The sequence below is a fragment of the Microchirus variegatus genome, assembly GCF_963457635.1.
Source record: "Microchirus variegatus genome assembly, chromosome: 9".
Taxonomy (NCBI): Eukaryota; Metazoa; Chordata; class Actinopteri; order Pleuronectiformes; family Soleidae; genus Microchirus; species Microchirus variegatus.
The window spans coordinates 25,246,633-25,318,721 of NC_139810.1; the positions used below are offsets into that span (position 1 = coordinate 25,246,633).

Genomic DNA, 72,089 nt, shown 5'->3' on the forward strand with positions numbered 1-72,089 from the left:
GGGTCGTCCTTTTTTTTTTTGTTGACCGCTATTTTTCTTTGATCACCGTCACTACGTTTACATGCACAGTTTAATCGAGCTAACGTCATAGTCCGACTAAGACGGGCAAGCCGGACAACTTGCCGAGTAGGAGGACACATGCGGAGGAGGAAATGGATTTATTGGGTCGACATAGGTACATCTGACTCCGCCTCCATAGGTGGCGCTGTATCTCTCTATAAGCTAGTGCTTATGGGTCGCGCTGTACGTTTCGTACGTGCTGCACGTGTTAATCGTGATGCAAAAAATGAGATCCAGCGTGTCTCTTGCTGACGACGCTGCCGCAGTTTCTGCGACGTCTCTTTCTACTTCTCGGACAAAGACTGAACACCAAGTCCAACTTCAGTCTGACTAAGCATATACGTGCAGGAGTAATCAGACTATGAATCCAGGTGTGCTAGTACGACTTAAGGCCACATTATACTTCTCCGACTGCGTAAATGCGTTATCCGTCTGCGTCACCACGGAGACGCCTCGAGCCTTTATACTTCTGCGTCGCGGTGACGGACACGCGCTGCAATTTCCCGCCCGATCAGTAGGGGTCGCTGCGCAAGGTTGTTCTGCTTCAGACTACAGTGAGCAATGGCGTCCGAGAAAGAAAGAGAGAGAAAGACTGTTGTTGTTGAAACAGTGGCCGTTTCTCACTTTTCTGTGTGACGGAACGCAGTTTTAAGATAATTTGAGGCGAGAAATTGGCCATTTAGAGTCTAAACATGTGCTGTGTGTGTTAAGATATGACGTATTTATAGTTTGGCAGCGGTGTTATCGGCGGGGATCAGCTCCGCGTCTGTGGACGCCCGGGTGCGCACTGTGAGCCGGCACAAAGCAGCTTCGCTCGGCCTGTCTTGAGGACCAATCGCAGCTCTTGCCGTCTCCGTTGTCCCTTGACGGAGTGACGGACACTTTAAAAATATTCCGTGCATTTGGAGACAACGCAGAGGCTCTTCGACAGGCTCTGCGTCGACGCAGAGGACTCTGCGTAACCTACGCAGAGCACTTTACGCAGAAGTATAAAATGGGCTTAAGACTAGCTCGATTTTAGTCGGACTAGCGTGTTTAAATTACATTAAAGGTACAATATGTAGTATTTATGGGTTTATATTACCCAAAATCCACTTTTTTATACATATTATGTGCTCCTGCATTGTCTAGTCGCTGTATAATAGTTTTTGTTTCATTTTCGTAGTGTTTCAAAAAGTCATGTAAAATAACATGGTCGCGGGCCGCGGTTGCATAGCCACTAGCAGCGAGATGCCATGTTTCTACCGGAGCCTGTAAGGACAAACGCGAGAGAACAAATCAAGCGTCTCTTTACTTGTAGTGTAAGTCCCGCCTCCTCTCTCTCCGCTTCGTCTGCTACGGCCGCAGTAGCTCGCCCTCTCCCTCGCCTCACGAACCTCATCTGCTGACACGGAGAAAGACGACGAGGACGACATTTGACCAGCTGAGGATACCGTAGCACTCAGGGAAGGGAGGGGGTGAGCAGATTTTGTAAATTTCAGCCTCTCCTCTAGATGGCACTATAAACTACTTACTTCACCTTTAAGAAAACCGAATTATTGTCATCATTACATGATCGTGCTTTTTTCTGTAATAAAACATTGAACATAGAACTTAGAAATCTCCGTGAATTCTTTTGTTTAGCGCGTCGCACAATCAGGCCCAAACTCAGCCCCTCGGCGACTCCTTTGTTCTCCTTCAGTCCGCTAATTAAATAAAAATCCTCCTCCTGCTGTCAGACGGCTCTCGATCTCTCTGTCATTCATTAATATCCAACAGAAAAAACGGGCACTTTTAATTGGTCGTGGTGTATTGTGTATTGCAGAAAAGTGAGGGGAGGTCTGGGGTGTCGTGTGTGTGTAAAGTGTAAACTGTTCCTTATTTTCTGACCAGGAAGTTGGCAAACACAAAAACATTTGGCTCCAGCTTCCTTGTACGTGACCTTACGTGAGAGGATAAGTGGTAGAAAATGAATGAAAACGTTGCTAGAGAAAAACACCGGGGATTTAGCTGAGCGTCGAGATGCTTCATACAAACAAAAATCAGAACACTCGACAAAGTTAGATAAACAGGTCACGGGATTTATTATATTATCGTTGTGATGAACGTCACTACAAATTTGCTGGTAATCCATGTAATTATTGTTGACCTGTATTTCTGTGGACTGACTGAATAACATTGCCAAATGTTCCCTTGAGAGCCTGTAAAACAATGCATTTTTTAAATGTCCACATTTGATTTAGTTACTCACTCTTTTCATCCCTACATGAAAATATAATAGAAAGGTTGCCTGTTCTGTTCTACACCAGGCAGCGCCGTGCCCCCTCTTGAGCTCCCGGCAGCTCCGAAACACAACCTGCAGGTTTGGCTTATGAATGTTCAAATTGAAGGCACTCGCTGATTTGCATGGCTGAACACGGTGAGGCAGGGGGAACAGGTCAGAGGGACTCCAGGCTCCCCGGCTTTTAGAGGGACGAGTTCTGTGCCAAGCCACACGGAGGTGATGCGCTCATTGTGCTCGATGTGACCTCGCACACGGTCGCCAACAAAAAGAGGAGCCAGAGGTCTCTGCCGGGGGGCTTACACACACCTGACGGACAGGTTCGACGTAGCTGGGAAAAAAAAAAACACATTTACGGCACGCGACAATGACTACGGTGAATCGCTCAAAGTTATTTATTAGCACGCATTAGCGCAAAGTTATTTCAAAGGCAAACCGTCGGCCCCCGGCGGTAAAGTCATCGAGCAGTTTTATCATCCGTCAGGATGCAAATGTGCCTCTGCGATTGATCGGAGCGAGTGACCACAGATGATGACGACTGTGTGAATGCACAAAAAACCTGGTGACAAGGCAAAGGGTAAAACTCAGCTCACTGTAACTCTCTTTACCTCTCTGTGTGTCCGTCTTCCCCCTCTTTCTCTCTGCAGCTCTTTAAACCGTTCCATCTTTATAGCCGAGCCAATCAATGGCAAACCAGTGTCTATTGTCTGTTCAGTGTTCAGGCCACTGCCCCCCCCCCCCCACCCCCCCATTACAGAAATGTTTCTTCCCATCAGTGCCTTTACTTATCACTTCCCGGGTGACATTGAACTTCCTATGCCCTGGCCGCCGAGACACATCTCTGAACTCGCACAATTACTCTTCATCCCCACTAACAATTTAGTAATGAAGTATTGATTTCCAGATTCCACTCTTATGGATGATATTAGATTTTGTTTGATAAACTGTGGCCTCGGCCTCTAATCTGCACTGTCCCTTTTTCCCACTGTCTGTAAAACAAAGTGCCACTGGAGAGATAATGACCGGAGAACATCGATGAACTCATTTCATCAATTTGTAACACTTGACAATGAAAAAGGGCAGGCATTTTTCAAGCAGCAATGTCAAAGTTTATTGCTCTGGGTACAGTCTTATTGGAAGCCAGACATCTTGAGCAGCGTTCAGCGCTAATTTATGGGCCCCAATGTGCCAGTTACTTTTAAAGGAAATGTTTGGATACTGGGAGGATATTAGTGTTGCACCTGGGTTGTCTGATTTCCAGGACCACCGGGGATTCACGTGTCATGCTAGAAAATACAAAAACAGCAGAGGAGAGACACAGACTCTGGCTATTTGCGATGCAGGGAAACGCTGCTAAGGACATAAATCATGCTGTGATGTCACATTTGCATGGACGAAATGAAACGCCTGAATTCCAATGTTCTTTCTCAAACTGTATTTTTTGGGTTATTGAATGCGCCGTAAACTAACGAAAAACAAACATGGCAAAGGTTAGACGTAATCATCTCTGTTAATTTTGTGCTGTGCCGTTTTTTTTTTTTTTTTTTTTTTTTTTGGTGTCACATGAAAGGAAACAGTGAAAAGCCTTATGTGAGTGGATAAATCTCTGTTGTGCTTGTGGTCTTTAAGAACTGGTACTAAATAACAGCACTTAGGCTTCAGCTGAATGAGCAAGTTTACCAGTTAAACCAGTTATTACCTTGCATCGGTAAATCAGCTTTATATCCCTTTAAAGCTGTTCTAAATTAGTCTGGACTTAGCTTCTATGGAAACACTTCCTTTCAGATCGCTGTAGTGCAGCAGCAGCAGCAGCTCACCTGTGTTGTAATGTGTATGAGATATCAAGTTTTGATAAGAGCAGACCTGTATTATGGTATGTTTAACATGTTAAGCCCAATTTATACTTCTGCGTAAAGTGCTCTGCGTAGGTTACGCAGAGACTCTGCGTCGACGCAGAGCCTGTCGAAGAGCCTCTACGTCGTCTCCGACTGCACGAAATATTTTTTTAGTGTCCGTCACTCCGTCAAGGGACTACGGAGACCGCAAGAGCTGCGATTGGTCCTCAGGACAGGCCGAGCGAATCTGCCCTGTGCCGGCTCACAGTGCGCACCCGACCGTCCACAGAGGCGGAGCTGATCCCCGCCGATAACGTCGCTGCCAAACTATAAATACGTCATATCTTAACACACACAACACATGTTTAGACTCTAAATGGCTAATTTCTCGCCTCAAATGATCTTAAAACTGCGTTCCGTGACACAGAAAAGTGAGAAACGGCCACTGTTTCAACAACAACAGTCTTTCTCTCTCGACGCCATTGCTCACTGTAGCCAGAAGCACAACAACCTTGCGCAGCGACCCCTACTGATCGGGCGGGAAATTGCAGCGCGTGTCCGTCACCACGACGCAGAAGTATAAAGGCTCGAGGCGTCTCCGTGGTGACGCAGACGGATAACGCATTTACGCAGTCGGAGAAGTATAATGTGGCCTTTAGTCTTGTTTTGAGAATGTTGTGTGTCCACCAGAGGTGAGGGACTCGAGTCACGTGACTTGACAAATTCGAGGACTTGGGATTTGCTTGGCTAACGTTGATGTAAAAGACCCGACTTGACTAACCCCCGGATTCCTCTGGACGCGTTCTGCTTCGTCCTCTACCCAGCGGCAATCCCACCGGGCGCGTTACAACAGGGGCGCGCGGTTCCTTGGGAGCCAGCGGTATTCACGGAAGATCGCGCGATAATCTCGAACGGACGCAGGGTCGCGAGATCCCGTGATAGACTGTGTGTATAAAGGAAACAACAACAACACAGCTTGTTTTCATTCTCCGACGTGGAAGAACTGTTGATCCGGTGCCATAAACGATTTTATGTTTCTCCACTTCAACAATCCCAGTCTCTCGTCGTACATCATGACTCTCCGAGACGCTCTGATCAATTGACTGTTGACCTGGCAGCACCGGTCACGACGTAATGTCGATGTGAAGTTGTGACAGGCTGTATATGACCTGAGTATTGTGTTTTATTTTGAAAGGGCGGGGCGGAAGTGTTTTACTTTGAGTCTGTGTCGGACTTCCTGTCTGGTGCGTTCTGCTCTGTTGAAATGTACACGGTTCAGCAACGGCAACGGCAAAAATTGCTAGCTATCGAAAGCTAGCAATCGAAACCGGGGTTAGACTTAGACGGAATATTTGACATTTTCTCAAATGTTTCAATTTGTGTTTTGTTTTTGTTTTTAAAATACACGGAAAACATCGGGTGTCTGCTTTTTTGCGGCCTAGCGTACAAACCTGGCAACCCACGCTCAACACTCAAAAACTGGTGCTAAAGTGCTAAACGTGCCGTTTAAAGTCGGCCTAAAGTCAGTATTCTTTACATTTTAGACTCTGTAGTTTTATTTATTTTCATAAATTCAGTTGTATGGGACCATGAAGCAGTCCTTTCATTTTGTGAGTAACACAGTGTTTCTGTTGCCGTTAAAACCCTCCAGCAGTGATTTTTTTTAACATGTATAAATGTGGAATATCTGGTAAATCGTCTTCATCTTCTATATTCACACGACTTTACCTGTAACTTGCTTGATTTAAAGCAGGGACTCCACTTGACTTGAAGGTTGAGACTTACTCCCATCAGCCTTAAATCAGCTAACAAAGCTGTTGGACTGTAGGTTTTTGGGGGATTGTTGTTGTTTTTTTAAGTTACCTTGCCATAGTGGGTCGGCTTTATGAAACTGATTAATCCTGGTTTGCTTTATTAGGCTTGTTCAAGAAAGCCTTTCCCCCAATAAATCCTGCTTTTTTCCTGAGACACCTTTATGAAAGTCCCCTCTGGTCGGCCATGACACCCGATTAGTCTTTGTCATTCAATAAGGCTCTCTGTAACACTTTCACTTTAAGTGATGTTTGGGTGAGAAACGATTGTTTCTGGATGAAGAGTTTAAAGAAAAAAAACAAAAAAACAGCAGAATTATTAGGTTGTTTTTTTTGTCCCTAAATATGATCAAAAACAACTTACACTTCAGTGTGTTTTAAAACTCATATGCTGGTTTTAACTGTACATCTCCGTATGCTCAATAACCCCCAAGTATTCTTCTTTTTTTTGGTCTGCTTTCCTTCCGCGCAGACGATTTATCTGAAGCAAAGTCAGATTATTTATTTCCCCTCATTCATCCTGATAGAATGAGCGACCTGAGGAACAACAGCCAATTTAGATTGAAAATCCCAGTTCAGCTCGGGCTAATCTGATTTCTCCGCTCCCCAGAAATCTACATGTATAGTGCTTATCAACCGGATTACTGGCAGGTAGGAAGAATAACCCAATTTGAGGTTACTTGTTTCTCTGTGTGTAGTATTCAGTGTCACATTGCATTAGAAGAGGAGGGCTATTGCTTTGCGGAATTGATGCGTAACTTCCTCGTTCCTCCTTTCCCAGATCTAGCTGCTCATTCATTCCCATGTTTTTTCCCTTTTTTTTTTTTTTTTTTTGCTGCATTCCACAACCACATAGAAAAACAAAATAATCAAATGTAAATGCACTGCAATCAGATAATGGCTTTAATGGATGCATTTAAAAGAAAATACAGCATCACCCCCTCTTTTTTCTCTCTCTCTCTCTCTCTCTCTCTCTCTTTCATTTTTCTTCGTTCAAAGGCAGCCGTGTTTGTCTTCTTCTCCCCACGACAAGGCATGTGGTGGAAGTGACAGAAGTGAGATGGGTTTACTGGAGTGGTCACAAGGCCAGGAGGCCACCGACTCTATGTGCTATGACAATCACGGGGCTGCTCCCAGACCTCCCACCCTCCCCATTTGCAGATATTATCCAGGGTCGAGTATGGGTTGCGGTAACGGATGACCACCATCCACATAACCCTAATCACCGCAGAGGTCAATCCTCTTTGAACAAGACCGGCACTTCTTCCAAGGTGATTATTGATAAAGGATGACACGCCAATGTAGACACAGGAGAAATTATACTCCTGGGCCAATCATTGCATTGTATTTTTTTTTCTTTCTTTTTTTCTACGGAGGGAGACCTTGCTTAATGTATAAATACTGTGGTGGGACACTATTCCCTTACCGACTGAGTGACTATAAAAGAAACGGAGTGGAAACCATCAGGGATGCAGGGAGCCATGTCAGCTTCCCTTAGACACAGTCATCCTAATATCCTTTAAAGGAAACAATCATCTTTCCTGATGAACCAAAATGTCCGATAGCTACCAAGGTCAAATACACCAAGGCCGACACAAAGCCAGTAAATGCATAATGTGTTCGACTGTGTTCAACTGTGGTCGCCTGCAGATCTAATTCACATGGATCTGCTGGATATTAATAATACCAATATATAATGTAGGCAGTTGTCTTTTAGCGCCTTTCGCCTACAAAATAAACAGAATCAACATATTTAGCATTTATTGGATGACTATAAACAATTCATAAATGTTTTATGACACACCGCAGCACAGCTGTTAGCATATATAAACATATATATAACTGTACCGCACAAAGGCAACACTTTTAGCTATAACGTTAGCAGAAAATAGCCAACCACGTATACATGTAATTGTAATTGGTTAAATCAAAAATAAATAAAGGTACAGTTTTAGTCAATGTTTGGTAACAGGAAAACACGTATGCATTCAGATTACAGATATTTTTAAACTCACATGATGATAATTTGCACATAGGATCTTATTTAAATGCATTATAACGTATCGTTAACGTGACAACTAATAATAACTCATAGTATCCCACATTGCCTTGTGTTTTTGTAAATATTTTACTTATTTATCTTGGCTTTGTCTTAAAAAAAAAAGGCCTTTAAGTCTATATTTCAATTTCTAAACTATATTCATCTCACTTTATTCATCCAAGTAAGTGTAAACACTCCAAATATGCAGTAAATACCCACAGAGTATGTTGTATTATTGTATAAATAATTAATGCACAATAAGCACTCACTTGGGAAAATATTTATTTTTTGAACTGATCGTATATGTATGAAAAGTTATCCTAATCATTTATATCATTTAGTGTTTGGTAAACAATTCATAACTGAGATGTGCTATATTATCTATATTATCAATTCATAAGATTTAAGATTCATAAGGATGAATTATTGTATATTATTACGTCTGTATTGTGTCGCAGCACAGAAAGTCGATTAACTGTTAATCATCTTTGACACCGTGAATACTTAAAATCACTTTAGTGTTGTAAACATTTCTGAATTGTTTATATGAAGGCGCTGGCTTAATTAGGAAAAAAATTACATATATTTTCCTGTTGATGAAATAGTGTGAAATGTAATTTAAAACGAAGGCATCTGCAAAAACATCTCATCGTCTGTAAAGAATGTACTGTTGTACGTACACAGCAGCAGCCGGAGTAAAAAAAAAATAAAATCATCATTTCTTTTGTGACATTTTACACCGTATTTACTGCTCCGGAGCTTGTCGGCGCAAACTGTAACATTGGGAAAGTCAGGGAAAGCAGTTGCTTAGGAAGTGCCATGTCCTACCAATCACTCTCTCTTTCTAAAGGGGCTCCAATGGCACCTGAGGGGGAATCTCATGGCTGTCATCCCAGAAAGCCTGCCGCACTGATGCCTGCTTACCATCTGCTCCCCATATGAGCAAAAAAAAAAAAACAGGCAATTGTCTCAGAGAAGGCACCTCAGTCACACTGCCGTTGATCTGATAGACTTTAACTTTAGCTTTGGACAACATTTTTTGGGAGAATATCGGAATGCGGCGGGGTCTTTATTTGGTTCGCGGAGATAACGGTGTGCGTGATTCTGCGGCGCGTGCAGTCGAAGGTGCGAGTGCATTTCAAATGTATATCACAGCCCCTGCCCTGCCTCAGCGTGGACTTGGCATCTGACGATGAATAAAAAAAAGGCTGAACAGTGGGACCCTGTCAGCGTTACACTTCCTGTAAATAACCCCCTCCGTGCCTTCGGTTTTATCATTCCCCGCAAATGATCCCGGGCCCCTCCAGAGTCGACGAGGAATAGCATTATTTTATGGCACGGGAAAAAAAAAAAAAAAAAAAAGAGGAGATAAAAAGAGGAGCCAGGGAGAGAGAGAGAGAAAAAAAAAGGGAGATGGGGCTAAAAAAAGGTCCTTCAGGGAACATGGTGTAAATGAAGTTCCAGGAATGACACAGGCGAGCAATGAGGCGTGGATGGAAAATATACGCTGCACATCATCGGATAGAGATGCCAGTGGAAATGGCTTCATTGAAGTGTCAGCCCTCATCCATCAATCAATCATCCGCGAGAAACAATAACACTGCGGCGATGGGGCAGCTTTTATGAGGCTTACTCATGGGTATCAGAAACAGCACTTAAGTGTAGTTCTGACACTGGGAGAAAAACAGAGGTGAGGTGCTCGGCTTATTCCACATGCAGGTAGAGCAGACAGAGAGAGAGGGAGGGAGGGGGGGGGGGGCTAAGTATACAGTGGCCCCTCTGGCAGTAGAGCTCTGGACAGAGGAGTATTTTATCACACAACAACAGCAGCGGATTTCATCGTCTCCTGAATATCTGATTTTTGGATTTCCAGTGTGGTTTTACATTCGTTGAAATTGAAAACAAGACGTGTCTCAATTTTGGAACAGTGCAGTTATACAGTGGTACTGCGTCGTACTGCGTGGGTCTAACTGAAACAGTGAGTGAATTTCAGTATGGCTGCATACGTGGTCTTCAATTGAACTTGACTGGTATCACTCAGTGGAGGTGATGATCACAGTGTGATGTAATTTTTTTTTTAATCACACTTCATGTGAAAATGAAACATATTACTTTGCCTCCTGTTCCATGCAACGGGATTTCCTTTGCGTTTCCATTAGGAATAGTACCAAAATATCCAGCCCCAACCGTTCCATTTTTCCCTTGGCGCACCGGAGTCGGAAAGCGTCGCTCCCTTTTTTGACCGGTGTTTCTTCAAAGCCCGCAGTCTAATCTCATACAAAGTTTCACGTCTTGTTGAGACAGCCACAAAACGAGCAGAAAAAAACACGAGCTGCTGGGTGTCCTCCTTTGTTGTCCATTGTGTTGTTGTCTGTCATTGTCATCAGACCCTGCCTATAATTATACCTATAAGGTACTGTCGTCAGTCAAAACGCAAGCCCCGTCCAGGGCTTTACCATTCCAAACCATACTGTAACACGGCTTATGACACTCTTCGTCACCAATGTGTCCTCCTTCCTCAGCCATCATTGTTGCAAATTTTGAAAATATGCTTCCTGATTCATCCCTTTTTCCCTCTATGCCAAAGGTGGCAACTGTTCGGGACGATCATTTACTAGCAGTTAACTATTAAAGGTCCAATGAGTCAGAATTAGTGACATCTAATGGTAAGACTGCAGATTAGTTCAATCAATCAATCTTTATTGGTATAGCCCACAGTTTACAAAACGTAGTTTGTCTCACGGGACTTCACAGGGTTGGTAACATCCTCTGTCCTTAGACCTTCGACCAGGGTAAGAAAAAAAAAACTACCAGGGAAAAAACCCTTGTAACAGGGAAAAAAGGTAGAAACCTTAGGGAGAACCACAGGTGAGGGATCCACAAAGGACTTCTCTGCTCACCCCTTATTTTAGCAAGCATGTCGTGGAAGTACATCCGCCTTCACATACCAAAAGCATGTACTTCATTTACTTAGGAAGCTTCTGTGAAACACACGTCCTGGCTGGTTTGTCCGTAACAGCGCAAGATGACGGCCTTTGTAAGGCAAGGCCTTATTTGCCTTAAGTACATTTAAAAAGATTATTCCAAGCCTAAGCAAGTAGAACAATTTTTATTTTTAAAGCGAATACGTACCTCTAAATACCGATAGTTTATTCCACTTTATTCCACATGTTACACACCAGGTCTTTAGTGGGTATTTGTTTGCACTAACAGAAGAACCAGAAGATCAACAAAGTCGCTATAGATCATCTAAAGACGGTGATATTATACATTTTTTTTATGTTAAAATTATACAACAGGCCTGTTGAGATATTCCTATCTGAATATCGTACCATTCTCGCCTGTATCTTGAAATTAAGTTATATAGTTATACAGACCTATATTTATCCTACCCCCCCCCCCATCACACAATATAAAAATAAGCAAGAAAAATGCTAAGTGGTACAACAGTCGCATTTGCTGTGTGTGAGCCTTTTGATTTCCCCAAACAAAGTCTCTTGATGGCTTCTCGGCAACATGAAACATGACACGTCATCCATTATTCTGTACATGTGCCTTGCTATCTCAGCCTGCTCCATATGGCCCCTGTTGTCTCCAGACACCCAAATCCCTTTCCTCAGGCCAGGGGCTGTTTTTGTGGGAACCATTACATCGCTCCTCTCCCTCAGAGGAATGGGGTGACGATGATGAGCAATCACAGCAAACGGCAGACTTTTTTTTCTTTGCCTCACATTCTGACAGGATATTCAACAATTGACCGCTTCCGCTTTTTGTTGTCGGCCCAATCGCTAATTCGTGCAAGTTCCAATTTGGAGGCAACAATTGAAAATAGGAGGCGAGCGCTTAAGACTACGGAGAAAATGTTAAGTTTACTTAGAGTCGATATTCGCGTTGAATGGATCGCAACCGATGCATAAAATGGCACGTGTTTATTGAAATGTGTTCCTGTGTGAATCTTTACCCACGTGCAAAAACCCTAATGTGATGAAATAAACCTGATAAGGAGCTTTAAAAAACCTCAGGTGTTTTATGCCGAAGCATTTGCACGTAAACGCGCAGCAACTGTCATAGATTTTAATAAAGATCAAACCCCGGAAAATAAAGGGATCACTAAAATAAAGAACAATTGTGAAGTATATTGTGATGGATCTGTATCTTAACTTTTAATGCCATTATATACACTGTACATCTAATTCAATCGATATATTTAATCTAAACTGATTGGAGGCCTGAAGGCCAAAGAAAGAGCGGAAGGCCTGCAGTGCTGTTCAATTCTGTAACGGCTAAAAGCAAAAGTTGAAGCCAAACTTCTGGAAACAGATGCACACACACACACACACACACACACACACACACTCACACACACTCTCGCACAGAATTTGATATTCAAAGTGTATCTTTGCCCATTAATGGGGCTTTTGACATGAAAACCCTTGTGCAGCCTTCTGGGCACAGGGATCTTTTGGACGCATGTCATAAGCTGTTGTCAACTTGCGTTCTCTGCCACGCATTTGCACTAAGTTTACCACAGTGTGTGTGTGTGTGTGTGTGTGTGTGTGTGTGTGTGTGTGTGTGTGTGTGTGTGTGGTGGAGGGTGGGGTGGGGGGGGTACATGAGGGTGATGCTAAGTGAAATGCTCATTTTGCGTTTGTGATTACCAAGGCCCATGGGCGATATGCACTAATGTGAGCTAATGCAATAGATTACACAGTGCAGGCCCAGGGGAGCAGACAGCAAACAGATGTGGTCTACTCAAAATGGGAGGAGGGAAGAAAGAAAGAAGGAAAGAAGGAAGGAAAGAATCAAACTTTAAAGCATCCGATGTGCTGAAGATTGTCCACTGCAATTTATTGTTTCGCAGAATGCGCAGCCATGATCGGCCGTGTCAGCCTTCTCCTTTTTACAGACACGGAGGAAGTCGACAACAATATCCTCGCGTCTCGCTGATGTAGACGCTGTAACTAAACTTCCCGACAGGAAGTCTTTGTCTTTTTCTTCTTTTTTTTTAAAGTTCCACGTGTTTACTGAGAATCACTCAGGGGAAAATCTACTCTTACATTTGAAGCCTTTAATTATACACCGAGTGACGTAGTGAGCGAGCGTGTTCGGCTCTCACACCTGTGTGACATCACCAGTTAAAGGTGTGGTCGCAGGTGCAGTAGATCCAAAATAATAATCTGTGCTCTTTTAATCTCTATTCTGTATCGAACACTACTTAAATATCAAGCCTTATAATCCGATTTTTTTCTAACTGGCCCATGCTGTGTAGTTTTATTCAGGCCTAATACTACTGTAGGTCTGCTGCTCTGACTGAACACACAGACCAGCCATCCAACAAGGCTGCAATCTAGACTTTGTCAATACTGCCATCTAGTGGTCAACCGCAGTCATTGATGGAGACTGCATGTTTATTCCTATGCCGTCATTTACAAGTGATTAAACCCGATGGCAAAAGGGAGTAATTAAGACATTTCCTCAAAATGCAAAGTTGTGTGGATGTTTGAAAGATGCTGGAAATGTTTAGCTCAGGAATTATCTTATCACTTCGGTGGCATCACATTCCACTCATGATAACTGAATTGATCAACATCTATGCCTAGGTTTAGATTCACAGTATTCACTCTTGAAGTAGTAGTTTCCATTGGGCACAGACTCAAACCAAAAAAAGTAGTAATGGGTCTAAATTGTACTAATTTTAAGGGTATTTTCTATGTATATACATTTTATTAATTTGGTCCTTTTTCAACACACCCTGGGAAAAGGGAAACTAAAGGGCATACTGTAGAGACTACAGTAGGGCGATTCTACTAAAATTTCCAGAGGGCCAGCTTTTCAGAAGGCTGTCCAGCCAGTGGGCCGGTCAACCCCTGTACTAATATTTCATGTTGCATGTACAGTAAACGGATGCAAATACATACAAAATGTCATAAATTATTTAGAACTTATTTATCGAAATAGCTGCTAGTTTTGTGCAAAAAAAGTTAAGTAACAAAACCACCAACATTCAGGTACAATGCAATTTGCGTCTAGTGCAAAAAGGTTACAGTTACAGTTTGGTTTTAACAGTCACAATTGGCTCTTACAAAATTAGAGGTAACAATATAAACAACATTAAGGTGCGATGGCCACAACAGGCTATTTTTTGCAGAAATATAAGTAACAGTACCAATAATATTCAGGTACAACTGCTACAGTTGGCTCTTAGTGGAAAAAATAAGTTATAGTACCAACAAGACACAGTTACCAATGCAAAATATTCTGGTACATACATAGGCTGCCTACAATTACAGCTGTGCTAGTGTTTGCCAAAAAGGGACGCAAAGTGTCACAAAGTGTCACAAAGTGCCAGAAATAGGCGAAGCTGTATACGGTTTTATTGGCTTTTTAATAATACATTCATTATTTATGGGTTAATGGGCCGCGGGCCGGACCAAATTGCTTGAAGGGCCCGGTTCTGGCCCCCTGGGCCTTAAGTTGAATAGCCTTGGGCTACAGTATAGAGTCTCAATATATATTAAGACTTAAAATAGCTGTTGGAGTGCAGCGACAGATATATGCGACACGTCAACCGTCTCCTGTCGTGCACGTGCGTAGCTACATCCGTTTTCTGCGCAGCGTCTACACAGGACGTGTAGCGCAGGAGCCGGTGTTGAGTTCATTTAGTTTAAATGATTAGTGCAGGATTACTTGTCGTCACAGTGTAATTTGTGAACAGTTGACGATAGTTGGCGTCGTTAAGCCTTTGAGTAAATATTCTTTAGAGGAAAGGAATGTGGCTTTGTGAACCTTTGATGTTATTAAAAAAACTTCTGAGTTAATGTAGATAAGAGGGCGCTATGATGCCTTTGATGTGGTTGGTGGGCGTGTCCGTCAGAAGCTCGTGCTCGGTATGGCGTAAAAACTAAGGTTTACGTTATTGTTGTGTAGATTGTCATTCACAACCTGGAACATGAAGGGAGTGTTTGTATGTGTTGATCCAAGAGAGGCTTGGATATACAGTATGTGGATGGAAACGTGACCTATTGAGGAAGCCGATGTGAACCTGCCTTCAGCTAACTCCTGCTTGGATGGCATTGGACTACATATAGATTGTGGTTGACCATTAAGTAACAAAAAAACAAAAAACCACAACATGCACAGAGCTTCTCTCCTCACACTTTATTATTGAAATGTGTCATACAAATCTCAAACAATATTTTTCATTTGTACATACAGTAAAGTACACATGTAATGTGAATACCAAACAGAAAATAACTTAACCAAAGCCTGTCAACGTGGCGAAAAAAATACTACATTACACGACAGATAACACAATAACCTGAGACTTTTTTTTTTTTGTTTTGTTCACAGTGTACAACTGAGCCAGCATAACTGGTCATGTAATTAGTTTTTTTTGTTTTTCTCCAAACCATGCAGCCATACTTTAAAAAAAAATAAGAAAAGGCCCCTTGATGATCATCCATACTGACCGCTGCCACTAAAAACTCCACTTTCAGGACTCTGCATAGTAAAAACAATAGAATTTAATACGCCAATAGAAATCCACGGAATTAGGCACTCTTTTACAGCTCGTACATTTGAGGCGTCACTCAAACAGATGGAAGACATTTGCCATTTCACAAAAGGACAAACGACGCGCATGGCATTTGGTCCGCGTTTCCCACCGTTGTGTTTTTTTACACGGGTCGACGACGTCTCTCGTCAACGGCAAACTAACCGGAGCTTCGGCCGATTTGACAGTAGTGGCAGCGGCTGAACAAGAACGACGATGTCTCGGTAGCACAACGTTGAGGTAGAGCACTTCAGCAAACACAGGAGGTCTTGCAACTTATACGGCCCGTTTGTAAACCACTGGGTCAAAGCCGTCAAGTTATTCTACAGAAAATCCCCCCCCCCCAAACCCTCCAAACCCTCCAAACCATCCAGTGCTTTGGAAAAGCAAACAAAAACAAAAAACAGCATAGTGCTTAATTTACTGCTTGGCCATTGACATTCCGTGAACAGAGCAGCAATTCTTCACACAGGTCATTTCTTCTTAGGTTTTTAGGTTAACACAATTTCTGAAAAATGTACTGAAAGCTCACAGGTAAATTGTTGTCATCCCACATAGACATTTTTACTGTTATGTCATAGACACTTACAGGCATTAGTGTGGGTCAAAGTGGATTAAGCAAAAAGTCAAGTGGAAAAAAAAAAAAAGGATCACAGTGCACCCTGGTGGAGAAATATATTGGAAGAGAGATACTCTGCGATTTCCAATCAAGACAGAAAGCAAAAAAAATGTACACTGAAAGACCGAGACCCTGAAGCGTCTATGCAGTGTAAGTTTTATTCTACTGAAAACGTATTTAAATTAGGTGGAGCATAGACAACTTCCTGAGCTCAGACCATCTCTCTTCTCCAATCTGTACACTGAACAAAGTTCTCCAAAATAACATAGCAGCACTTTGATCTGGAGAGAAGACTAAAAAAAAAAAATGTCTTTTTCACATATGACTTTATATCGAGTGCCAGGGTATAAAATATTCTGGTCAGACTCTGAACATCCAAAAAAAAAGGAAGTCCTTGTTGTTTGCATTTCCAAAAATGTTGTCCTTATTTTCTTTTTTTTTTTTTACCTTAAATGGCACTTTAGGTGCTTTTGTCAGTAGCCCCATAGCGTTGATGAGGGAAGGGGCCCGGGGGCTCTCTTCTCTGCAGGTTGGGCAGAGTGGGTAAGTGTTGGTACAGCACAGTTCTGCCCCCTGAGAAAAGAACATCTGCAGTGTTATCTCTCCAGACTGTAAGGACGTGCAGATGTATACAGTGCCCTAGTTTTATTGACATACAAAATACTACAGCGTGTTACAAAATAGTGGCTATAGACATTTGGAGTAGGGCTGAACGATTTTGAATAAATATCTAATTGCGATAATTTTTGACAGGTATTGCGATATGAAGGGAACGGTGATTTTTTTACACCATTATTTTCATTTGAAAAACATATTTAAAAGGATTTCTTTGGTCTGTAGAATAAGATATGCATACACTACTGTTCAAAAGTTTAGGGTCACTTAATGTCCTTGTTTTTGAAGGAAAATCACTTTTTGTCAATGAATATAACATCAAATGAATCATAAACACACTCTATACATTGTTAATGTGTTAAACGACTATTCTAGCTGCAAACGTCTGGTTTTTAATGGAATATGTACATAGGTGTATAGAGGCCCATTTTCAGTGTTCTAATGGTACATTGTGTTTGCTAATCGTGTAAGAAGGCTATTGGATGATTAGAAAACCCTTGAAAACCCTTGTGCAATGATGTTAGCACAGCTGAAAACAGTTCTGCTGGTTCTTTGACGAAAGTGCAAAATTATTATTTTAGGTGACCCCAAACTTGTGAACGGTAGTGTATAAAATTATATTATCACTCACACTTTGGGCTTTAAAAAATATCGCACCTCCTGTGATTTGAGAATCGCCGCGATTTCGATAACATGTTGATTAATTGTTCAGCCCTAATTTTGACCCCACTGTATTTTCCTTTACTGTAAAACATCGGAATACATACCTGCTCTTGGGTTGGACAGTCCTCCGTGACTGGGGTTCGGGGGTGTGCTGTGATAAAGCGATGCCAGGTCGTTGGGCGTGTAGGGGCGAAGCAGGTTCATCATGCTCCACTCGGCGTCTAAACCTCCTCCGATGGCCGTCGGCGTGTTCTTCACCAGCGTCTCGGGAAGCGTGGACGGGCCGGGCTTTTGCGACGTGGTTTTCACACCTCTGCCGGTGATAATGAGTCTGCTGGATCCGTCCCCTAAAGGCGGTCTAAATCCAGGCTTCTCGCTGATGTCGGCCTCCCTGCCCGTGGGAATCGAGTATTTCTGTCTCTTGTTGGAGGGTTCACCAAAATCCATCTGCGGGAGGTTTGCAAATCGACTCGACAGACACAGCCTGGCAGCGTCCGAGTGCCAAATGACGCCGCTTCGCGCAGGGTAACTCCTCTCGCCGATCCCCACTCTGTCCGGGAGGCCCGGTCTGTCCATTACGTACTTGTTGCCGCCCGTGTTGGGCTTCCTCATGACGTCTGCGTACCTGGAGGAGTCCTGAGTGGGGTGTGAATCGGCGTTCTGCCTGTAACGCTGGGTCTCCTGGACAGCGTCGTGCACGGGTGCACGGAGAGGAGACTGTTTGAGAGCAGCGGTGGGCTTAGCAGGCGTGCTCTCCTGGGGCTTTGCGGGTTGACGAGGCGGGGATTTGGTCCGACGAGGGTGCCGCCTGTCAGTCGTCGCGAGCGGGCCGACGTCTTTGCCGTTGAGCGCGGGGGGACAGCCCGTGTGCCGCTTTTGTTTCAAACCGCCTCCAAACGGACCCTTTTTTGCGCCGTCCGATTTATCTTTATGAGACAGCTTCTTGTGCATCATCAGAACCTCTGGGTGCATTGTTTTATATGCGCAAAACGAACAGGCGATTGGACTTAATGTGTTCCTGGGTTCCGCACTGGCGGGGATGGAGAGGGACACTTTTACGGACAAATTTAATGGGGCCTCGGAGATTTCCTCCTTTATATCGTCCCTTTCCATCTTCATGTTAACAGGCAGAGGGCATTTTATGTGCACATCATCAGTCGGTGAGTTAGCAGACTTGGCAACTAATTTCTCCATCTCAGCATCATTTATCTGAAGGAGCGGTTTGCCAACTTTGCTGCCTATACTCTCAAATTTGCTCTCGGGCGTTCCGTCGGCGCACGATTTGACAGCAGGAACCCAGAGTTTTGATCGATTCGGGGCAGGACTTTCGTTGTCATTTGCTCGTTTTCCATCGCTGGGAGAGGGCACTGGGTGCACGGGTCTGCTGGGGATCTCCACGTAAGGCTTGTTCTTGTGGCGACGATCCAGGTGATACTTGAGGGAGGTCTTCTGAGCTGCAGCATAGTCGCAGTAAGCGCACTTGTACGGTTTTTCACCTGAAAGAGCGAAGAATAAAACACATTATAGTAATAAAAATAACTACATAAAAATGGGTTGTTCAAAATTTGCACTTTCAGTGTGTGCTTTTTAAGTTTTGATTGTTCTACAACGTAAGAAACAATTGAAATCTAAGTTCTCATCTTTGAATTGGAATGTAAAGTTTCATATTTTGAACTTATTTAAAATATATTACATTCAAAATCAAAAGAATTGATAAAAAAAAAACTTATATCACAACAATTGTAATCATAGAATAGGACAGAAAAATCTCATTTCTATATCGTATCCAAATACTTTCGCCCAGATACAGTGAATAAGTACAAGAGTTGAACGTACCTGTGTGAGTCCTCAGATGAACTGTGAGATAATAGCTCGATCGGAATGATTTGCCGCAGTAACTGCACTGTTTTGATCTCACTTTGGCTCGATCGAAACCGTCTTCACCTGCGAAAACAGACGCAAAACGCACAGAGTGAATCCACAGTCAGGAGGAGAGTGACGTAGTGCAATGAGGAAAAAAGAAAAGACGTGTCATCGTCTCTCATCAGCAGAGGGAGCACTTGGCACCGCAGTGTATTTGTATAAATCAATGCATTTAAATGACCCTGAAATTTACCTGAAGCGAGGTTTTCCGTCAGTGCCGCGTCCTCGTAGCCCTCCTCGGAGCCTTCCTCCCCGTGCTCCAGTGAGCCGACTCTTGACAACTTCCCTTCAACGGAGGAAGTTGGACTTCCCTCGCCACCTCTCTCGCGCTTGTGCACCCTGGAGTGAAGAACTAGCTGGTGGTAAGTCCTGAAAGTCCTCTGACATTCCTGACAAGTGGTCGGCCTTTCTTTGTCCTTATCTTTTTGCATGAGAGACCTGCGCTGTGGCTGTGGCTGTGGGGTTTCTCCTGCAGCTTTCCCCAGGACCTCCTTCACAGGCTTGTCTCCCCCGAGGCCGTCGGACCAAATATTATTCAGCTCCTCCTTATCCGAGTTGCAGTCTTCATTGTCTGTGCTGGCTTCCTGGCCAATATCTTTAGTATTATTAGGACCAACTGCTACCTTGCCCTTTGTGGCAAGTTGCCAGGCCTGATAAGTGTTGAAGGGGTCTAACTGGGGAACCCATTTTGACGATCTCTCATGTTGCAATGTACTTCCTACAGAGCGAGGCACAAGGTTTAGACGGTGAAGGAATGTTTCCTGGCTGGAAAGCGGTTCAGCAGTGTTGTCCATGTTCTCCTTGTCCTTTTCTTTGCCGTGCTCCACTTCTCTGTTGTGCACTTTGCTGTGTTCAACCAAACTGTCATGATCTGGGAAGAAAAACCCACAGACCATGCACATTTTGTAAACGGTGACGACCGACTCCGTCGCAGGCTCTTGGACGATGCCGTTGACTGTGGCCGGGGTCTCCAGGTCCTGCTGGGCCTTGCTCTTTGCTCCCGGTTTCACGTGCATCTTCATGTGGTTCTTGAGGAACCACGGTTCCCTGAAACGCCGTCCGCAGACATTGCACCAGTAAGTAAAGTAGTCTTTGTGCTTCCTCATATGAGCCTCCAGCTCACTGGCGTCTTGCGATATCTGGCCACAAACAATGCAGCTGTGAACCTCCTCTTTTTCCTCATTCGAGAGGCTGTTCGTCTTCGGCCGGGGCCTCTCTCCCGGGATCCGGAATTCCGCTTCCACTCGAAGCACAGTGGGCTCGTAGAAAGTGGTCGGGTGCTGCGTTAATACGTGGGGTCCGAGCTCGTCCTGGTGACTAAAGGTCTGGTCACAGAACATGCAAGAAAGCATGCAAGAGTTTCCTCCGCATTGCAACAGAGCCTTTTCCGAGTTAGTGGTGTGCGGCGTCATGCTCGAGCCAGGCCCGGGGATGCTTGCGCTGTTACTAATCAGAATGTCTTGGGCAAGTCCATCTGGGCTCTCCACAAACGGCAGCAGAGAGTGAGTCGGCATTGTTCTCTCGAGGTGGAGCAACAATGCAGCGTGGCACTGTTCAGACTGTTGGGAGTCCTGAGAAGGAAAATGAGAAAAGTCTCTTTAGTACAAATGGAGTGAGGTGCTTACAACCTGAATTATAGTAAAAATCAGTTTAAGATATGCCACAGAAAGAATCGGCTTCCCTCATACTGAAACAGGAAATGTATCTTTTTTAGCAATCAACTACACAGACAAGTCATTTCCTCTATGTGCAGGGCCACCATGTGTAACGTATACAGGAATTTATTTTCAACCATGTGGGAGTCATTAAATATCACACAATCACACAACCTTGGTGTGGGATTAATATCAATGTATGTGATCATTATAATATATTTTGTTGGATCGGTTTGTAAAACTACACTGTTTAGAATGAGAAGAATGGACAGTTGTTACTGAAGTGCGTAAGTTTGGCACCTTTCTGATTTCCAGTTAATGAAAACTTGACATTTAATAGCATTAAAGCACAGCGAGGCGCCGCTAAATTGTCAAATGTTTTGAGATGTCATCGTTACATCCCGCAAACATCAGCTGCTGCCTGGCAGCGCATGTTTTTTAATCTGGTGTGCTCCAGGTGTACAACTGTGATCGCTGACAATTAACAAGCCACAAAAATGCACCAACTGTGCAATAACTCTATAAAAACACGGCACATAAATAAAAAAAAAAAAGACAAGTCGAAGACACAATATTAATTTGTGTGGCTCAGGACTGGAGCGACTGGACCAGCAGGTTTCCAAGACTGGTGGAAAACGGTGCCAACAAGCGTTGCAGCAACAGCAACAGAATAAAAGTATGCAGAAGTGGCCTCACACGGCGTATTTAATGGATTAACTCGTTATTATTCACATGTGTTGACGTAGAATCGACCGCAGTGGACACAACATATGGGACATAAGTGTGTATCTGACCAGGTGGAAATCCCAACTGTGACTTCCTAGTTATTATACTTTACGGCTCACGTGACCTCATTATTATGCATGTTTATGTTGTTGTTTACAGTTATCTGAGCAGTGTTTCCTTATGCGTCTCATACTCATAGACACAAACAATCTCTCTCACACACACACACACAGACACACACACATGCAAACATATGCTTTGTGTGAGGCAGCAGCAGTTTGTTGAACCACCTTGTTGTTCAACCATGCAGAAAGTGTGTGTGTTAACATTTTCCACAATTTTAACTCTGCAAACAAGTGAGCGGCTATTACATTTCTATGTGCGCATAATTAGCAGAGGTCAGGGTTGGGGGTTGTGTTGGTGTGTGTGTGTGTGTGTGTGTGTGTGGGGGGGGGGGGTTCGGATTTGATCAAGGTGTGTGTGTGTGTACTTTCAGAGCGAATAATGCTGATCGATATATCAATGAACACCCTAATAATAATAATAATAATAATGACTGGGATCCTCGTAGCTTAGCACTCGACACGTTTCCCCAACCTCCAGACGCGTTATTTTTTAAATCGTGACAACACACATTGTTTGCACATCAGCGTTTAACCGCACTCTTATGTATACGTGTATGTGTGTATATGTATATAAATATATATATGTATATATAGAGGGTATTTGAGTGCTCGCCGATTTGTTTGACGCCACTTTTAGGATTAAAACGAACCACACACACACACACACACCGAAAGTTTGAATACGCTTCACTTTCAATGAACTCGTTCGCTTCCAAAAACGATAAAAGCCCCCCCCCCCCCTAAGCACACACACACACACACACACACACACTAATAGAAACCACTGCTGCTGTTGTTCTCCGACTTCGAGCAAAAAGTGTAGAAACTCACCAAACAATACCTACCAACTGTGAATTTCCGGATTAATAATGATAGTGATATTTAGGAGCGCGACTGTGGCTTTGAGCAGCCTGTGTGAGGCGCCTCCTCATGGCTTTTTAAAGGCGTTGTTGCTGCTGCTGTAGCCGCTTCTGCTGCTGCTGCTGTTGCTGCTGCTGCTGCTGTTGCTCTCACCTTATTCGATTGTTTGAATCATATTTGTTCGACTTTTTTTCTTCCGCCGAGTCCTCACTGTGCAGCTGTTGAATCCCGGCGGGCGCGCGCGCACCCTCCCTCCTTCACTCCCTCACTCACTCACTTCTATCAAATCTATCGAAGAAGAGGGTGAAGATGGAGCGCGTGCACGACAGCCCCCCCCCCAAAAAAACCACACGGCGGTCACGTGGTCGCGAGGAACAGAAAGAGGAAAAAAAAAAAAAAAAGGGCAGCAAGTGAGTGTTTCCCAAACTTTCTCATCTGGAGGCTCACTTTGAAAAAAGTTATATATTATATATTATATATATATATATATATAGATATATATATATAATATTATATATATATATATATATATATAAAATAAATAAATTATCGCGATAACAGCAACTTTGTTTGAACCACGAATCACATCCTCCATGTTGTTATACAAACAAATCCTTTAAATGAATTCAAATAAATAAATAAATGAATGAATGAAAAAAAAAACGCCTACGTGTACGTGAATGGCACATTAACACCACGTTAAATGGTCTGGTGTATTTATGTTAACATATATGTATGTATGTATATATATATGTGTAAAAAAACAAAAAACAATAATCATGTCGTTCCTCCCTGTCTCTACAGTCGTGTGTGTTTTTCTTTCCACGTTTACTTCACTGACCTTGGGGCGAGCCTGTGTTGATAAATGTTTCTCTGACGCTTCCTTAATGTAAGTAAACTCTCTTTTATCTCACACACACACACACACACACACACATGGTGATTTTAAAGTGGTGTGTTCAGAGCCTCGGGCAACACAACAACACACACAGTTTGGTGTATAATAATAATAATAATAATAGTAATAATAATAATGATAATGCTTCACCTAACATACCTAAAACTGTGACCACCTTTTCTTCTCCTCCTCCTCCTCCTCCGTCTTCTTCTTCTTCCACGGTCTCACGTCATGCATCAGCTACCATGTGGAGATGGGGGAGGGGTGATGCCTCAAACTTTTCACAGATACATGAGGGTTTTTTTTTTGGTTGTTGTTGTAGGTTTTTTTTTTTTTTTTTTTGCAGAAGCTGTGTTTGGTTGAGTCATAAGACATTTCAGGTTATTCAAATTTCCTTTGAAGGCTGCTATGAAATGCCCAGTCAGAGTATGTACTTTTAAAACAAAAAACAAACAAAAAAAAAACTATTCACTGTCTATCACATTTAAACTTTCTCTTCACTGACACTTTAACGCTATTCACGAATAATGGTGTTTAAATTTGCACGAAAGCCTGCTATTAGAGAGGAAGTTGACTGACACAACAATAACGATGCATAACAAATGCAGGGATTCACCTTTGGGGAGGGGTTAGTAAGAATATAATAAAGAACATAAATGTTCCTGTGAGGTACAGACAATCACCTACAGTAGCACCTTCTGGCTAATGTGTAGTTAAACAGCAGCAGCAGCAGCAGCAGCAGCCCCTCCTCCACTCTGTAACCCCTCAAACATCAGGCAGTGACGGCAGCTTAAAGCCACACATTACACAATCAATGAAGATATTCAGTGGACTGCAGTGCAATGCTGATTATACACACACACACACACACACACACATACACACATACATAACCTCCCTCTGAATGGCAGCAAAAGTAGAAAAACTTTATCAGTAACCACTCCCAGCCTAAGGAACAGTGAACAAAGCCTGGAAGACTTCATTTGCCAACACCATCTCTCTCTCTCTCTCTCACTCACACACATTAGGTCCAGGCTGTGGGTCATGAAACTCCCTCTTTGTGTTCTGACACTCGGGCAGTTCTGTGCTTATGTTAAATGTTTGTCTTTCTTTGTTCATCCCCTTGCCGTTACCAAATGGGTCATACTATATAAAATTTGGTGTTCAACCATATATGAGATGGCAACACAAGCCGATTTACAGGTTTGGCGAGCAGACTCTGCCGCGAGTGCATGTGCGATTATTGAGCCCTGTGCTAAATACTGAAAGAGATTCTGTTCCTATCACACACACGAAAGGCTTGTTAGAGAATGTTGGATATGAGAAATCAAACGAATCATTTAAATAATTCCTCTTTTTCTCGTCAAAGGCTACATTCATTCAGCTTTGTTTGTTTTGCGTCTTACATGTGCCGCACCAAATGGAACACATTTTCTTTTGCATTACTCTGATTCAGTTTTTGTTGTTGTTATTTTTTTTAGCATTCTTGCCTCACTCTTAGATCCAGTTACACAAACCAGTCTAGTATGTTAATCAAAGGGACCACGTGTGACACACCGAGGGCCTCCTGCTCATTTCCTATTGTTCTGCGACCACAAAGGGTCCATGAAAGGCTATCAATCTGGAGCTCATAGCGGCACAAACTATGACGCCTCTGGATGATGACTTTGCCCCGAAAGTTGTTGAGCCGATCATAAAAAAAGTCCCCCCCCCCCCCCACCCAGTGTGGTGGTTCTTCCAGTTTGTGTTAAAACATTCACACATTTGTTTCACCTTATGATTATATAATAGACGCCGTTGTCGTCATTTGATTAGCATGATCCGTAATGTGACAGCAACAAGTGTCCAAAGATTGTTTTCCTGTAACCGATCACATTGACTTTATGCAAATGAGACTTCTGTGCCAAACCCATTGTCTCATTGTTTTCTCCACACAACAAAAAACATATATGTATGTGGATTCAGCACCAAAGCACTGCATTCTAATTAAAGATAAAGAGGGGGGGAAAGAACAAAAAAATACATAGTTGAATGAATAATTATGTATTGGGCAGACAGACACTCGGATAGGAACCGGATCAACGGATGGAGAAAGGCTGTGGTGGCTTGTTTTTGTCTTGATGTGTCGGGAGCAGCTGACTGCATTGTTCTCCTCCAGATTCACAGCCTGGCTTCTTTCACAATCCTGGTGTCGCTCCTGAAAGATAATCTCCCTCTCTCTCTCTCTCTCTCTCCCTCTCTCTCTCACCCAGAGCCGATAATGTTTATTCAAGGCAACCAGCTGTTGTTGTGTTGTTGATCAGCAGATACATTTTGAATGCTCGTTTTTGAGAAAATTGAGAAAGTGGGTAGAGAGATGTGTTTTGGTTTCGTTATTTTTTTGAAGTGTCATTCTCTCAGTGTGACTTTTTTTTTTATTGACTTTTTGTCGCCTTTTCTTTATCCCAACCTGACTCCAGTGATGTGCACAGACATAGACTACACACAGCAAACACAATGCAGTCTATTAGCATCAAATGATATTAAGTAAGTAGGCAGCAGTGTATGTAATAGGCCAATATAAAACTAATACCTTTCCTCTCATGTTCCTGGTCTTGAATAATTTCCATTTTCATGTGTCTAGTTTAAGTCTGCACTGTTGTTTAACTAATATAATTATGTCATTGTGAAAACCAGAATGAGGTGCATTTTTATCTCACAAAACAAAATCAAAAATCCTCAAAAGTCCTGAGTCCAAAAGTCATCGTCAATACTATCATGCCAGTTAAAGGTGCATTATGTAATAAATCTAAAGCAACTGGCCATAAAATCCTCCTAATATGTCACAGAGGAATTATGTTCATATAACAAACTGAACTCACCAACAACAACAGTACAGCCAAAATATTTGCATTAAAAAAAAAATCTTTTGCAAACTGCAAATCATGTTTATGTTTTGAAATCATGTTTTGGCATGTGGCGCCACCTACCGCCGTCTATCAATCATTGCAGTCGTTAGAGTCTCAGCTGCTGAGCAACCACGGGTTGCCAGTTACGTCAGAAAGTGAAACCTAAAAGACCTTGGTATTTTGAATTTGAATGTAGTAACCGTTTTTGGCCACATTCTTACATATGGCACCTTTAAGGACTGTGTTGCAGTCCTGAAGTCTGTTATCAACCTGAAACCTTATACCTGACATTGATATCTGCACCTTTCACATTTTTAACCTCATAAATAAACATTTTCATACTATGCTCAGCATCCCTTAACGATTACTATTCTCGCGTCCAGTACATTACAAATCTTCGCGTTTCTATTTAATTGCAACAGATTTTTCCGGAACCAAACAAAGTGCAAACAACATTTGCCATAAAAAATCCAATGGTATTTTAGTGTCAAAGGTTTATTATCGTATGGATGATGGAAAAAAAACATGATGAAATGTATTAATACAATGCAACCTCTAACTGTTTTATTCATTAATAGCTCTATAGAGGTTGTTTGTTCTTCCAGTAGAATGTAAAAATCCCATAACAAACCACACCTAACAGTAGGTCATCTGCATCAGAATACCTACTCAACATTTAAATATGTGTAGGACCTGATGGTTCAGCCTTGATTTGAGCAAAACAAAAAACAACAACAACAACAACAACTGTCCTTTCCAGGCTTTCGACGACTGCTATTAATTTGCTCTGTGGTCAGAATCGAGCAGAACAGACTTGTTCCTACTGAGCAGTGCCGTGATGCACATTAGTTCTGACAGCAGGCCTCCTGTCAGGCCTCTCTGCCCATCGTCCCCCCCAAACCCCCCCCCCCTCCCAAGCCCAAGCCCAGGGCGTTCACACACAGTTACATGCATTGTCCTGGGATGAACTGCAGCAGCGTGGTGCTCAAGCAGGTCTTGCAGTGTTTACAGTCGTCGCATTGATTTCTACGAGTCCTTTAATAAGAATATCCACCGTATCGTCGAAAATTGTATGTAGAAACATTTCACCAGTCCTTTTAATGTCAATGTCAGTGGCTTTATTTTTTTTTTTTTTTTACATAAAAAGTCTTTGACGTCAAAGACTCATGGTTGCAACTGTTACCTTTTAATAGAGAGTGGGTGAGTTCTATGGAAATATGAATTTCAAGATGGCGTAGATTAGCGTTTTTTGTCCCAGTAGAACTTGGTTAGAGTTTGATCAGCATGTTGTTTAGGAATGAACACATTAAGCTCTTCATACCAGCAATATCCCCACTGCAGCTTAATTTAAAACAATCCTCGGGAGAAAAAAAAACACTATGACAATGGACCACATGCTTTAACTGCTCGGGCAGTGCCTCCCCCTTTTCACCTTTATTGTCACAGCAATATCTGCGATCGCACTTATTAAAGAGGGTGAAACAAGAAGAGCGTGTGTCTCATTGATAACAAAGGAGCAGTGTGAGTTATGCCTGGGGGGGAGGTTGAATGGTGGGTCTGAGACTTTTTTAGCGAGTTGAGACACATCCTTCCAAAGACTGCACACTGTGCCGTCGATCAAAGAAAATGACGGCGTCAAAATTAAAAGAAGGTTTTGATGTCTTGCTTTTACAGTTCCTTAGATCACGTTGCGCGTCTTTAATCCGCAAAGTGCCTCTTGTTGTGTCTAAAAACTATAAATTAGGATTTCCTTTTTTGACGTCTGACAAGAGTTACAAATGACGTCCAAACGCTGTAAGGTCACTTTTTCTTTGAACACGTAATAGATGAGTAAGGTTTACAGTATTTGCTCGCGCATGACCACACCCGACACGGCCAAGTGACATGTGTTAACACCTCCCCGGCTCACATGAAAACAAATTGGATGTCAACCGTAAAAAGAATGTCATATTCAGCTAACCGGACAGGCCACATACTCTTACAGTTGTTGCAGATGTGAAGCTCGATTGAGTCGACTGATGAGGGGGGGGGGGGGTTGGGGGGGGGCAGACAAACATTATTTATTGTCTTCATGATAACTGAGGTTACACAGACACAGGCACACATGTAGGCAAACAAAAGCACGGTATCAACTGCACACACGCCAAACACGGATGACGAACGCCGCAAAACTTCATTTAAGTCACCTGACACAAAGGTGCTGCTATCAAATTAAAACGCTATTTGGCTGCCAGTTATGAAGACAGTGACGTACTATTACCCGGACACATTTCCACAACAATGCTTCAGCTGCATTCAGAACACTATAAAGATTGTGATTTTTTTTCTGTATGGGCCCAAATGTGATATGATTCCATGGTTCCGTGTTAGTGCTTTTAATCCACACCTATGTAGATTTAAACTAATCTATTGAGTACAATTTGTTAAATTAACCCACTCCTGTCATTTGAAATGTACCTTTTTGGTCACTTTTTTTCCCCCTCAGTATGATTTGATATCGACACAATCAAAGAACCTATATGAGAATATGTTTTTTTAAATGTTTCAGACAAGTTAATAGCTAAAAGCGAAAGCGTGGGGTCTGTGTATTGCATAAGCCCATTGTGTTAGGTTGCGAGATCAGGGGAGAAAAAAAAGGCACATTAAATGTCTATAGAAAACATTTATATGACCAAAAAAAAATAATATATATATACATGTATCTGAACAACCTCATTCCAAACTAGTTCTTCCACCTGCTCTCGCAACTGTTCTCACCTGCTTTCACCCACTAAGGTTTCCATTCACATTTAAACGTCTATGCTGTGACAAAACAAACAATAACGCAGTTAAAGTATTTCAAGGGAATGAAGGGGGTGATGAGAGAAAGAGTGAGATAGAGTAAGAGTATCTCTCTGTACAGGGGGGAAACTTCAGGGTTGTTTTTATTTGGCCTTCTCTGCTGAAACAGTGACAGACTCTGTCTGGACTCCGGCATCTGTAGAATGGCGTTTTTGACCCTGAAATTGAAATGGACAAAGTGGGAAAAAAAAAAATGTCACGTGGGAAGAAGCTTCGAAATGGAGTTTCCCCCATTTTCTCATTTATCATATCACTAAACTTCATTGCTTGCAACGCTGCGTGAAATGTGTGTGTTTAGTGTGTTGCTATTATCTTGACCCTCGGGGCTAAGTCAACTTTATTAACTGAAAAGTATTAAAATCAAACTGCTTTTTTTTTTTTTTATTCCTCTTCCAGGAAGTGTAACATGATCAACACTGCACTGTGAGATGAGGGACCTACGCCTTTAATCACTCGGTGAGTTGATGCTGCCATCTTGTGGGGGGATGATGCAACAACATCTAATTTCAATATTCAGTGTTGTTAAAAAAATAAAAAAATAAAAAAATAAACCCACAATGATTATGACTATATTAATATACATACATGTTGTGAAAGAGTTGTGACCATTGGTATCTGTGGAGAAAGTGATGCGTGTCCTTACCAGGAATTTAAACAACTGATGGACCGAGTTCCTCTTCTCCTTTTTGGGAATGTTGGCTACATCCTCTATAGCCTGGGATCCCACGGAGGCCTGTTTGTTTTCTACCTCTGATGACTTGGCCGCTGGTTTAGGTTCCTCCTTGACTTTTACCGCCTGCGCGGCCTCTGTGGCCACGGGCGGGGCTGCCGCGGCCTCCTTCTTAGGCTCAGCGGCCTGGAAATGTTGAGGTAACAAAAGAAGAGCATCACCGTGTGACAACAGAGAGTCGCTACAGAAATGTCGCGCATGAGTCACTTCTGTCGTCTCAGAGATCACATGATTGTGAGCGCGAGGTGATGTTTGACGTGACAGTAAGGCGTTCGTGGATCCCGAATACGAAGTCGCCAAGAAGACGCCAACACTATTAGCGATGATCACGGAGGCAATGATGTGTTTAAAAGTAAAAAATAAGCAGGTATTAATAATGAACACGAGTAACATGTCTGTTCTTAAAGGTGCCATATGTAAGAATGTGGCCAAAAATGGTTACTACATTCAAAGAGGTAATTTTAGTTTTTTTGGCGTAACTGGCAACCCGCCGACTGCAATGATTGGTAGACGGCGGTAGGTGGCGCCACATGCCAAAACATGATTTTTGCGGTCTGCAAAAGATTTTTTTAATGCAAATATTTTGTCTGTACTGTTGTTGGTGAGTTCAGTTTGTTATATGAACATTATTCCTGAGTCTCTGTGACATATTAGGAGGATTTTATGGCCAGTTTGCTTTAGATTTATTACACAATGCACCTTTAAGTGTATTTTTTTACGCTGCCCTGGATGTTTGTGGTCACGAGGCCTAACCGTACTTCAAATTCAACCCGCGTTACTTTTGTTTAGTAATCCACCCTCATTCCATCCATGCTCAGAGATGTTCAAAGTCTTATAAAAAATGAATTGAGCAATGGTTCTTACTTTTGGCTTGAAGAGAGAAAAGAAGGATAATGTTGGAGGTGTATTCTTCTCTTCCTGAACAGGTGGTGGTGGTTCGGGCTTTGCAGCAGCCTCCAGAGTGCCACTTTTTGAGGGATCCACTTTCTGTTATCAAAAAAAAAAGAAAAGAAGGGGAAAATAAAGATCATAAGTTATTGATAAATTAAAGGCGTGACCCTTCCCGAAAGCTGACAGAGCGAGAGCAGGATCTGCCACCTGCAAGTGAGAGAAGAGGCAGAAACGGTAGGGAAACGTCTGAGATCAGAGCAGAGAGGAGACGGAGAAATCAGATACCATCAGATCCAGTCGCTGTAAGAATAAAGAACCCCACAACATCAAGAAAATGAAAAGAAAAGGGTGGTTTCTATCTCTCAGTTTCATAGATTGTCTTACTTCAAAGGAATAGTTTGACATTTGGGAAATACTTGCACAGTAAGAGAAGAGCTACGGTGCCTCTCTCATTATCTATCTGAGGCCGGATCCAGCTGCAGGTGAAATTAGCTTAGCACAAAGACAGAAGGATAAAAGGAGGAAATGGGATCTGAGCTCTGTCCATATAGAGAGGAAACCTCTAAAAGCATGAAATGGAAGGAAAACCAAGAAGTATATTTCCCCCCAAAAAGTTGTTAATTTACCTCAGCAGGCTGTGGTTCTCCATCTACCATCTGCATGGAAGGAAAGGTTATTTGTTTCCCCAACGATTCAAATGCTGTATGAAATCAGTGTGGTGTAACCAAGGAAAACATAATAATACTAATTATCGAGTCGTCGTCAAAAATAGTGCAAATGCCACGTTTTTTTTTCTAAAATGAAAGGGAAGATAATACTCGGTATACAATGTATTCTGTGACGGCGTCATGTCAGAGCTGAGCGAAAGAAAAATGAAACGTTAATATTCCCGAGCACTTCTCACTGATTTACCTGCGTCTCTACCTCTGCCTCTGCCTCTGCCTCATTCTCCGCTGTCTCTGGAGGTACAACCTTATTTTCACCCCGAGCAAATGAAAATGAATTAAAACATGCGAAGAAGAAGAATAAAAAAGAAAAAAAAATATAAACACGGTGAGGTGATATATTCAGATGAACAGAAGATGATGCCTCCTAAAGAACTCTTCTCTGATTTACCTGGACGTCTACTGCCCCCGGTTCCACCACGGGCTCCTCCTGCAGAGTGAAACTGCCTGATTAATCTGGACCAGTGCACATTTAAACACATTCAAATGCTGTAATTTACCAGGCAAGTGCGTCTGTTGTGTAACACGCACATTATGTGTTGCTAATACCTGTAATAATTCAGTTCATAGCACAGACCTGCAGGTGAGAGATTAATAATCCTGCAGGTACATTCTCACACACACACACACGCACACACACACAAACCAGAATTCATTACGTTCCCTGAATACAGATGAGAGGAACACGCAGACTCTCCAGTTTTACCTTCCCTGGCTGCACCTCTGCTTCTCCTGCAGCCTGTGGTGTCTCCTTGGCTGACTGCAGGACAGCAAAGGAGTTGGTTTTGTTAGTAAAAAAGAAAAAATCAACAAGACAGAAAGATATTAATGCCCCCCCCCCCCAAGACCATGTTACCACGGCAACAGACAATGATGAACCACTAATTATAGAGGTGATGGTTGGGGAAGGGGGGGAAGGGGGGAGGGGGGGGGGGCACATGGATGGTGTAGTGGTTAGCACTCTTGACCCAGGTGGGTTCGAGACCCGGTCGGAAAAAAACAAGGGCCTTTTTTCCCCGCATTTTCTCCGGGTTCTCCGGTTTCCTCCCACAGTCAATAAGAGGATTAGGTAAATTGGACACTCACTAAATTGACTGTAGCTGTGTGAGTGGAATGCTTGTTTGTCTCTATATGCGGTCCTGCACTGGCGACCTGTCCAGGGTGTACCCGGCCTATCACGTATATCAGCTGAGATTGGCACATATTCTGGAGTGACCCTTACGTGGAGGATAAAGAGGTAGAAAATGGATGGATGGATGGTTGGGGAAGGCTAACAGTTGAATGCTAAATTGCACCTGAATTTTGCTCTAAATGTTGTTAACGGACTTAACAGTGTTTTTCCAAATATTTCAGACTATCTGTTTAAAACAAACGAGTCCCCACGTGCCCCTTTGGTGATGGGAATATGATTTTCTCATGCAGAAAAGTGGACTGTGATAGAAACAGCAGTGCTAATTTGGGACAATTTCCCAGAGGAAACATTTTGAGAGAACGAAACCTCATTCTCAAAGATTAAATTCAAAACAAGGCTGACGTACTTTACAACAATTGCTGTTCCAATTTATAAAGCACACATTCAGTTTCTGCCACCTCCAGGAGAAAGAACCCGGATGAGCCATGGTCAGTTTGATGAAATAAGGATCTCCTGCAGATTTGTCCAAGGCTTTGGCATCATTTGCTGAATCACCCTTTGCCATTAGATGCCTTGACACATACTGTAGCAGCACACACAGCACGGCTCACACTGTGTGGACACCACACTCTCTCAAAGCCTCTGTCAAATAACTCAAAAATAACACAAAGGTTTATTTACCTTCGAGCGAAAGAATCTGCTCAGAGAATCTTTGGCTGATTTTCCTTTTGAGGGCGTGGGTTGCTTCGCAGCAGCTTTTGGTTCTTCTTTTGGAGAGGGTTTTACGGGTTTCGCAGCCGGGTCTCCCTTGATTTCCATTTTCGGTGGCTCTGGGGGAGGTGGCGGTGGGAAAGACATTCCTTTGGGCGCTGCAGGAGGCTCAGATATTTGTGCAATCTATTCAAGAGGGAGAGAGGATGCTGAAGTATGAAATATCGCTGAAGTCATTTCGGTGCTAAATGCATTTCATGCAGATTAGTGATGGATTAAAATGTATGAATCAAATCAGGATCTGTTATATGAATGAAAAAATGAAACCAAATACTGGGCTTTATGCTCACAGTAGTGTCTGCTGCTGGCGGGGGCTCCTGGGATTATATGGCAACAGAAAAAGCGAGCAGTTAGAGAGATGAAGTCAAACTGAAAAAAAACAAAGAGCTGCTCTGCCTCTCTCGTCGATAATAAAGCCTAACATTATTGCAAAATGATTGGATTTTGGAAATAGAGACGAATCACGTGAAAAGCGTGATATTAATAAGCAACCGTAACAAAATCAAATGTGCGGTATGTGTCGCAATGCTTCGTGAAACATCTGTTTACCTGATCCTTTTTGGCATCTGGAGTTTCCTTTTTGGATGTTTTAGTAGGAGTCACCTGTGCGGAAAAGGAAAGAAAATGTCACTGTGAGTCATTTATTTTATAAAAAAAGAGAGATTTTATTATAGTTGATGTGACTGAAACAGTAAAATAATTATAACAAAAGTCTTTTATGGATGCAGACACAGGCCTTAATGATCCGTTTGACTGCAGCACACTGAATGCACTCTGAGCTTCCTGACAGAGCACGTACAGTACATGCACTGTCATCGTGACTGCCTTTGTGCTGCGGGGATGGCGTAGGCCTGCCCTCGCTCTTTCTTCGCAAGTCTCGCAACGTCCGTCCGCAACAAGCTTCCCTTGTGAGCTCACAGTATGGGCTGAACAATAGGCCACATTCCCGCATGTTCAGAGGCTTGATTAGCATGAGGCTAAGGAGGCAATGGTAAACTCTTTAAAACGGCTCCGAATCCGAAAAAAGCACGATGGAGCCGGTTACAATAGTCGCCTGTTGTAGGTTTTTCCATAAGGCACTGGTCATCGCGGACCGATCGCGTGATGGATGCCTTCAAACTGCCCTTTTCCACCGCATCTCGACATTCGGTCGAGGGAAATCGCAAATAAACAAATGAACATCTTCACTGGTTAATTTATTGTCCTCTTCATCAGGCTAATTACCAAATGTCTTGTCTTCAGTGGCTTTAAACCTTTCGAAGATAATTAGAGCAAGAGATGAATTTCATTTTTGTCGCGTGAGCAGCTGTTTGCCTGCAGTGATAGCGGAAGGATAACAAGTTTTTTCTTTCCTTTTTCTTTGATTACAGCAATTTAACAGTTTATTTTCCCAAGCTGTCTTAATTCAGAAGATAATTAATTTGAAACATCAACAGCATGGTAAAAAAAAACACTTTCATTTCTAGAACTGTGTCACTTACTAGTGTTTTGAAGAAGTTCATAACTGGATTATTTTCCTCCTCTGGGTTCTCCTCAGGTTCACTGTTCCCTTCGTCACTTTCAACGCTTTCCTCCGCTTGACCTGGTTCTGGAGTTTCTGGTTCCGTTAATGATTCTGGCTTTAGGTTAGCTGCTTCCTATACACCATCACAAAGAATCAGCCTTTGAGAAGTATGTTAGTGCAGCAGAGCTGATATGCAAGCAGTGAGTGTCTTAATCGCAGCATTGAGATGGGAGCACAATTCCAACCATGCCTCTGCCTACTCGGTGCATTGTCAACAATCACCCTTTTATTAATGTGTGTATCCAACCCCTCACTCATTGATATTCAACAATGTGTGAGTTATGCCCTGAGAAATATCAGCTATGTCCTTACGGTGAATATATTTGAACTATAGAGCAGGCTTGGTTGTTTTTGTTTTATTATTAATAATTGTTCTTTCACATGTAATCAATTTATTTAAAAAAAAAAAAAAAAAAAAAATTCAATAAAAGCAAGGGTTATATACGACAGTACAAATAACATAGAAAATGTAAATTATTTTATTGAAAAAAACTTGTCACTTTTTTTACATGTATGAACTTTGTGTGTTAATGACATACACACAAAGGTACTTATTGTAAGTTTTTCTGCAATCCAGTTTGTAATTGTCACAAACCAAAACAGCTCATGAGCTCCATTACTGATGAAGACCAATATTTTTTTTTTAAAACAAAACAACATTCAGAAATTGACCTTTGACATGTATTCACTGATCTGTCTTCGGAGTCACGTGGACGGTAACGGTCACGCTGTATCCCAGTGGAAACATCTCTAAATTAACAATCCTAAATAATGAGTTTTCAACAACCGATGTGCACGCTGACTGCAGCCTATCACACAAAGCTCCCATGTTTGTATCAGTAACACTATCTTCTGTTTCATTCTCCGCAGCCTCTGCCTCTTCACCGATCTGCGGTCCGACCTTCTCTGAAGTCACGAGGTTGCATTCGTCTTCTTCTGCAACGGGATCTTCTAAAATGGTCTCAAGAACAGCCTCGACAGTCTCTGCCTCACTAGAATTGTCTGATTCACACATGCTCTGTTCTGTAAACGCATCTTCATTTGTCTCAAGGATTATCACTAGATTACAACTGTCCGTCGTTGTCCGTTCGTCCTCTTCGGTCTGTTCATTTGCAGCGATCCCTGCTCCAACGTTGACTTCTTCTGCAACAAGGTCTTCTGCAGTAGCCTCAAGAGTAGCCTCAACAAACTCCGCCTCAGGCTCATCTAAGGTTACAGAGGTCTCTTCAACCAGGGCACTATCAGAATTGCCCGATTTACACATGCTCTGTTCTGTAACCGCATCTTCATTTGTCTCAAGGATTATCACTAGATTACAACTGTCCGTCGTTGATTCATCCTCTTCAGTGTGTTCATTTGCAGCGATCCCTGCTCCAACGTTGACTTCTTCTGCAACAAGGTCTTCTGCAGTAGCCTCAAGAGTAGCCTCAACAAACTCCGCCTCAGGCTCATCTAAGGTTACAGAGGTCTCTTCAACCAGAGCATCATCAGAATTGCCCGATTCACACATGCTCTGTTCTGTAAACGCATCTTCATTTGTCTCAAGGATTATCACGAGATTACAACTGTCCGTCGTCGATTCGTCCTCTTCGATCTCTTCGTTTGCAGCGATCTCTGGTCCATCTTCAGCCTCTTCTGCAGCAAGTTCTTCAACGACAGCCTCGAGGACGGCCTCGAGACAATCTGACGCAGGTCCGTCGAAAACTGAATCGCCGCTACCCTCGGATTCTTCGCCGCTTTCGTCTGTCAGCTCTTCGGCGGGTTCTTCTGTGGACGTCTCTTTGGCGGCAGCATCTTCTTCGGGATTTTCTGGCACTGCTTCAAATTCGTTTGATAAAGCCTCTATGGCATCTTCGATCATCTCTTCGGCGACTTCGTCCACGGGGTCCTCTGGGTCTGTAAGGGTTACATTTTGTTCCACACAGAGTGGCACATAAAACTTTAAAGTGACAACCTCTTCTTCCACGGAGCTGTCGTTATCCGCCACGGGCTCCTGTGAAGTTTCACCACAGAATCCAAGTGTTTGAGCGAGGGCATCGATTGTTGCATCGAATATCTCCTCATCACTTTCACTGCCGACAGCAGGACTTCGATCTGATTCTTCAACCGTTTCTTGTCCCACGTCAGTAACGGCTTCGTCTTCAATCTCGTGCTCGTTTGATAATGCGATAATACGATGAGTGGACCCGAGAGAATCATTTAAGCTCGTTGGAAGCTCATCAGAAGATGCTTCTCCAATCAAAATGCCCTCTTCTTCAGAGCCGATGCCACACTTCTCTGAAGTCTCATCGTCAGTCACGGTGCTGAGCGTGTCCTGTTCATCTGTTTCTGCTGCGTCATCAATTGGAACTGTGTCATCGGTGTTGATCTCTTCATTGGCTGATTCCTCCCTAATTAAAATCTCTGTCTCGGTAAGGGTGGGATGTTCTTCTGCAGGAGTGTCCTGGTTTGTGGGTGTAGGATTTGGCTCCTCGGCAGCAACCTCAGAGATTGTTTCTATCGCCATAGTCATCAACTCCTCGTCGAGGGACGAAACGCCATTTCCTTCCTCGGCCCCGGGGGAGACGACATCAGGCTCGGGTTCGGCGGTTTCAATCAATGTCGCATCAGCAGACGTGTCTCCAGCTTCCTCGCAGTTGTCCTCCGTAATGACTTCGTCTATCCTCGGCTCTGACGTGTCTATAACAATGTAGTCATTGGATTCCGAAATGGCAGCAAAAACAAGCTCGACACAATCTGCGACCACTTTAGGAAGGTTGTTTTCTTCCGCGTCCATTTCCTCCTCTGTAACGGATTTGATTTGGTTGGATTCTGGCTCTGTTGCCATTTCCGCCTCGGCCTCCACTGGTGCATCAAGAGCCTCTTCCGTGGGATTGCAGTGGCTGACGACCACTTCTTTGTACATAATCCCAGCTGTGTGGTTGTCTGAGGGCTCCACATTTGCCATCTCTTCTACAGCCTCCTCTGCAATTATAACAGCAGGTGTTTCCAGTGAATCCTCCTTCCCCGCTGGGTCTTCAGAGTGAACATTTGCGTCCTCACAGTCACTGGTTTGCGTTGAAATATCGGCCTCGATTTTTCTGTCCGTCTGAGTGGATGTTTCGGCTCTTTGATGTGGACATTCTGCCTCCTCTTGGTGCTCAGTGATGATCCTGGTGGCGGCCGCTTCCTCTCCACTTGCGTTCAACTCCTTTATCGTGAAAATCAACATTCACATTCGTGTTTAGATTAAAGTGCGTTTGGTTTGTTGCTTCCGGGACACGTAGGACAACCATGCTTGTTAATCACAATAATCCTCATTAGTATCTGTTTGTATTTTGTGATCTCGTGTTAGATTTGGTTAATGGAAGTTAAAAGAATAATTTAATTATAAGGGAAATAAATTAAAAGGAGATTATTGAGAAATATAAATCTGAGTGCGTTTGGTTGGCAGGTTGTTTGGGGAGATAACATAATCCCATGAAAAGTCTTTGGCGCCATTTGAGTACGATACAGTGATCATGTCCTTGTGTTCTTATCAAAAAGGGAATGTTTAAATGTGTAAACTTTAAATAAAAAAAAAAGCTAAACAGCTGGTTGGCTCTTCAACTCAGAGTAAAAGTATTTCACACAAAAAGAAGTGTGTATTTGTTGGCGAATATAGAAAAATAGACGACAACGTCACCTAGCGTCTTTGATCTTTTCATGGGATTAATGAAGAAATCCAGAATATCATCTTTGAGCATTCACACACAAAGTCTACTCACCGGCTGGGCTTCAACGGCAGGACTTACATCCGCTTGATCCTCATTCGCCGTCTCCTTTTCTTGAGCGATCTCAAGATCGGGCGGAGGCGCGGCTTTCTTTTTGAACATTTTGCCAAACAGGGAACCCTTTTTCTTGGCCTCTCCCTTCTGGGTGGTGGGTTCTGGTGTTTCAGAGAGGATTTGGGCCTCTGTGGGTGCACTGTCTGATTCCACCACCACAAAGTCAGGCTCGGGTGCCTCCGTGGAGAGGCTCGAAAGGATGGGCTCGACATTTCCGTCGACTATTTTCTCACCGTTGACTGTAAGAAGAAGAATTGGTGATTAAATACTGTATAGGAAACCAAACAATTCTGTTAATGCGCAAACTAAAACACGAGGAACCATTTCTAATATTTTACATTTCTCAAATGATTTTATCGTGTCAAATAAGCTCTGATTTCTGTCATTTCAAAAGTGCTGAAATAATCTTTTATGAGACTGACGCGGCAGTCGATTTGTAAGAAATCAGCACGTGCAACATTAAGGTCAAGTATTGTCTATTCGTGCGATACTCTGTCTCTGCGGAGTAAACATGGGCTTGTCAAATTGGTGCTCGTAACATCTTTAACTCCGGCATCGACATGAGCCCTTAGACAAACTCAAACACCAGTGGGAATGTGACAGCGTTATTGTCACTAACACTAGCCGCACTATGAGCGTTCAAATAGTCGCTCCTTGTTAATGTCTTGAGACTACGCCTATATTGGAAAACTGCAGACACAAACCCAGCAGGGAGTTACTGTGTTTGCAGAGTATTAGGCGTCCGAAGGACTAACCCAACATGGACGCGCACAGATCGTCTGATTTCATCTGTCATTAAAGACATATATATATATTGTTGTCCATTAAGTGAGACACAGTTAAACAGGATATTCTGTCCTAAAATACTGTCATATTAAAAAAAAAAAAAAAAAAAAAATCTACATTTGTCTATTTATTTTGTTTATACATTTTCTTTACATATATGAAACTCTTATGTATAGTTTTTTTTTTGTTTGTTGTTGTATTTCTAACTATAAATAAAAAGACAGAGACTATCCCTCACCATTAACCTCCAGTCCATTAAATGTCATGTTTGCCGAGACACCATTCACTGATCCGTTTTCATGCATCTCAGGAAGTTTCCCATTCTAAGAAAAATAAGAAGAAGATACAAAAAAAAATTAAGAATCACTGATTCGACATTTCCCACAAACGGATAAATAATAAAGCGCTGAACTGTATATAAACACTGTATACAACTGTATACAAACAAAGCACAGATACAATACACATGTCTGTAATTATAGCAGACAAGCCACAAATGATATTGATCCTTATTACATAAAACACCTAAAAGTCAGTGTTCAATCAAATATCATGGAGTGACCTTGTGGAATCAAAACTTGCATTTAATAGATTATTTGCTGTGTACAAGAGGAAACTAAGAACATTTAAAATTTCTCTACAATATTGATCACTACCTCGGGGGGAAAAAAATGGTGTATCTTTTAATCATAGTTTGTATTCCTGTTTTTTTTTGTATTGCACAATACCATCGTTGTTCCATTAAAACAAAATCCAGAATTTTGAATTGAAAACTCAGTGGTTAAACATTTCCATTTTACCCCATGTTTTCTTACCACAGCAGATTTTTTTGCACATTTAAAGTTTGTGTATACTTTTGCATCACTTTACCTGGGTTGGCTCTTTGTCATTTGAATGCTCGTTTCCCATTTTTTTTCCAGTTCAGACCAAAAGCGTTCGGCTCAAATTCAACTGAAACACATTATGTATGAAAAGAGGAACGATCAGAAACATAGATTGGTTACAGTGACAAGCAAACAAATACGACATATGCTTGTCTATCCTCTTTTCTGTCATATTGTTAAGGTCTTAACCTCAGTGTTATCAAAAATGTCTTACCGTCTGTGCGAGTCAAGCAAGTGATATCCTCCTGAAGAAAAACTGGTGTGTCTCTTTTAGAGAGTCGCTCCTTCCCGACTGTGTATGTAGGCTTTTGTTAGCAGGCTACTTTATGTGTGTGCTTTAAAATGGGTGGGACGGTTTTTTTAAGTAATCAATTGGATTTGGTCCAGTGGAAAGCCCATCATTCCACACCTGGTGTGCTTTGATAAAATAGCCTGATTAGTTCACAATATCCTTTTTTTTAGAATGATCAGACACCACCCCCCCTGACAAGATCAGAGTTAATGTATACTCAAATCAAGCACACAGCATATAACAAGGTGTTGCTTCTATGCTTTGTTGACACGTGTAGCTGGAAGTAGCAGGATGTGTAATAAGGATATTAGTCTGGCACACTTTCACACTGCCAACATAAAAACAAATGTGTGAAATGACAAGCCTATCCTTTACCTAATTATTGCAGGTTTGAGACATTTTGTTATAGAACTTTGGCAATAGTTTGATTTGTTTTGAAATTCACATTTAGATGTACTAAATCAAAAGGAAGAAAAAAGTTACCTACTGTGTCTGCTTTAGTATTATTGGATAGAAAACATAACAGAGGCTTTCTGAGTTGCAAAGACCAAGAATGTGCTCTATAATCATTAATCAAGACAGACAAAGATCTCTGTGATTCAATCATTCATTCTTAAAAACGCTTCCACAGTCACATTTACATGTCTTTGAGGACCTCTCAGTGCATCAGTCCACGCATTATTATCAAAGATGAACTGATCACTTGGACTCGTTCCTCCTTTCATCTCCATGTGTTATTGCTTTGTGCGAGTAAATACGCAGATTCCCAGGCTCACTCACTGGAGCTCCACACTCGTTTGGCGTTACGACCTCATGGTCTAACTCCAAAAGAGTACAAGCCTGCTTATTTGCTTTAGTGAATTGAACATGGCAAGGCTTGGAATCCTTGGAGCACAATGTCCCAATTGTGCAGCCTATAGCTTGCATATTGAGGTGGGAGTTGGATTCCCCCTGTCTGGGTTGTGCCTGCAGCTGAGGGACCTCAAGCAACCTCTTCATGGTGCACCAACGCATAACAGCCCACTCGTTTTATTTGCAGCGCGACGGTTCTACAAAAAAGGCCATTCTTTTTAAGATGAGTTGGAAGAAACAACATATTACATGCTCTGTATTTGTCACATATCAGGTGCAATAGCACTTACTTTAACTTTGATGTGGTGCACTTCGCTATATTTATTGACATCTCTGTGTAGTGAGTCTGACTTGGTCCAGCTTTGCAGATGTATTCTGTAAATATTTGAATTTGGGTGCAGTACAGTTTGCTGAAGAAATATTTACAGAGCAGCAGCTCCGGTTGATATAATAACATGTTTGTTCAATTCTAAGCAAGTGTGCGTAATTCTTTACATGGTAAATTGAAATGATTCATCGATGTGGCGAAACCAATATGTCTCAATTGTCCCCGATGGTGGGATTGATCAAATGTCTTTGTACTGTGAGTGCTCACCTGTGGCCATGTTTTCAAGCCATGGCGAAGATAGATTATACAACTACAATAGCTGTTCATATGATTTACCCACACCGTGTTATAAAAGGCACACAACAAACACAATTAATTTGTCGATGTTTGTTGTATTTGTGTTTTTAAATGTAATCCTCCAGATTTGTCTGTCCCGCTAGATGGCGGTGTCTACACATGCTCGCGTTTAAGCACCGCTCCTTTGGTGCAGTCGAAGAAACGAAGATGGCAGCCACCGTGAAGGGACCTGTTGTAAGTTAAAATACCTATGCGTATCTATATTAAAACAGCCATTCTATCCGTACATTATGAGCGTTGGGTTAAAAATAAATACGCGTACAACCGCATGTTGAAAAACGGCCCCAGATACTTACGTCAGTGGTGTTTAACGCCCCAGTCACGCCCTCGTGTAGCTTAGCACAATGATAGCAAGTAGCTAAGTGTTAGCATGTGCGGTAGCTAAATTATCCTGTGTCATCTGCCATTTCACCACGCTTTTCGCAATAATGGCATTAAAATATTAATTATGGTGGGAGTGGTGCAAAAACAACGGCTTGTGTCAGGACACCACCTACTGTATCGACTAGACTTAGTCATGTTTCAGTTTGAATGTATAACACGAACCACAATGCTATGTTTAGATCGTGTTAAAAGGTGGAGAGACTCTAAATGCACGTAATATGACAAGCGTGTTTAACTTTTTAAAAGTTTGACAGGATATTCACTCACTACAGGTATCTGCGACGTTATTCCTACTAGTCAAAACTACAGTTTCCATATGTCTTCAATACAGTTTTATTAGTCAGATTTACGTCACATTTTGTATTCATGTGTATGGGGTTTGTCATCAATTATCCTCAATTTCAATATATAGCCGCTGTCTTTTTTTTTTTTTTGATATCTTGAATTAAGTTTCAGACAGAATTAAGTTGTAGATATCTCGAACTTGAAATGTGTCCATAATAACAAAACCCCATACACGAGGTGTGTCATTCTGACAAGAGAACACAGAATGATGGATGTCTGTAATGGTAATGGTAATACCAGGAATTCAAGCCTGGAGATTAAATGTGTATAAATGACACGCACACATTTCAGGATTAAGTCGATCGAGAATTCCATTATTATTTCCTAGCATTTTCCCTCTGTTCCACTTGAACAACCCAACTGGGCGGAGTGGTGCTAGCTTATATTGTGTAATTTCACTTCCATTATAACTGTTTTGTCAACACGATGGGCAGAATGTTGTGCATATTGAAATAATACAATTAGTTGCAGCTAGGGGTCAGGCTGGTGTTATTTCCATGATTGAAACAGACATTTTTTCTGCACTTTTGTTTGTATAATTTACTGTAAGTTTCCCTCAAATCTACCCGCGTTGGAAACTTAACTATTTGAGAGTAGACCACATCCCTCTGTTTAACAGACGAGAACAGACTGCAGTGTAGATTACCTTCGCTCAAAAACACAAAGCTCTCTTGTGCAGCTTTAACCAGAGGAAGTCATTTAAAAAGCGTATACGATTTATTCATAATGCCACTCAAGTTCTCTATTTTAGCTACTACATCAATGTGCTTTATATTGCTGGTATATTTAAAAGAAACAGGAAGATGTTTGGGTTTATTGCAGAAGCAATATTGTTAAATGTTGTTTAACGTACTTGTACTTTAACCTTATATATCATAATAGATGTCTTCCAAACTTTTAACCCAACATTTAGGTAACTGTGGGCTGGCACTATATTGATATAATGTCTATTCTGTCACATGAGACCATATATCTTAGATCTGGATATTGTCATATCATGATTAGGTATCTGTGATGACTTGTCCTGGTTTTAAAGGCTGTTACGTGCGTTGATTATATTTATTGTATTGAATATTTTTGTGAAATACAATTTTATATATTAAAAAAGTAATACTTCTTAAATTGTAAGCCTAACTTTTTGTGTTATAGCAGACTTTGACTTTATTTAGAGGCAATTTCATTGTTTCTAATGCATATAAATCGTTTTTAAATCTTTATTTAACATTAAAAAGCCAAATAAATAAACCAGGTGTTATCTGAATTGAAAGGTGATGAATGTAATACAGATTATGAGCAGTAGATGTGTTATTGAGTGTATTTACATTGTGTTGTCACTCTATCCTGAGAAGTGCAAACATCCAAAAGAAAACTTTCCGTGTGTCCATCCAGCGAAACAACCTGTGTGCCGCTTTATATCCATATATATCTTGTATACTGGGATATAGCCTAAACGTATCAATATATTATTTATAAGGCATATTGTCCAGCTTTACCTTTTAATCTTGACAGAAATATCGATTTGATTCATCACATGATCTCGATTATTGAATGATAAGATGGATGGTATGCAATTTTAGTCTTCTATTGTTTTGCTACTTTACATTTATGAAGTTGTATCCTTTTACAGCAAGTTTTATCCTTTTACAGTGTAATTAACCACCAAACTTAATGAAAAATGATGATGCATGTAAATGATAAGGTTAATAAGCATATAAAATGTGATGCTTTGCTGAGGTGTACGTGCAGTGACACATTTTATGTTCGTTCTTTACTCTAAATACATTTTTATAGTTTTATTGAAGATATTGGGTGCTGGACTTTTATTTTTATTTTGTACTTTTATCCGAGCACATATTTCATCTCTGCTAATTTCCTCTTTTTTTGCAGGCAGTGGAAGATGTGAATGTCACATTTGAAGACCAGCAGAAGATCAATAAATTTGCCAGGAACACAAGTCGGATGACAGAATTCAAAACTGAAATAGAGGCAAAGAAAGTAAGTCCTGTTTCTTTTTTGTTTGTTTGTTTTTCGCCTTGTACGGCATAACTGATTGAGGGTTATACTGCTCTGTGTTTGTTGGTGCTGTTAAATAGCGGCATTGATTCACCTTAATGTGGATTCAGGGTTCTCCTAAACTTGACTGCATTAATGTCTTTTTAATATTTAATCAGCTCTCACTGATTATATTGTAGGCTTAAAATACTGGAAACACCTTTCAGTGTAAAACTACATTTAATCAGGGCTGCAAATTACAGCTTCTAAAGTTACCATTAGAGGTGAGTTAACACTTACTGATTCTGTGAAACAGTGTGTTCGGAGCAGTCATGTTTAACTTTGGTCTGAATTACTAAAATTAATTTGTCAACAGCCTTCATTGTGACTTTTTAATTGTCTCTTTTCAGAAATCGCTGCAGAACTTACAGGATGCCTCTGATGACTTAATGATGTTAGAAGACGACGCTCTATTGATCCCTTATCAAATCGGTGAGGTGTTTATCAGTCACACCCAGGAAGAAACGCAGGAGATGCTGGAGACTGCAAAGGTGAGTTTCTGCGTCTTTGCATCCATTCAAAGTATTCATCAAAATAAAGGCAGATGGGAGATGATTTATTTAGCATATAATAGTAGCTTCATTTACTAATTTAGACGGATGTAAATGGTCTTGCAGTGAATGATTAAAAAATAATAAATATTAAAATCAACTCACATTTTGTTGAGTTGTTGTTTTTTTTTACTATTAATAAAAATATGTTTTCTCTCGTCATATGCAATAGAAGAAATCTTCATTTGTATTTGTTACCATTTTTTTTTATCTGATGACTTTGAAGCATCATCAGATCATCCATCTGGTCATGATGCATTTAAATTTTATATAGTAGCAAACAACACCCCTCTTACTCTGAGATTATTATCAGTGAAGTACAGACATTGCAGTAAGACTGACGTGTTATCTATGAATATTCATGAACTGTCTTTTCAACCAAAACCATTTTGAAATCAGTCCGGACTGGATTCTACTAAAAAATCACCTTGTTCACACAAGCCTCAGCAGCCACAGAAGTTTTTGGAAAAACAGATGGAGTTTTTGTGCTTAACTTTTTGTTCACACAATATATAATTAATAATACTTCCTCTTGTGCGCTTGTGTAGAGCGCTGTCATGGTTGCTGAAAAAAAAATTGTGATCTATTTTCAAATGGGATAAAAGCAAACTCATTCAACTCAAAAAAAAAAAGTCTTATGTTTAACAAAAAATAATTATGTAAATCAGCAGAACACATACTGCTCAGTGCCAATTTATTTAGACTGCTTTTATCACAAGACTTCCTCACAGAATATTTCCCCTTGGAGAAATCATCTGTGGAATTAAAAAGTAGTAATACAAAACTAGAAATTTCCCTGAGCCCACATCATCTGCCAACATATCATTCTGACAAAGGCCATATAATATACAATATAATGCCAAATGAAAACTGTATCTATCAGATTAAAATCACTGAAAAAGTCCTAAACCCCACACTCACTCCATGTTTATAGAATATCAGAATATAATATTCTGTTCATGCTTTTATGAAACAATTTCCCATTGTTAAACTATACCAACAAACTTCTCTTGGTATACAGGTATACTGAGGTTTACAAGTTTTCATGATATGACATTGGTCTTGAGAAATTATACCATTTTTTTATTAAGTTTTATTACTTATTTGTAACAAGAAGACAGGAGACATGTTGATAGAACTGTATTTACAAAAATCCTGTCATGCAGTTCAGATTGAAAATAAAAGAACAACACAACTCCCTCAGGCTGACTCGGGTGTCGTCTGTTAGAAGATGATGTTTAGCCAGATGGCAGTTCACACAAAGGAGCACTTAAAGATCATCCTCTGTGCACCTGTGTGAGTAGGGTTGGCCATTGTCAGTCTCCAGAGCTCTATAGATGCTGAAGCACAGCGAAGGCAGGCTTTATACCAGCGGGGTTTTTTAGATTCGGCCTTGTCCTCCTTTCTGTCACTGCAACGTTTTTTCATTTTTTCCATTTTCCATACGTGACGTCGAGCCAGCCACCGATTGTTGGCCACGACAGTGCCTTGGGTCGATGCTCGTTTTCCGAGGGCTGGTTTTATAAAAAATTAGTGAAGGATTTTAAAACCATTTATTTACATAATAAGCATCTAACAATTGGTATTCAGATGTTTAATGTTGACTGAAAAGTCTGTAAATTTGAGTCTGGAAAAGCATGGAATTTTGAAATGGAAAATGTGTAGGAACGCTGAGGGTCACTTATTATATCTGCACGTTTTGTGTGTGTCTGTGTGTGTACATATAATGTTGAGTCGACTATGTCATTTAAATTGACTGCTTAGGGGAATTGCTTTACTGAATGAAGTGTGTCCACCTCTGCTATAGTAGATGGTGGTATGGTTCCTTTCAGCTTGTTAGTATTAGGCATTTGTCTTTGTCATCGTCTTTTCTTTTCTTTTAACCATCCATTAACTCAAAAATATTTCATTCTTTAAGTTAGCACAGCATGAATTCAGTCTCTTTCAGTCCAAATATGCCCTCCTCTGATTTGTGCCATGTTTTTCTTGTTGTTTTCATTTGTGTAATGGCTTCTTCTATTATTTCTGGGTCAAAGCCTGCAGGTGGGAACTGTGGAGCATTTGCAGAGTGGCCCAGCCAGCTTGAGTCCAGTTGATGTAATACAAATTTCAGTCGGATTAATGTTGTATGTTGACTAAAACAATAATTAGATTTTTTTTTCCCCCTCAACGTCATGTAAACATACTGATCTCTCAAATGTATTTGAACCCTGTTGTTGCTCACCTTCTTGGAGGAGGATAAAGTTGCAGTGGCCTTGGTATAATTGGAGTTTCCATGTTCTGTAACCAGGAGGCACTGGAGCAGGAGGTCAGGGGCCTTGAGGACCAAGTGTCAGCGATACAACAAGTGTTGGGTGATCTGAAGGTCCAGCTCTATGCCAAGTTTGGTAACAGTATTAACCTGGAGGCAGATGAAAGCTGAGCAGTGAAACAGACATTGACAGCTGTGACAACATGGACTTTTTTCATGCAGCTCTCGTATCACATCCGCAGCAGGACATTTGTCAAACAAAGCATGAGCATGAACTGCTTAGTTGTTGTTTTGTTTAGCCTCTTAGCTTTTGTCTACACATGTGTTTAGATTTGTGGCAAATTTAAATAATTTAAATAAATGTGCACAATTTCTTTTTTGGACCCCTCATTCAACGTTGTGTTTTTTCTTTTACTCAATTGATCGAGCGGAAGTACAAAAAAAATTAAGGAACAAAATGGCTGTGTAGCAATTTAACTTGTAAATTTAACATTCTGAACATGAGCCCATTTCATTTGTGACCCAGCTGCATATTTGATTACCCTGAAGGTTTGGATTAAATTAACAGAAGTTCTCTGTTTGACACAACAGTGCTCTGCATGGTGAATGGGTTATTTGAAAATGAAAGCACTTAAGTTTCCAACCTGCTCGACCTTATTAAGGATTTTGTGGTGTTAAGTCTTGAAATCAAGTCAGTGCTTATTAAATTAGCATACGCTCACACTGAAGGCTAGAGTGGGGTCCAAAAGTCTGAGACCTGAGACTCGCTCTGTGTTTTCATGCCTGTAAAGACATGGAAATGTTAAAGCTAATCAATATTGAGTCAGAAACCGAGAGATATCTGTGATATAGCTACATTTCTTTGATAAGGTGTTCCATCGTAATCTGTGACCACAGTGAGGGAGCAGAATCTAAGCCGCCCTGAAAATCCTCTCAACCTTTTTATCAATAGGAAACTAAATCTAAATACTACACAGGAGCTTTGTGGAGTCGTATCTTCTCTCTTGATAAGTAGCTACGTGTCCTTTGATGTCTGTGCAGCTGTGTGGTCACGAGTAGAACCAGGCTAAAATGGTCTAAAGAAGTGTGGTGCTATATTATCAAACCAAAAATGAATTGATGAGCTGGACTGTGCACTATTACTAATTGTAATTACACATTTTTATAACCAAAATGTTAAGATTACAGCTGTTACTGGCAACATCACTTCTATTTGACTTAATCGATCAACAGGTTTTCCTGCACATTTTCTGCTTCGCTCAATCAAAGGGGATCACGTGACTCAGATAAACAGATGAGTACAGGAAATGGTGGATCAAAATCACCTTTAATGATAAGTGTGCGATACAAAGGAAACGGTGACCTAAATCTTTTGATTCTTAATCAATAAAAAAAAAAATACCACTGATTTTTACTTTGATTGATAAGTCGAAACTAATACTTAAACTTATACATCCTCCATTACACATCTAAAGTCATACATTATTTTATTATTTTATGAATTGCTGTTAAAGTAGTCCATGAATAAATCCACAAATCAAAAACAATTTGTTTTCCTCTCCCAAATACAACAACAATTAATTTTGTCTCCTGAATATCTGCTCTCCGTTTTGCCACAATCCTCCTGTATATTCTTGGATGGCTGGTGGCTCTCGCAAATATCAACAGCGCACGAAATCCTCATTAAATTGCGCCCTCGAGGGTGGCCTGCACGAGCTAATAAAACATCTGAAAGAAAAGAAATGGAGACCTTGAAGTTGTGGGAAACACCTCTGGAGGATCAAGATCTCAATTAAACAAGTTTCTCCTCCCGGTGAGTTTCCTGCTGAACATTCATAGCCAGGATTAAGAGGAACTCCACCCACACAGTCTTGTCTTTATGCGGAGCTTGTTAAACCCCAGCTCAGAGGAACACACATGGAAATGACTGGACTTATTTCCCTGATGGCCTTGTTCACTCTCTCTCTCTCTCTCTCTCTTTATCCATTCATTACGATCTGTCCTCTCACTCCCTCTGCCTGCTGCCTCGTGACACAGATGTTGATATTCACCTGCTGTGCTGTTGGGTTGTATAATATATGAATATTGGGTTGAGCACTGCAACAATCTTTAAATTGGTTTCCTCTAGAGCTGCAACTAACGATTATTTTCGTAATCGATTAATCTGTCGATTATTTTCTCGATTAATCGATGAATCACTTGGTCCAGAAAATGTCAGGAAATGTTGAAAAACGTTCATCAGTGTTTGTCAAACCTGGAAATGACGATGTTCTTGAATGCCTTGTTTTGTTCACAGACCAAAATGATTCAGTTTTAATGATTTCTTTGTTAAGTGGAGCAAAGGAACCAAGAAAATATTCAAATTTAAGAAGCTAAAACAATCAGAAATCTTGTTTTAATAATGAAAAAAGCTTCAAACCGATTATCGATTATCAAAATAGTTGGCGATTAATTTAGTAATCGATTAATAATCGATTCATCGATTAATCATTTCAGCTCTAGATTCCTCTCCACTAAAGCAGCCGTTGTCATCTTATCATGAGGATGCTGTCTGTGAGAATCTGATGATCAATCAGTCAGTATTTTTCTTACAGGTGACAATAATGTTTTCACTTGTTAAGAAGGAACTCTAATCACAATTTGGAAGTATATTTGATGTTCATGTCTACTTTTTTTTCTCTACCCCAACTCGAGCTGACTGCAGTAACCACAACAAACCAGAGGGTGTCTCTGTCTCCAAAAAATTTACAGTGACCTCAAATCGCTTTTATGTGACGTGGAGGCAAGCTCCTCCAACACATGAGAAGATCATATAAATGTGCAATGATTGACATATGCTTGGTGGTGTTCCACTATTTTGATCATTCCCCCCCTTCTTTCACTAAGTTGCAATCTGGAATTCAGTCATCAGGTGTAAGTCTGCATCTGTGTGTGTGTTTGTAAACTCTGTCATTTTTCTTTACCGGTGACACAAAGGAACGCTGTGTTTGCCGTCTATGTAAGTTAGCCTAAATGTCAGGAGAGTCAAACTCTTAAGATGCTTTTACAAAAAATATAATATTGCAGCTACAGCCGTTCTTCTTCACTTACAGCTGCTCCGACTCGGCTAGATTTTATTCATTATAGTACAGGAGCAACCGCAGTGCTCCACGGATACACAGTGAAACACATGCATTCACGCTGCAGCCTCTAATACAGAGAATAACGTCCAGGATTTGACGAGGCAAGTTTATTTGTAAAGCATGTGCTTTACAAAGGCACAGAAATACATTTTAAGAAAAATCCCAGAATAAAAGAATAGACATTACAATTATATTAAAATTGAAATAGACATAGGCATGCAGGTTTAGATTGTCCTCACATTTTGGCATGTTTATTATTAAATTGTATCACATTGAAGTGATCTATTAATAAGGGTTGGCAATAATTGCATTATATATATATATATATATGTGTGTGTATACTGTACACATATGTATATATACATATATGTATAGGTATACATATATGTGTGTGTGTATATACATATATGTGTGTGTGTATATATATATATGTATGTGTGTGTATATATATATATGTATGTGTGTATATGTATATATATATATGTGTGTATATATATATATATATATATATATAGCTATATATATATGTATGTGTGTGTATATGTATATATATATGTGTGTGTATATATATATATATATAGCTATATATATGTATGTGTGTGTATATGTATATATATATATGTGTGTGTATACATATAGCTATATATGTATATATACATATAGCTATATATGTATATATATATATAGCTATATATATGTATAGCTATATATATGTATAGCTATATATGTATATATATATAGCTATATATATGTATAGCTATATATGTATATATATAGCTATATATGTATATATACATATAGCTATATATGTATATATACATATAGCTATGTATATATACATATAGCTATATATGTATACATATAGCTATATATGTATATATATATATAGCTATATATGTATATATGTATACAGCTATATATGTATATATGTATACATATATAGCTATATATGTGTGTGTTAATGATCTTCAGCAGCAGTATAGCATTTTATATATCAGTATTTTGAAATGCGTTTGCTGAATGCAAACATCTGAGCTTCCAATCACTTTGAATGCTTTACCTCAGACGTGGGAACTGTTTCTGTCATTTTCTATTCATAAAGACGTCCACACCACAATAAACTCGTTTCATCAATTTTCACTCGGGAGAAGAAGAAAAAAAATCGGACTTTAATTATCTGGCATTCGTCTAGATCAGTCGTTCCCAAGATTAAGAACACCGCAGCCCAATTTAAATTCTGTAAATCCTCAGTGGTCCACTAAAACATTACTTTAATCACCACACACACATTTTCCCTTTTTCACCTGAAAGCCGGCACTCCAACATGAACCAACCCGGCCGTTCTTATAGTACATGGATTTGCCTCACCAGTTATAAAAAATGTGCCAGTGGGAATTAGAGTCGTCAACAACATAACAAACCTTATTTTATGCCAAGTTGTCTGATGCTCAATTACAAAACAACTGGAATTTCGGCAACTTCTTTGGTTACATCATCCAGCTTTTCCATCCAGTGGTTTATGTAACTGTTTAAAGATGTAACTTTTGGCTTTAGGAAACTGTGACGGACACTTTTTTACTCTATTCCGATCAAACCATCGATCGATTGCTTCGTTGTCAACACAAATCATTGGTTTGCAGCCACAGTGACACCTGAATGACCCCCAGTCAACGACTGTAGATTTGAAAACCAAGCGGAGTCCTTAGCTTTGACTGCTGCGGCGCGACGCGTTATAACAAAATGTCAAGTAAGCTACGTCGCGGGGATTAAGGGAAGGAAACGAAAGAGCACAAGTCAAGATCGAGTGCGCTGAGAAGAACATGTGTCAGGGGCTGTGAGAGGCCCAGTGCATGCAGCGAAGCACCAGAAGGGAACAGAGCTTGAACTGAGGCTGGTCCAGAGGAGGATTAGTGGAAGTTTAGAGTAAGACTTTGAAGACTAATTAATTTGTTGGTAATAAACCCCTTCCCTTTACTTCCTGTGGACAAGCACGCTGCATTGCTTTATGAGCGGAGGCTGAAAGTGAGCGCTATAATCCTCTGTCATTCATTTCATTAACGTCTGTCAAGTTGATCAGCCAAGACGATAAAAGCTCAATTCCACTGCGGCAGCACATGAATCATTTGAGTGATGACGAGAAGTCTTTGTGTGGACTGATTCCTCTTTGCGAGCGTGTGTGTGTGTGTGTGTGTGTGTGTGTCTGTGTGGCAATCACAACATTTCAGTGTTTTGTCCCAGAACATCTAATGTTTATCAGTGAATCAGTGAATTGAAAATAAAAAAACTTTTAACTTGCGTTTCATCAAATCCGGCTAGAACACCTGGAATGTGTGGGAGTTTACGCTTGCAAATTTCCATCAGTTGCCTACTTCAGGCCTCTAACATGCCGAGAATATTACCTCAGACACGCATTTCCATATCCTCCACGGAACAGAGGACCATATAAATTAAGTGTACGGAAAACAACAGAACGCCCCTTAGTGTTTTTTTCGATGAATATCATTACCAAAGAATTTATTATCAGTTACATGCAAAGACCTTGAAAGAACGGACACATCCAAGCTGTAGTGGGAGACGGATTGGGTTGCTCCAAAATCTATTTGTGACACATGCCTTAAATCTGGGGGTGTCAAACTCAAATAACCTGGGGGCCAATGAGCGTCTAGTGTGGTCCACAGGGGGGCGGTCTAGAGAAAAACAAAGTAGGGAACTGTTCAGTAGTGAGTGGGAACTATGAGCTTAAAGTTATAACACAATATTTCATCATGATATTTCACAGAATTTCAAAGTAAAAGTGTTTGTTTTGATATGGAATGTTGTATACTTGACTATAAAAACATATTTATGATGCAAAAATACATGATTTGATCAAAAAGACCAACACATGTAGAATGTGATGTAAGGTGATAATTATAACCGAATGGGTTATTACTACTATTATGAAAAAGTTAGTATTATATTCTGTATAATAATACACACACTGCATTTAAAAGAATGATGACGTGATATTAAGGTTCGGGGGCCGCATGTGGCCTGTGAGCCACCTGTTTGACACCTCTGCCTTAAATCTTGATGCATGATATATTATGGAACCAGTACATTTACATTTAACACTGGTGATGGACTTTCCAGAGGGGTTTAAAGTCATTTGCCTTCTTGAGACACATAATAAACAGCATGTATCATATGGCTTTGAAGCAGTTGCTTTTACACTTAGTTAGCAATACTTCAGATCGCAAAACAATGGACTTTATATGAAGATGATCTCAAGACGGAGAATCCCTAGAAGTGAAGTCAGACCATCTAAATCCCCCCCCCCCCCTGGTGGCTGGCTGCATTAAAACTATAATGAGTACCTTTAAATATAAACAAATGTCCACTTCACGTCCAAATGTCCACGTCAAATGCGTTCGTTGTATGCTACTTGAGCCTCCACATGACTCTCTGTGTTTCTCAGTATGGCAGTGTTTTGTTTTCATGCGTCCGTGTGGACATTCCTAGTGACGCATTATACTTTGTGTTAGAGGCAAGGCAGAATTAACACAGGGTCAGGATCACTGGATTGGATTTCCGTGACATTTAGTTGAAAGCGTTTTCCCCCTCCATGATGACTTTTAAACACGATCGTGATCTCCTTCTGTTTCTTCTGCAGTTTTCACTTTACTGGGATTAGGTTTTAGCCCATGGTCCAAATACCTGTAAATAACTGGTGTCATTTGTCCACTGCTAAGTGACGTCTTACTGACATTTAACTGAAGTAATGGCAAACCGCTGCCACAGCTGCTTGAAACCAGCGTGTGAGCGTTGTCAGTGTAGCCGATATCATAGCTCAAAGTACTGCCGTGTCTGACTGAGACACAGCCTCACGCTGCTGCTAGCATTGTTACTAATAAGGTGTCTGGTTCATAGTTAAGTTCCACAACAAGCTCACATATCACAGCGAGCACCACAGTCATGGTGGTCCAAGTCCCCTCTTTTTAAAGCTGAGCAGATGACCCAGCAGCTTCAGCAGGCAAATTAAAAGTTTCTATGCGTCGAAAAAACAACCTCATTCTAATTGCATTTACAGAAGGATGAATGCTTTTCAAGCACTTGTGCAGGATTTTTTTTTCCCCCCACAAGTAGAAATTCAAGCTCCTTCAGTCACATTAGGGTTGCACCGACTCAGCTCTGCTGTCCCCCCCCAATTAGCTTCAATTTATGATGCAACTACAGCAAAGAATAGCGTGGACATTTTCGTTTAGTGGTCCTTTAGGGTGCCATTTTTCTGCTATTTGTGTAATCACTCTAGTCGCCCATGCCCCCACACTTTGAAGCATGGACATAGTTTAACTAATGGTGTAGGAAAAAAAAAAAACAAGAAAAGAAGGGGAAAACCATGGGTAAGTTACGGCTGCATCTGGTTTTTCACCCAATTAACTTGGTGAACATGCAGCACGAATTTCAGCACAAAAACAAAATCAGCATCTGTGTTGATGTAAAAGAGTTAATCAAATTATAGCATGACGCTGTATTCTCAGCGACACCAGGGAGCGCAGTCAGAGCGTATTGCTGGGGCTGGTGTGTGTACATATGCAGGGATCTGTTTAACTGTATATGTCATCATTCCTCTGCAGGTTGTTGAGGTGATGTCCAGCAAACAATGCAGCCTTTTTTAAGATAATTGGCAAACCTGATCTGATTAGAGGGAGAGAGCATTTCTTCCCCTTTAGATAGAGCAGCAGCAGAGGTCACACACACACACACACACACACACACACACATTCTTGTACTTGCTGCATACTGAGGACTGGGTTGCTGACAAAGTGAGGACCAGCATTTCCACTTTATAAATCAACACAATTACAAATATCTACTTCATGAATGATATCTATAAAGAACTACTGGGTGCAGTATCACAAAATGTCTGCAGGTGGAGCCCCAGAGCAAAAAGGGCTGGAAAACTTTTTAATTTTTTTTTTTGTAAGTTTTGGTCCAAAATTTGACAAAAAAACGTCATACTATACTATGTCGTCCAAAATTTGACAAAAACGTCATATTATACTGTCGTCCAAAATTTGAAAAAAAAAAATTTGACCCAAAATTTGAAAAAAAATGTTTTCACATAATGTGAAAAAAAATTTTGACCCAGAATTTGAAAGAAAAAATTGACCCAAAATGTGGAAACATTTTTTTTGCCAAAATGTGAAAAAAAAAATTGCCAAATTTTTTTTTCCATAATTTGACAAAAATCTTATATTATACTATGTCGTCCAAAATTTGAAAAAAAAATTTGACCCAAAATTTGAAAAAATATTTTTCCCAAAATGTGAAAAAAAAATTTGACCCACATTTTGAAAGAAAAAATTGACCCAAAATTTGAAAAAAATAATTGACCCAAAATTTGAAAAACTTTTTTTGACAAAAACGTCATACTATACTATGTCGTCCAAAGTTAGATTTTTTTTTTTTTTTGACAAATTGAGTATAGCATGTTATAGCAACCTAAGGAAGTGATTTCAAAGTGAGGACCGGCCAAAATGTCCTCCCTCCGTAAAAAGGACCTCACTTTGTTGGTTAAAAACCCTCACTGGTCCTCAGTATGCCGCAAGTACAGAACCACTGACATGAATCAAAACCAAAGTAGAACAGAAGAACAAAACTCACAAAATGAAGACAAGCGTGGACATGAACACTTCATTAGTGTTAGTGAATAATACCATAATTGATCATAATATTGATTTACTCTGCACAACTTGCAACAGCCGAAAAAAGGATATGTCATTCTGAATGAATCGACATCCCCTATTGATATTAATTTTCTTATTCATACTACAGGCAGAGGAGGGGGGGTGCAACGATTTTTCCCCTTCTGCTTATTCATCAAACCTTGTCCCAAAGAATACATCAATAAATAAAGAGTCAAGTTGTTTATAACGAGGTCATTGATCTCTAACACTTAATAAATAATGAATACAAATTATAGATAAGTTATACATTATTTTTTTTAATTATTTTTTTACTGGTCTCACTATTTGGCAATGTCACGTTACTGCGCAATATCCAACATCAGTGGTGAGCCAACATCAGAGGCTGATTCCAGGTCTGGTAGTTAGCTGAAAATATGAAAGGTAAACAACATTTCCAAAGACGTAATGTATTATTTTGAGGCTGTGATATGATGAGTCAACGCTATAACATCTGTAATGAAGCTGGAAGGTATACATCGTGACTGAATGAACGTGTATGAGGTAACCTATGAGTCAGACGTTTCACTCCTTATATATATGTTATGTGATTAAAAAGATGCGTCATTGCATCTTATAAATTATGTATTAAGTGTAAACAGTGAATAAGGGGTAAAGAGTTTGTTTTTTTAATGCTATATGCAGAAATAATTAAAACATATTAATTAAAGGGATTAAATTGGGTTATTGTTAATAGCTGGAGGGTTTTTAATTCACAGTTTCTCACTTACACATGGCAGAGAAGACAATCACAATTAAATATGGTCACACACACACACACGACCCTATCGCTCTCTCACCTCACACAGAATTTTACAACCTGACCATGATTACACCAAAGGGAAAAAAAAAATGGCATATATTAATACAGTGGACAGCTGTTTTTACAGCTATCCTTACTCTCGTGCATTGTAAGGTCTCGGCCTTAACTCTATGAAGTGATTTCATTTGATGTATATTGTGATGTGGTGGCGTGCAAATAAAACCCAGCTGAATCCGTTGCTTCTGAATCCCATTATAATCACTCATCTGTGAGCTTTATGAATTCCATTATAACGGCTGACACTGTGGCGTCTGTGGGTGTTGTTCACCTTGATCCTGCTCTTTTCTATTAACACCTCTGTAGGAGCTGTGCTCTGTTTTCACTTCAGAATTGCTTTCGATGCTTCATCTCCAACTCGCGACTTCGGCGCGTGCCAGTAAGCAAATGTCGTCCTGCCAATAAATCGTCTGTTCAACTCTTTCAATTAGGCCACTCGCTCAGTTCAGAGGAGACAAGCATTAAACATTAAGACAGCGATGGGGATACATAATATTGCAGCATTATTGCTGGTTTAATTGGACAGAGCTCAGAGGCTTAAAAACAAAAATCTGGATCGCATTGAGTCACCGCTCACGTGTCCTGCATGTGTGATTTTCCGTGTTGTTAATATTATCAGGAAAACAAGATCATGCACCAAATAAACTCCTGACTTAAAGGACCAGTGTGTAAAATTGAATTGATATTTGGTAGGGGTGGGGGAAAAATTGATTTACTTAGGAAATCGCGATTCTAATCATCCACAAATCGATTCATAAACTTCAAAAATCGTATCACTAGTTTGTGTTATTTGTGTACAGTTTATTTGTGTAGCTTCTGGGAGAAAAAGGCAGCTAGTCTAAGCTTTTATTTATGCAAGTTATTTTTTTTTGTACAGTAAGTTTTATTTGTTTTGAATGAATAAATGTTAACTTTTGTCTTAAAGTTTGCCTTTGTGTGATCACATTATCACATTATCTTATACAAACTGTATTGTTTTGATGCTATAATTTGCCTTAACACACTATGCATTGTATACATTTTTGAATCGATAATCGATTTTGAATCGAATCACGACCCTAAGAATCGGAATCGAATCGCGATTCCACCCAAAGATTCACATCCCTAATATTTGGCAGAACATTAAGATAGAACTATAGCACAAATTGTCAAGTTTTTTAGCAATCAATTTACAAAGTGTGCAAATCCCCAAGATGGATGCAAAATTCAAAATGGCCGACTTCCTGTTAAATTGAGGCCAAGGTCCCAGTTTACTTTTTTTTTTGTTCGTCTTGGGCTGTTACAAGTTCCCACCAAGTTTCGGGAAATCAGGTGCAACTTAATCTTGGCTTGCTCCATCCACGTTTCAACTTAAGGGGGCGCTATAGAGCCCTGGTGCAATGCATGGGTCCAAGCCCTAAGCCAGTATCACATTTTTGGCAGACCTAAACCTCCGTGCAAAGTTCCAACAGTTGTTATGCACTTTAACCCCTTCGGATATAACAATAATCTGAAGGATTCCTTGTACGAATTTCGACCCCTAGCATTGGTGCTTATCAGAGGGCGGGTTAGCCGTACAGCGGCTGCCATTTTGGACCACCGTGTTTTTACAATAGAGCGCTGGACATCACGTGACTCCGTTATCGCCGTTATGTTGACAGGAAAAGCTTCGGGGAAAATGAAAGGCACCCGTGCAGATTTTTTCAAACTTTCAAAGATTTCCAACTTCACTGTGCACTAAATCCATGGAGATCCAGCAATAAATCACAGAAGGCTGACAGACTGAATAAACTGTGTCTGATCCTTAAAATACCCCCCGCATGCTTTTCATTGGTATAGAAACAGCCTGAGTGAACGTTATTCCAGACGTGCAGGATTTTCAACTTTTTGATCATTTCCCCCCACGTTCTACTCCAGAGAATTCTTACACGCCACATTAAAAGCATATAGAATAAACAATACACTTAAGTTATTTAGCTTTGGAGTGTGTAACGATGCTGATGTTAGCAACCACATTCACAGCTTCCTGATCGGCAGTTAAGGGAAAACTTAACTTGCATCAATCTTGAGAGAATAAATGTTTATAGTCATAGCTTGTCTTTTTACATTTTATTCCAACACACGCTGGTAACATACGGTTTTGTTACATGTCCCTTAAGTTTCCTCTTAACTGCTGACCAGGAAGCTGCAAAGCTGGATGTACTACTGATCTAATGTGCTTTATGTGTAAACCCATGCAATATATAATACAGACATCTCCTTCCACCAGTGTTTCTCTACTCTCTCATTCTTGTTTTGAATTGTTGTGATCGTATGTGGCAGTTTGGTGGTGCGAGGATTAATGCTGTTGCTTCGCCTAACAAATCAAATCCTGCTTTGCTTGAATCCTTTGTTGTTTTTTTTCCCGTATCTGTGTTGGGTTTTCTGTGGGTTCTCCGTCGTCCTCCTACGATCCAGAAACAAGCAGCCTGGGTGGAGGTTAATCATAGACTCGAATGCGAGTGGAAATGATTGTATCTGCGTCCCACTCGTTGGCTCCATTCTTTTGTCGGTTAGAGATCTGATACGATATCACAATTCACAAGTCGCTTTGATTGTAAATGTTGAGGCCCTTACTTGCATTATTTAAATAAAGTAACAGCTTCAAGGGAAAAACTGTGCTACTTTTGGAAAAAAAAAAAAAAAAGGCACAGACTTTCTTGCAGATGCAAACCACAGTAGAGATATAAAAACACATAACAATCACTGACACTTTGGTGAATTAATTAGTTGGAGAAGTTGCTTACCGAGGAAAATTAAAGCATGTGTAACTGATGCTGCCTTACGATGAACAACATGAGAGGCCTTATTGCGTGGGTTGAAGGGCTCTCAGGTGGGGCCATAAAGTAAGGAAGTACATTATTAAATATGATCTTAAATTCATTAAATGAAATGAGAGCACTGTGACCGACCGACTTGCTCGGTAGAAATCCATCACAGAGACAGACCTCCAAAGAATTTTGAGACGAGGTCAGTGCTGATGAGAACAGGCTTCGTAGCTTCTAATCTACCTGACTCGCTTTTCCTGTATCAGTTTTTGGGTGTATGTGTGTATATTTATATATATATGTATATATATATTTATATGTATATATTTATATGTATATATGTATATATATGTATATATTTATATGTGTATATATATATGTATATATATATTTATATATATATGTATATGTATGTATATATATATATATATATATATCTATATGTATATATACATATAGATATATATGTATATATATATATCTATATGTATATATACATATAGATATATATGTATATATATGTGTGTATATATACATATATATGTGTATGTATATGTATAAATGTGTATGTATATGTATATATGTGTATATATGTATGTATATATGTGTATATATGTATGTATATATGTGTATATATGTATATATATATGTATATATATGTGTATGTATATATGTATATATATGTGTATGTATATATATATGTATATGTGTATGTATATATATATGTATATGTGTATGTATATATATATGTATATGTGTATGTATATATATATGTATATGTATATGTATATAGATATATATATGTATGTATATGTATACGTATACATACTGTATGTATATATCTGTGTAAATGTACATATATGTATGTAAATCATATACATATGACCCATATGCATTATGATATGCGTGTATGTTTTAAATCCCTTCTTAAAACCCACCTCTTCTTTTTGGCCTTCGACACTTTGCAAGATGTTTGATTTTTATTGTACGGCTGCCATTTTTCTTTTATTATAATTATTATAATATATTTTATCATGTTATTTTATTGTTTTACATTTTTTAGGTTTTTACTCATTATGCGTTTCATGTACTATTTACAGCACTTTGGTCCACTGGGGTTTGTTTCAAAGTGCTTAACAAATAAAGTTGGATTGGATTGGATATGTGTAGATTGAATAAGCATAATTAATGCACCGGTTTAATTCTTCTTAAATGTGACACTCCTGGTGCAGGAGTGTTTAAGGGTTTTCGTGATAGGTTTTAATTGTTATGTTTTAACTACAAGTTTTTGATGCGAGTTTCCTGTCATATTGTATTATATGTATTTAGACATTCAGGAAATCTATGTAATAAGTTGATTCAGACTGCTACAATCAGGTTAGCGAACCACTTTTATTGTGACTGGTGCTTTACGACAGCTTGACCTCATTCAGAGATCTGGGTTGAATAACTTCCTCTATACAGAAGCTCTAAAAAAGGGTTAGAAATGATGCACAGAATCCTACTTTCCTTTTATGTTGTATATATATATATTCATCTTGCTATTGTGTGTTTTGAAACTGGACTGTATATATGATGCATTTTTTTTTTGGACGCCTATAAAGCGATGTGCGTTGGTGTAAACATCTTTGAAGGGCAGTTTGGACCGTGCATGAAAAGCATGGTGATACATTTTTAAATAACATTTGAATATTCACTTAGATGTCGGGTGAAAAATGTAATTGAAAAAAAACAACAACAAAAACTAGATGAATTTGATCCGTCACTGTGAACCTGCGGTGCATAAACAAGCGTTCATTCATTTGCAAATGGACAACAAACAAGTGTCCACCATCTAAACCGGCTCCATCACAGCAGAGGAGCGACACAGATTTGTATCTTATATGATAATAAAATATCTCAAAAGCATTTTTCTTAATCAGTTCTCATCGCTGGATTGAGGCTAAACTGTCGTCTTATCAGTCAGAGGATGTTTTTAAGTGTGATGGTTTCTCTTTGAAGTCTTTGAAGGATTTATTTTTTTCATCCTCTCTGAAATTGGAGGAAAATAAGATTGGTGATGATGATGATGATTGGTGTGAGGTACTATTTCATGTTTTAGAAGCTGGCGCTTTGATTAATTGTATATATGTTTACCCTGCAAAAGTGCAAAAAAAAAGGAATAGTAGACATTTTAACTGACCGTTATTGCTCGTCCAGCTGCTGATCACTATGTGACTATGAAGTATTATACTGAAGTCATTCAAGGGTAAATTAGATTGTCGCAACTGTCGAGTCTACATGCTGATGTGTCCATTGGCAAGACACTTAACCGCAAGTTGCTCCTGATGTCTGCGCCGGCAACGTTTGAATGTGTATAAAAGATGAGTGAATGGATGTGGAAACTGTAGTGTAAAGCAGCTTTGAGTGGTCATCAAAAAACACTGTATGAATACAGACCATTTACACACATGAGAGAAGTTTTCTGCCAATCACCAACGACATTGAGTTAGCATCGATGTCCCTGGACTTTCACCATTGTGCTAGCTCCACCATTGTGTTGAGTTTTGCTCAAATATTGACTTTAGCTGAATAATAAAATTTCAGAGTCCTCTCAGGAGGAAGTGGGTGAGAGGAGGATTTTGTGTTTCCAGGTCCCAGCCCACCTCGCCTTGCCTCTACGCGGTTTAGTTTTTGTTTTTCATTACAAAAAAAAGGACCTCCTCCACGTGGGCGGAGTCATCACAGCACGGCTGCATGAAACTGCTGTGACTTCGTTTTATACGCGACGCACGCAAACTAGTGACGAGTGACTTGTAAAGCAGTGTCATTAGAGTCAGTTATTTCAAAAGATTTGTTCGCAGGCTTTCAGCAGTGAACTGAATACACCAGACTCCACTGTTAAATTATGAGACTTTAGATATTTACTTGGTAAGTGTTGGAAATTACTCCACCTTTTTTCAAGATTGTGAAGTCTTTTTAAAGGGACAATGTGTAGTATTTATGGGTTTATATGACCCAAAATCCACTTTTTTATACATATTATGTGCTCCTGCATTGTCTAGTCGCTGTATAATAGTTTTTGTTTCATTTTCGTAGTGTTTCAAAAAGTCATGTAAAATAACATGGTCGCGGGCCGCGGTCGCATAGCCACTGTTAGCAGCGAGACGCCATGTTTCTACCGGAGCCTGTAAGGACAAACGCGAGAGAACAAATCAATCATCTCTTTACTTGTAGCAGAAGTCCCGCCTCCTCTCTCTCCCGCTTCGTCTGCTACGGCCGCGGTAGCTCGCCCTCTCCCTCGCCTCACGAACCTCATCTGCTGACACGGAGAAAGACGACGAGGACGACATTTGACCAGCTGCGGATACCGTAGCGCTCAGGGAAGGGAGGGGGGTGAGCAGAGGAGCAGTTCTTTGTTGTAAATTTCAGCCTCTCCTCTAGATGGCACTATAAACTACTTACTTCACCTTTAACTGATGCACAGTTCGGCATTGTTCGCTTTCATTCTAGTGCCTGAACGTCTTGCTCGTGACTCTTCCTGTGACGACATCACGCATAGTATCAGCTCAGCTCGCTTGGAACTTCACCACAGCAGGTACTAAAAAAAAAAAAGTACCAGATACCAGGTACTATCGCTAATGGATATGCAAAATAGCCATGTTGTGCCGTGCTGTGCCGAGGTGAGGAAAAGAGGCTTAAGATCCACCGTGGACAACACTTCTTAACCCAACACAACTTTGCGGGAGCTTTAAGCAGCTCCTTCAGCAGACAGTAGACCGCTGCACCCACAGTGCAGGTCAGAGTGCTTCCACGTGGGTCCTTCATCCAGAATCTCACCAGGAAACCAACCTCATTTGTGTTTCAAGGAAAACACAAGTTTCCATGGTTACCGTTGCCTCTTGTTGTCTCCTTGGACCAAAGCAAGTGTGTGTTCCCAACTGAATGGATAAGTGCCGCGGTGCAGGGAGCACGGAACCGTTGTGAGACCTCTGTGTGGAAAATATGACCTGGACTCTTTGGGTTATAGGGTTGAGTGGATTCTTGCTGAGCATTTTTCCGTCTCTTGAGCTTATTATACACGGTAGCGTTAAAAAGGTATATTTTCTTTTCGGTCACAGCCTGCACCAGCAGCCAAATAAGTAATTACTGCCCGCTGAAAGCACTAAAATGTTGACTCTCCATGCCCCCCTCTCTCCCTAACACCACATATATAAGCCACAGTTTAGAGCAAGCAAACGTCATCGTGTTAAAAAAAATCCATAGTTGTTTATCAGAATCAATTAACACATCTTCATTAACAGGTGCAGCGCTAATTTAATTTTGCATGAAAATGAACCCTCCCAATGATCCGACCCATGTCAAAACTAAAGCCAGAGGTGTGGAGGAATGTGTGTGTCACTAATTCTAATTCCACTCAGAGGTGGGTCTGCCGTCTGCGACTGGCTGGAGCGGAGATTATTTTGAGAAACGTTTCCATAAAACAACGATGAGCGTCGGGATGATTTCTCATTTATATCGGTTTATTACAAAAAAAAGACAATAATAATAATAATAATACATTTTTAAGTGCCGTATTTACAGTTGAATTTTCATCTTCAAATAGTCCTTTCAACCGTTTCAAAGGAGAAAAGAGCCATGCTTTTATGTGCTCCGGTGCATTAATGGATCTATATTTAAAATGTGTTTTATCATATCAAATGATTTTGATGCTTTTAAATATCTGTCTTTTTCCTCACTTGAATTGTTTACACATCTAATCCAGAGTCCATTAAAATAAAATCTTCTCAGTCAAACAGCAGGCTGCTAATATTTAAATGAACACCAGCAGGTAATGGGGAAAATAAATAACAAGGAAAGCCAATAATAGACTCCACTCCTCTGTTGGAATGGCATGTAAAATGAATACCTACATTGGACAGGGCGTTGATATTGCTGTGCATTAAAGCTCACATAGAGAGGTCCTGTTGCACATATATGTGAGTTATGGAGGTCTACTTACATACATTAACTTGTTTTTATGGTCAAAAACCTCCTCGTTGCTGCAAAACGAGCCGATCGGAAATCTCTCCTCACTGAAGCTCTCGTCAGCCGAGCTGATTCAGACTGAAATCTCACCAGAAGACAGAACTGTGTTGTGATTGGCCAGCCAATGAGAGCGTTCTCAACTGTCTTGTGATTGGCCAATACCTGGAAGAGACGTAATTAGCACACCAGCTCTCGGTAACGCAGCTCCCCCCTCTGGAACGGTGGATGCACTGCTACTCATTATCAAAACATTGTTTAAAAAATGGCTTCGTCACGACTCCCCCGCCGCCGCAGTCCCTTTTACGTCTTTGACCCGGAGTCGGACACAGAGTCAGAAGAGAGTGTCGCAAGTGAAACACCTCCACAACGGACGTTCTTCTTCTTCTGCGGTTCAATGTACGCAACGGGATGTGCCCGGACTAGTGCCCGGAGCAGGAGGATCATGAGAAATGCTGTTTACGTAACGCTACCAGGCATTTTCAGAGCGCTCGCAGAGCCTGAGATTACAAAAACACAAATGATAGATAGATAGATAGATAGATAGATAGATAGATAGATAGATAGATAGATAGATAGATAGATAGATAGATAGATAGATAGATAACTTTAATCTAACATAGATAGGTAGATAGATAGATAGATAGATAGATAGATAGATAGATAGATAGATAGATAGATAGATAGATAGATAGATAGATAGATAGATAGATAGATAGATAACTTTAAGCTAACATAGATAGATAGATAGATAGATAGATAGATAGATAGATAGATAGATAGATAGATAGATAGATAGATAGATAGATAGATAGATAGATAGATAGATAACTTTAAGCTAACATAGATAGATAGATAGATAGATAGATAGATAGATAGATAGATAGATAGATAGATAGATAGATAGATAGATAGATAGATAGATAGATAGATAGATAGATAGATAGATAGATAGATAGATAGATAGATAGATAACTTTAAGCTAACATAGATAGATAGATAGATAGATAGATAGATAGATAGATAGATAGATAGATAGATAGACAGACAGACAGACAGACAGACAGACAGACAGACAGACAGACAGACAGACAGACAGACAGACAGACAGACAGACACAGACAGACAGACAGACAAAAAGTGCATTTTAACATAGATGAACACAATGTGTGTGTAAAATCTCAGGTTCAGTCAAAAGTGGAGAGTAGAGCTTCAGAGGAAGGTTGCGTTTAAGTGGCGACTCAGTCAAAATATGTAAAAATCAATCAATCTTTCTACTTTACCTTGACAGTTTCCCTCCCGCCACTCCAATTGGATTCAAGTTATTCCTGGATGTATTATTTTAGTCTTAACAAGGTCCTCATTCGACCACACATAGTGACTGATGGAGTGAAGACAATATCAGTGACTTTTCAAAAAAAAAAAAAAAAAGAAGAAAGAAAGAAAGAAAAGGCATCACTACTGTATGCTTTGTTCTTTACCCGGGTTTATTATTTTTGAGATGCTGCTCTTCAGAATATGCCTTGTCTGAGACTAATCAGTTGTTTAATTTTGCCAACATCTTCGGAGCCATGTCCCCAAGTCAGGTAATTAACCTTAAACAGCAGCAGCTTCCCCCTGATAGAAAAAGCCAGTGGTTATTCACAGCATTATCTTGCTTCAAAATCCCTACATAATCCCCACAACACCTCCTGGCATATTGGTAGATAGATGGAGGTGGGCGGGTTTTTAAGTGTGATAGATGGAGTTTTCTTCTTTCTGGCTGTTGCTGTTTGCTGCTGCAGCTGCTGCAGCCTCCTCCTCTGACCTATCCGTCTCCAGAGAGCAAGGGATGAGCCTGAGCCGCCACATAGTTCTGCTGAAAAGCCTTTTGTTGTTTCTCAATCTGTATTCAGAGGGAGTGCAAACACACACTCTATACTCATTGTTTGATTGATTGTTATTTTTATTTAGTATGTGGCAGATGTATTATATATGTGTTTAGATTCCATTAGCAATGGGGAACTCCGTCATAGACACAGATTCACTTCTACAGTCGTCCGTCACATTGTTTGATCATTAAAGAGGTCAATTCTGTGCAGAATTTGTTGTGAAATATTGATAAACAATCTGTCCGTGCATCACATACTTATCTTTTGAGGGTCACGGCATGATATCTTTACTCCAAAGATAGGCCTGATAGGATTTGAATTGAGTAATTTGTGAATGGTCTGTATTAATAAAGTGCCAGAGTTGGAAAGTAATGAATTACGTTTACTCACGTTACTGTAATTGAGTGGTTTTTTTTGTGTACTTGTACTTTTAAAAGAAAATTTATTTGTAATTTTACTGTTACTGTACAGTATGTTTTTTGGAAGTATTCTGCTTCGCTACATTTTAAATCGCATCTGTTACTGAGTAAAATAAATGTTGGCCCTAATTTAAATAAATAAATAAAATAATTTAAAAATTTTATTAAAGTAACTATAAGTAAGTTTTAATCTGAGTAAATTTTAAACAAGCTATTTTTTTTTTAACTTTAAAGGGGACATATTATGCAAAATCTACTTTTTAATCATTTAAATCCTTATATTTGGGACTCTGGAGGTCCTATCAGTCACCAAAGTGTGAAAAAAGATCTCTCACTCATGTTTTTCTTGTCCTCCTCAGTCTAAGTACAGGAGATACTCCTTGGGATGTCACAAAATTCCTGGAATTGTTGTCTTGTGGGGCTCTGCTTTTTGGCCGTAAATCACGAGAGAGTGCTTGCGAGGGCAACAGCATCCGAAAACCGGAAGTCCGCAAAGTCCACGAAAAGTTCTATTTTTGGCTCCACAGTGCAGCACAGAGTTCTACACAAACTTCCAGCCTCAGAGGATTTATCTGTCCAGTGGATACATGTTATATATGACGGCAATGTGCCTGCTAGAGCCTGCAAATGATGGCTTTTCCATATGCTAACTGCTGTTCGCTCCCAGTAGCTTCCTGTCCTTTAAGTTTCATTTTACTTTTTTTTTTTTAAGGTGGACCTTTCTTGTCTTAGCGTATTGTCAAGTGTCCGACTCGTGACCTTCCAGATGGATAATAACCCGCTCTGCCTCTGATCCACTGCTGCTGTGACTTCCTACAGTAATTCAATCTCCTAGTTAGTGACTACACCTATTGAGAAAGTGACCTACACTCAATAAAAGTAAATAAATAAAAGTGCTAAGTAGAACCATATAAGGTTCTTCAGCTTAAATAATAAAGAATAAATAAAAAAATAATAAAAAAATAAAGGTTCCACCAAGAACTCTTTTAAAACCCTCTCTGGATCAAACTGGTTCTCACTGGAACCATTCGTGTTACCAAGAACCCTTGAAAAACAGAAGCAAATGGGTCCAGGTAGAACCTCAGGACACTTTTGGAACCCTTATTTCTAAGAGTATATACCTGACTGACCATGCGCTTTGGAAGTCAGTCACGTAGCGATGTGAACCTGAGAGAATCACAGTTCAAATCCATTCACTCGGTCTTATGCCTTGTTTTACCTGAGCCAAATGTGAAAGGTGCTGGCCAAAATCCTCTTATAAAAAAAAAAAAAAGAAGAACATCCCCCAAAATGTTCCATAAAACCTCCGCTTAACACTTTCATGTCACCCCAGAGGCTAAAACCATATGATTTACTCTAGGTAACAATGTGGCCTTTTCAATGCCACAACCCTGAGGCCAAGCATTAATCTACTCTGTCTGCTATCTGTGCAGAAAATGACCTTACAGGGCTAACGTGGTAATTGCAATCACATCCGATATCTTATAGGAGCCTCGGTAATGTCGACGATTTAAATGCGACAGTTGCATCTTAAGGGATTTTTTCCGCTCTGAAAGAAATGTTGTTCTTTTTCAGAGAGAAAATGACATTGGCTTCTCACTTTGAAGTGAGACAATCACTTGTGTCTGGATACACAGGCTGATATGTCTCAGCAGTATCAATGAAGGAGACGTGACTTGGGTGGGGAAAACGTTATAGAACGAGATTTGGAAGAAGACCGTTGGATCCGTTTGCGATTTAGATTTCTGAGTTATGATTATGGAGTTATACCTATTTCCTTGCAAAATATTAATTATTGTAAAAAGTAAAAAAAAATGAGAAGAAAACAATGTAGAGTTTACACCTTACCTTTGTGTAAATTACCTACAGTTACACATCAGAAAATGATGATACTGAGAATTCACATAGCACTATGTTTGTTTGTGGTAGATAATTAGAAGCATCATGGAGTCAGGGTAACAATAAGAAACACTGTCATGCAAACTTCTTTTCTTTTATTTATAACATGTTTAATGTATTTCTCTTAATAGACCTCCATTTTTAAATCTGTCCATATATAATAACCTCTGCCTACAAACGCTCACTTATAATGACCACATTGTTGTTTACATGCATACAAAAAACAGAAGTTGGAAGCAATTTCTCGTTTTACAGGAGAGTTACAGTGTGTGCCAAAGCAACTTCTTGGCAAGAACGCTACGGTCAAGCAAACCAGCGGCGGTGCCAGGAAGATAATGTTCCTATTGAAAGAGGGGGGGAAAAAAATCCCTCTAAAATGGCACCCCGTCATTTTTAAACTTCTGTTTTTGAACAGTTTGTCTTGTTAATCCGTGTGCTTCAGATTAAGTCGCCTTTTGTTACCTTTACAGGCTTACGCCCTAATATTAAACTAATAATGGTGATAGCATCACTATTTGCACAGGCATGAGAATGAATCCTCCTGTCAGATCATTGGCAAGAAAGTGAATAAGCACATAGATGCCAAAAATGTTGACCTTCCCAGTTATCTATTTTAAATCTAAATGAACACATGTCTAAAATGCTCAAGTTGGAGGCATATTCTAAAGAATGTATCCCCTATTTTGAAGTTGGAGTACAGTGGGTGGTGAGGACATAAAAGCATACTCTGTTCTCCCAAGATAAATGAAGCTAAAATTACACAGAGACTGGATACAGGCACTGGAAACCTGCACAGTATTAAGGTCCTGGTGATACACGCTGTTGACTAATAACTCTGTTTTTGTCACGTCAAGTAAGAACAAACTTCCAAGTGGACACTGTATATTTTCACGTTTTAGGGCAAAACTTTCTTGCTTGTCATTCTTGTCATTGGATTTATCAAGTGCGACGACCAATGATGGAACCTCTGGTGTTGAAAGATGTTAATGAAAACAGCTCAGATCCAAGAAGATCTGAGACAACATCTGACATTTGAATAGTAATGCGTAATTGCAGATTCAGCGTGCCAGGTCTGATAGTTAGTAAAGGCCACATTATACTTCTCCGACTGCGTAATGCGTTATCCGACTGCGTAACCACGGAGACCACTTGAGCCTTCATACTTCTGCGTCGTGGACGGATACGCGCTGCAATTTCCCGCCCGATCAGTAGGGGTCGCTGCGCTAGGTTGTTGTGCTTTTGGCTACAGTTAGCAATGGCGTCCGAGAGAGAAAGAGAGAGAAAGACTGTTGTTGTTGAAACAGTGGCCACTTTTTCGCAGTTTTAAGATAATTTGAGGCGAGAAATTGGCCATTTAGAGTCTAAACATGTGCTGTGTGTATTAAGATATGACGTATTTATAGTTTGGCAGCGACGTTGTCGGCGGTGATCAGCTCCGCCTCTGTGGACGCTCGGTGCGCACTGTGAGCCGGCACAGAGCAGCTTCGCACGGCCTGTCCTGAGGACCAATCGCAGCTCTTGCCGTCTCCGTTGTCTCTTGACGGAGTGACGGACACTTAAAAAATATTTTGTGCAGTCGGAGACGACGCAGAGGCTCTGCGACAGGCTCTGCGTCGAGGCAGAGGACTCTGCGTAACCTACGCAGAGCACTTTACGAAGGGGTATAAATTGGGCTTAAGTCTTGACATAGTGTATCCGGTCCAGATGCCTGGCAACCTTGGTATCAAGTGAGGGAACCTTGAAAAGGTGCCTAGTTTGTGTCTTATCCTAAGTTATGGGTCGTAATGTTGTCCACCAGGTCTTTGTCATGAGAATATGTGAGTAATTTAACTGGAAGTTGGCTTTTCATTGGGAACCACACATAAGAAAAGGACATAATATTTCCGGCCTTCCACATGTGGCACTGACCTGCCGTTTCCATTTGTTACTGATAGTTTTGAGTGTTTGTACGACATTCTTAAGAAACCTCCATTCACAAATGACTTGAACTCTTTGAATGGAAATATCTGGGCAGTGTTTTAGTTTTCTGTTTTGCGCCACGTTGTAAGACAGATTCTGTTCAGAGTTTCCTGAGGGTTGGAAATAAACGTGTCTGTGGCGTCTTTAAATGATCATTAGCCACCAGATACGAGGAGGGGAACTCGATATTGTGATGCTTTAATCCCTTAATGTCTTAGTTCTGTGATGAGCATACTGAACACAACACTCTCTCCATCAAAGTCAGTGTGCAAATGCACGTCTTTGAATAAAAAATGCTGTTCAAAGTGGCCTCATGGGCCCATTACAAGTGCTGCATGTTTGTGTGTAGTTTGCAACAATGGCGAGTTTCCAGGGCAACCTTAAGCTTTTTTATTTCAGGACAATATGT

At 40.5% G+C, this 72,089-nt stretch overlaps 3 protein-coding genes across 3 annotated transcripts; 1 reads left to right on the plus strand and 2 right to left on the minus strand.

The window, feature by feature from the left end:
* Nucleotides 1–16,638: 16,638 nt before the first annotated feature.
* Nucleotides 16,639–20,893, minus strand: znf217 (zinc finger protein 217; the record flags this gene model as incomplete). Its single annotated transcript, XM_083895174.1, has 4 exons — nt 16,639–16,751; nt 17,561–18,952; nt 19,293–19,400; nt 19,573–20,893. The coding sequence occupies 4 exons, from the start codon at nt 20,891–20,893 to the stop codon at nt 16,639–16,641; spliced, it is 2,934 nt and encodes a 977-aa protein (XP_083751300.1).
* Nucleotides 20,894–27,024: 6,131 nt separating this feature from the next.
* Nucleotides 27,025–42,411, minus strand: bcas1 (brain enriched myelin associated protein 1; the record flags this gene model as incomplete). The annotated part of the gene is made up of 9 exons (XM_083895525.1): nt 27,025–29,531; nt 30,017–30,229; nt 30,968–31,090; nt 33,533–33,748; nt 33,913–33,939; nt 34,172–34,225; nt 35,104–35,259; nt 38,933–39,231; nt 42,402–42,411. The coding sequence occupies 9 exons, from the start codon at nt 42,409–42,411 to the stop codon at nt 29,457–29,459; spliced, it is 1,173 nt and encodes a 390-aa protein (XP_083751651.1). The 3' UTR covers nt 27,025–29,456.
* A 213-nt stretch (nt 42,412–42,624) lies between these two features.
* Nucleotides 42,625–48,630, plus strand: pfdn4 (prefoldin subunit 4). The gene is made up of 4 exons (XM_083895249.1): nt 42,625–42,665; nt 45,108–45,215; nt 45,623–45,763; nt 48,114–48,630. Exons 1-4 carry the CDS (start codon nt 42,639–42,641, stop codon nt 48,243–48,245), a joined length of 408 nt encoding a protein of 135 aa, XP_083751375.1. The 5' UTR covers nt 42,625–42,638; the 3' UTR covers nt 48,246–48,630.
* The last annotated feature ends 23,459 nt before the right edge of the window (nt 48,631–72,089 follow it).

Coding starts and splice junctions, on each gene's coding strand:
- pfdn4 (XM_083895249.1), top strand. CDS start 42,639: ATGGCAGCCACCGTGAAGGGACCTGTT. Junction 42,666..45,107: donor CCACCGTGAAGGGACCTGTT/GTAAGTTAAAAT, acceptor CTTTTTTTGCAG/GCAGTGGAAGATGTGAATGT. Junction 45,216..45,622: donor CTGAAATAGAGGCAAAGAAA/GTAAGTCCTGTT, acceptor GTCTCTTTTCAG/AAATCGCTGCAGAACTTACA.